The sequence below is a fragment of the Lampetra fluviatilis genome, chromosome 31, assembly GCF_964198595.1.
Source record: "Lampetra fluviatilis chromosome 31, kcLamFluv1.1, whole genome shotgun sequence".
NCBI lineage: Eukaryota > Metazoa > Chordata > Hyperoartia > Petromyzontiformes > Petromyzontidae > Lampetra > Lampetra fluviatilis.
In genome coordinates, this window is record NC_136305.1 from 12,613,314 (window position 1) to 12,685,402 (window position 72,089).

The window sequence follows — 72,089 nt, forward strand, 5'->3', positions numbered from 1 at the left end:
TGCCCGCAGCGCCGTAGCATCGGACCACGCTGACATCTCTTGATGCGCCAAAAACCTTCGCTGAAATTGGCCCCAGTCTCCGCCTTCCGCCTTGAAGGCTGACAACGTGGGCAGGCGCTGCTAAAAATGAAGTCATCCGCCTCGTGGTTCCTCTCCGCCTGTCCGTCGGTGTCTAAGATGGCGGCTCCAGCAGCAGACGTAAGATGGCGGACCCCCTCGCGCGCTGATGACGTCGATGCGCGCGCTTGGGAACCCACCACCACGTGGCGCTCGCCGTTCCCGCCAAAAGTAGGCCCAGGCGCAATGGCGGGAATCCCCCATTCGTTTTGGCGGGAATCTGCGGGGCGACCTTGTAAAATGTCCCCCACCGTCCCCGCTCCTCCCGACGAGCTGATCTCCGCCAAGATGGACGCGGCGGCGAGCAGCAGCTCCGCCAGTCGGGAGTGCACCTCACGAAGCCCGGCGTCTGTCCCCGGTCGCTCGGCCGGCGCCGTCGACGGACCCTGCAGCGTGGGCAAGTCCTCTTCCTCACCCCCCGCCACCAGCGGCCCCGAGTCGTCCAGGTCTTCCTCGCGGTCAATCCCGTGGGTCCTACGGGTCTTCCTCGTCTCCATACTTGGAAGCCCGTTTCACTTCTGACGCCAGATGAAGTATTGTAAAATGACGGCAGGAAACTCCTTGACGGGAACACACTTCTTTTATTAAATCTTGACTTGTAACAATACAACGCGTGGCCTCTCTTCTTCACAATGCGCTTCTCTTGACTCTGGATTCTGTGCTGCCGGCTCTCTGTGCCTCGTGTAGACTCCGCGCCTCGGCTACACTCCTCTCTCGCCTCGTGTAGACTCTGCGCCTCTGCTACACTCTCCACTCGCCTCGTGTAGACTTTGCATCTCTCTCTCTGGCTACACCGTATGCATACTCGGCTCGTGTAGACCTTCCTCTCTCTCTGGCTACACCGTATGCATACTCGGCTCGTGTAGACCGTTCTCTCTCGCTGGCTACACACTATACATTACTCAGCTCGTGTAGACCGTTCTCTCTCGCTGGCTACACACTATACATTACTCAGCTCGTGTAGACCGTTCTCTCTCGCTGGCTACACACTATACATTACTCAGCTCGTCTACTCTCCATTACTCTCCATTACTCTCCATTACTCTCCTCTCCGGGCTCTATCTCTGCACCTTCGTCTTCATTCTTAGATGGTTCCACTTCTGCCCCTGCTCCTCTGTGCATCACCTTATATACCCCTTCTTCCCGGGAGACGGAGCGGATGCGGACCTCAACGTCGGCACCGCTCCTCAGTTACCCAATCCCCACGCGCTATCCCTACGATCCGGTTCCGCTCAGCGCGTGTTTCCACTCCCCGACCAATCACACCGCGCTGCTACCCGATCACTCCCTCTGGGCGCGTCACCGGCACACAGCCAATCAGCAGCACTACCCCCACCCGCGCACTGACGCCTGCTCCTCCCCGTCAGCGCGCGTCACCACACACACACCCGTACATACGCGCTGGCACACGACATATACACCCAGCGCGTATCACCACTACACTATATTACCAGACCAGGACAGCTCAACACGCTGCCTGGCCCACTAGCGGAGACCGAAGACCGAGGATCGTAGATGGCGGCTTCATTCCCAGAGTTGACCCAGCAGAACAGCCCCGCTCCCTCCCAGGACTTGACATATAACCGCTCCGGCGTGGCCAGCTCCACCCTTGGCCATGTCCCCTTCCAGATCCTTTGGGAGGGACCCTGGGTCCACATCACGTGACCCTCACACCCCCATCTGGGGGTCCCCTCTGCCCCCTCGTCCAGTCACGTGCCCTCTCGGGTTCACCCAGGATATCATGTCCTGACCTCAGTGACACCCGAACCCTGCCCTCTAGTGAGTCATTCCGTGCCATGCTCACTCTGGTGCCATAGAGCGGCACCATGCATACAGTACCACTCTTCACTCGGTACTATCGCTGCACAGTAGTGACACCATTTATGTCACTACAAATATATACCCCGCATTTTAGTTGTATATGTACCTGGTTAATCAATCGCTTCGTTATAGTTTTATTATGTACTAGGCTCTTGCCCATTGTGGCACATTAGGAATGGATAACTTTTTTAATTATATCCTTGTGCAGCAAGGGAGTAAATTGTGGTTCTGTGAAGGTCCTGATGTCCTGTGCAGTGCATCAATGCATGTGTGTACAGCAGCATGTGATGACTGAGTCAGGCCTGTAGGTGGCTGGCAGGGTTAATGAATAACCGCACGTGTAAACCAGCCACATGGTTAATGGCGTCTCGGAAGAATTGCTGCGTGTAACACGCGCTGTTGCATTTTACAGGTAAAGGACCCAAAGGTTGTTTTTGATCGTTATATAAATGTTCTAGACTTGTTCTAGACTTTAAGCTTGGCTTTGAATTGTTCGTTTGTGATATATGCAATTAGAGGCGATTTAGCACTGTGCATTGTAAAGGGATGACGCACTGTAATTAGTTACTGTCATTGTAATTCTCTAACTCTAATACTGTTTAGTCTATAACCATGCCCATGTACCCAGAGTATGACTACTTGTGTAATGGGTTCCGGAGACACTTGTAGAGGTAACTTCTTTATTACAATCCAACACTCCAACAGTCCTGATACTCTGTTACAGCCTAGGTACACAGCCTAGGTACACAGCCTAGATCCACTACTCTGGCTACGCTCTGGAACTCGCCCTCACAAGGACGTAGAGCCGGGAGTTCCAGAGTCCCACCACTGGCTCTCACAGCATCCCAGGGTCCTGAGATGGCTGGTCTTGAGTCTTGGGTCTTGAGCTACAACTGGCCTCGATCGTCCAGGGAGCTGCCCTTTTATGCCTCGTCCCCAACGAGGGGTGGGGTTGTGTGCGCCCCCAGATATCCCACAGAGCACACACAGCTCCCCCCCCCCCCCGTTGGTGGCACCAAGGGGCTTAAGCGTTTTGGTTGCCTGGGAACCCAGCGCCTGGCGCCAAGGGGCTTAAGCGTCTGGGTTGCCTGGGAACCCAGCGCCTGGCGCCAAGGGGCTTAAGCGTCTGGGTTGCCTAGGGTCCCAGAGCCCCCAGCAGCCCCTCCCCTCTTATGTCACTACACTTGCAATGCTATTGAGAAAAGAACACATGTAAAGTAGTAAGCTGTACAATGGTGAGATACAGTACGTATACTGTACACATACAGTACATATAATGGGTGTAATATACCGATATAAGTGGATGGTATAGATAGACATACAGCTTAGGATTAAAGTAATAGTCGAATAGTGATGTGCAAATGTGATTGTCAAAGACAAGGATGGTTTATAAGTAGCAGAATTGGGTTTAAGAGAAAGGGTTAATGAATAACCGCACGTGTAAACCAGCCACATGGTTAATGGCGTCTCGGAAGAATTGCTGCGTGTAACACACGTGTTGTTGCATTTTACAGAGTGACGGTGCGGTTCTTCACAAGATTAATATTAACCACAATAAATAAATGTGCTTGCCCTCGATTTGGAGCACCTGCCCACGTCCTTCATTTCGAGTGTAATATTAAAGATTTACATTTACGTGTTCTTGTGTGATTGTAATTTCTTTTAGGAATTGTTGCACGTAAATAAATTTTTCTTAACTAAAAAAATTAAAATAACGACTTTGGAAGATTTCTTGGTATACGATATTTTGTGTGAATCTCTTATCACTGTTCAAAAGGTTTTCCTGCAGTTGACTATCCTTGATGAACGCTTTGATCCGCTGAGGATTTTTAGATCTAGACAGAGCCACGTACAACTGTCTATGGGAAAATACGGGTTCATTGAGATAAATGCCCACATTTTCAAAAGTCTGACCCTGGCACTTGTTGATCGTCAGCGCATACGCAGGAATTATCGGAATTTTCCGTCGTTTCAGCACGAAAGGAAGAGTGACATCACTTGGAGCTAGGTCGATTCTCGTGATGAAAACGATTTCGCCTCGGTTGCATTCCGATACAATATCTGCGGCGATGAAGTTATTTTGTAATGATTTGACCATCAGACGCGTTCCATTACAAAGACCATTCTTCAGGTTCAGATTTCGCAGCAGCATGATGATAATGCCTGTCTTCAGTGCCAATGTGTGTGGCGGCATTCCTGAAGGCGTTTGATCGTGAATAAATTCTGGAGGGTAATTCAATGCATCCACAGGATCTTCCGACACGATCGAGTCAGAGCTGTAATAAATTTGGAGATCTCCGGACAGCTGTGTGATGATGTTTCGGTTCATTTCGAGAGTGTCGTTGTTGGTAGGTGCCTGAATTGCTCTTTTCGCAAGCTCTTTGGCAGGCATGTGTTGCAACTTCTGACCGTAAATTGCGGTGACCAGATCATCAACTGTTATAATTGAGGTGGAATTTCAACGGAACCTAACGGCACTCCAGATATCTCGGGCAAAGTTCCCAATCCAACTTTCAGCAGCCAATTGTTATGCTCATTTTGACCATCACTCCGAAGGTTTTCCGTGAGAGTCAATTTGGTAAAACGCTGCCATTATAGGCTAGATTTGATGCAGCACTCGATTACTTCAACACGGGTGCCTTTTGCCACCGATTACGACGACTTTTGCACCAAACGGTCATTGAATCTGCATGATGTCGTGCAACAGCTGATCGATGCATCGAAGGCTATGCTTTGTCAGCTTTGTAATTTCATCAATGATGATGAGCGAAGCTTGTTGTAGCGTTTCGCCTTCTGGCGAATTCAGTCTCATCGACGAAGAAGATATATCGAGGAGGGGAACTGGAAGCTTGAATCCGCTGTGCATAGTTATTCCGCCTTTCAGTAAAGTCGCTGCGATTCCAGTGGCCGCAAAAGGAAGAGAGATTTGACCTTTTCCACGAACAAATGAGAGCAGCGTGGAGTACAAAAAAGTATTTGCAGAGCCGCCAGGACCATCTAAGTAGAAACGTCTGTTGTGGACATGCTCATCGTCGACAGCTTTCATTATTGCTGTGAAAGCTTCAAACTGTTGCCCTTTAAGGGAGAAAATTCTCATTTCAGCTTCTTGTTCTTCTTGCACTGCGTCATATAGCTGAGCTTCGATTGGATGTCCTGTCGGTTGCGGAATACCAATTGATGCGCAAGACAATCCATGTTGTTTGAGAATCGCGTTAATGTCGTGCAGAGCCATGTTCAATGCAACATTTTTGTCATTACGCCGTAGATAATCCAGCGACATGTCAAGTGAATGCTTGTTCCACAACTCGCCAGCGTTTGTTTAGTTTTATCATTATTTATAAGCAAAAATTAAACTTACCTCTTGTTTCAAGTGCTGAAGAAATAAACAAAGACACCAAAAGCACTTTGTTGCTGCGTATAATTATTTATTTCAAAACATTTCAATAAAGAAACGTCAAATTTAAAGAGAGTGTAAAAATCCACCCGCTCATGATTATTAATGGAGGGGGGGGGGGGGCCTCTTTTACCAGTGACATCACAAACGGATGTAGCACTGGGCTGCGTATATTTATTTTTTACCGTCACTTTCTGTAAAGACACGTCATATTTGAAGTGATTTTGCTAAAAAAAAAATCTTTCCACTCGATCTAATAATAAAATAATCATGACCGAGTGGAATGATTATTTTATTATTAACTCGCTTGACTACCCGGCTTCGCCCGGGACTTAGATTCACCACGCTCGGCCGCCTTTGTCTCCCCAGTGGCGATGTTCAGACAGTTACTCGTTTGAGGCTGAGTCGACCTAGGGGAGGCCCAGGACTGGTTAAAATAATCGTCACCGGTGGTGGCCGTGAGCGGGAATCGAACTCGGGTCGCCGGGTTCATAGCGCAGCACGCTAACCACTACACTACCGCTCCCCCCACATACACGGGCTTGCTGCAGACACACAACTTTCAGGGTGCGTACGGCGGTAAACGACTGAAATAATAAAGCAATTCTGCGCGAAGAACGCCTTAGACCTGCAACACATTTGTATGGCACTTTACTCGCGGAGGGTTGGGGGGGGGATGCGAGACGTCAGCAGGTACACTGCGTGACGCTTCCGCATGCGCGGGTGACATGACAGATGTGACGTCACAGCTCACTTGCCGTGCAAAAGATATGCATTATTGCGCCCCCCCCCCTACCCCAAAAAATACAAAAGTCTATTTTTTATAATTTTTTCATGGTGTACAGTCCGGAAAGTACACACATGGCAAATTTCAAGTTTGTTGCATGTCGAGAAGTACTCTAAACATTTTGAACAGACACATATTTAAAAATGTCCTTTTTATTTACAGATAGTCCCCGAGTTACGATGGTCTGACTTACGATATTTCGATCTTACAATGGCGATACGACAAAATTGTGAAATTTTTAATTTCGCGTGGCAGGCAAACGCAGCAGCGTACGAGGTACGATACGCCATCTCCCGCCTTGTGTGATGCAGATAGGATTGTTTCCTGAAAAAAACTTCCTATTAAATTGCAGTTTATATAGGTAGGCTAAGAATTTACCTTGTTTTTTACTTTACATTTTACTGTGCAATACAGTATTGCAATTAATAAATACATACAGTATATAGTTTATACAGTACGGAACTGTAAATTGCTCTGTTTTGATAAATTATCACCATTTTTTAAGACTCCTGGGTAGGCTAGGCCATCTTAGACTTACGATATTTTTGACTTACGATGGGGTCGTCGTAACGCATCTCCATCGTAAGTACAGGACTACCTGTACATAGGTGACGGGGGTGCAGCGTGTGGAGTGACGTCATGCGCGTTACACACATTTCTGGGCTATTATAGTATTTTGTATTGTATTTGGAGAGGCAGATATGCGAGAGACTTCTCTGCTCGTTATGCATATTCCTCACGACACTAATAATTATTTTGACTTCGTGCGTTTGAGATTTCCAGGCTCATTTGGTCGATTTTGCAAGTATATATTTGGCCGATACTGTAAATGTAATCCACAGTATTTTTGTGCTTCATAGTTCATTGAATTTCTCCAATCTAAATAAAGCTTCAGATTATATCGTTACATCGTATAACGCACTTGCTGCCATTTGTACCAAAATGATAATCGGCTTGCCGTCAATCAACATGTTACAAAATACTTATTTAACGGGTAATACGTTATATGTTATGTAAAGCTTAAAATCAAGAATGAATGTAGTCAGTTTGTTTACAGTTCAGAGAAAACACGCGCTTATGTCTGCTCGAGAGCACAGAGAACACAGACAGAATTAATTCCCTCGTCCTGTGGAGGTTGCGAGCCGGCGCTATCTTGTTATTCGCGGCGGCACGATTCGAGATTACGCGGCAATTAAGAACTTTCTAAAAGTAAATTGTCAAACGTTTCTAAAGTTTAAATCTCAACGCCTCTCTGTCCGTGCCGCTCTGGTTGGTGTACGTTTTATGAATGCGTGTGTATGATTATTATATGTGTGTATGTGTATTTACTAAAGGGGCGTACTGTATATGTTTATGAACGTTGACGTTTTAGACGAAAGAGCAACGTGCGGAGTAAACGCTCATAGCCGCGTGGTGACGTGGAGGAGGAAAGATGGACCCGCGGAACGAGGAACCCGCGGTGATACGCGGTGCCAGCGATGCTGGTGGGAGCCGCGAGTACCGCGTGTCCCGCGTGTCCTGCGTGTCCCGCGAGTGTGTCCCGCGTGTTCCGCGAGCGTGTCCCGCGAGTGTGTCCCGCGTGTATCGCGAGTGTGTCCCGCGTGTATCGCGAGTGTGTCCCGCGTGTATCGCGAGTGTGTCCCGCGTGTATCGCGAGTGTGTCCCGCGTGTCCCGCGAGCGTGTGCCGCGAGTGTGTCCTGCGTGTCCCGCGAGTGTGTCCTGCGTGTATCGCGAGTGTGTCCTGCGTGTCCCGCGAGTGTGAGCGGCGTGTCCCGCGAGTGCGAGCTGCGTGTACCACGTGTGTGAGTGAGTGTCTCACTGCCTCTCTCCCCTCTGTGTCTGTGAGCGTTAGTGTCGGAGCTGCTCGCTCGCTTTGGCTGGCCGCTGCTGCTGCTCTGCGCTCTTCTCTACTTCACTGTGCGCCGAGCCACCCCATGGCTGCGATGGGGCAGGAGCAGCAGCACCAGCATCAGCAACCCAGGTTTTACCAATCGATGAGTCGACACCACTTTATTTTTGGTCACGGCCGTATTCTTAGTCACGGCCCTGCTCTGGCTTTGCCTCTTAACACGGCTCAGCTCTGGCTTGAGCCGCGCAGTTGCTTTCAAAGATACATACGCAGCTCAGCCATTGCATGTCTGAGCCTCAGCTCATGGAAACCCTGAGCGTGGTTGGGACCATTATAATATCAGGGCAAATGGAGCCCATCAATGCCTGCAGACTATTGCTGGACAGTGACAAGAGACAAGCCAAGAAGCGCCGAGTAGACACTGAATAAGGACTAAACTAAGTACTTATATACAACTAGCGGAAGTACCCGGCTTTGCCCGGGTGAAAAATATATTTCTTAAAAACCTTACATATATATACACAGATACTAAGGTATTGTCAAAGCCCGGTGGGCTGTTTGTACATTTCTCCACCAACAAATATTTGAGGCTTTCACAAGTCCAAAAAGTTGTAGAAAGTGTGGGGTAAATAGTTGATGTCAAAAGGTTTCCGAAAATTGCGGTCTCCCCCCCCCCCCCCTCAAAAAATATCTTTACCCCTCGTAGTTATATATACTAACAACACCTTACATACAACAGAGGAAGTGGTATCTATTGACTCTGTAGTAGTATCTACTGACTGTACCGTAGTATCTACTGAGCCAGTAGTAGCTACTGACTGTAGTAGTATTTAGTGACTGTAATAACTACTGACCATAGTAGTATTTACTGGGCCTACAGTAGTATCTACCGACTATATACTCGTAACGACTAACTGTATAGTATCTGCTGACTCTATAGTTGTATCCACTGACTATAGTGATGTAGTGACAGAGAAAGGTCACTACTGTGTCGGCCCGTACGAAGGCTGGGGGCCCCAAGGGGGTGCCTGGGGGGTCACGTGGTGGAGGGATCCGGACCCTCCCAGAGGTGGGGGAAGTGAGGCGTGTCCTGGGAAGGGAGGCGTGGCCTGAAGAGAGCCAGCCACGCCGGGGCGGAGCCAGCCACGCCAAACCAAATATAAGCGTGGTGTGAACGCAGAGCGAGGCTGCTGTTGTACTTTACTCCAAGGTGAAGACATCTTCGGTCGTCAAGTCCCGAGTCGTCGTCCTGGGCCAGGCAGGCCGTTGCCTGCCTGGTCCAGTCTGTGTCGTGTTCCAGAGTGTTAGTGAGTTGAGGAAGGTCACCACCTCATGTAGAGTGTTATATTATTTACCGTTTAATAAATAGTGTTGCCTCCAAGTTGCGTGTGTGTGCACCTAATTCGAACCTACTACATTTGGCGTCAGAAGTTGGAAAAATAAATATTGCTAGGTGTTATCCTAGGGAAGTAAAATGGGCACACGAAAAACAAATATACAACTCACCTGGACGCCTTCGTACAACGGGGACGGTGTGACGACCATCCTTCGGACAGCCCCGGGGATGGCAGCCCCGGTGACAGAGAGAGAGAGAGATGGCGCTGCGCGCGGAGCGGCGGGACTGGCACCACACTGCTGCTTCGCCGCCATCGGAAATGGAGCGACGGAGCCGCGGGGAGAGGACACCATCGTCGCTGCGGGGGCTGGCAGGGGAGGCCCGGCCATGCGGGCCACGCGGTTCCTGCCATTTCGGCGGCTGGTCGGGGCGCGGTTCCCGCCAAAGCGCCGCTCCCGCCATTTCGGCGGCGGGAACGCCGCTCCTGCTGCTGAAATGCCGCTCCCGCCGACATCAACGCCTGCAGAGGGGGAGTTCCAGTCTTCAGCTCGAGCGCGAGAGGTGGATGGGTTCGCAAGAGCAGGCCGTGTTCACCATGAAAGATTCTTCGGGCCGTCCCAGTGCTCCACCTTGCCGCCCTCCACTATTCACAGTTTGCCAGGCGAGTCGTGACATGACAAGCACCCGGCCCCAAGAAAAAAAATAATAATAATCTTCACCCATCTTACGTGCGCCGGGTTGCGATCGCGTGTGTTTTTTTTTTTAACTCGCTGGGTTGCGGAGCGTGTTCGTCCGGTTGTGTGCGTGATAAATTGACGCGGCGACTATGGGGGTTTCTGCTTGTAACAAGTGTTGCTGTTAATTACGGCGTCGAGATCGGTATCTTCGGGGTGTAGTTAATGATTAATTCGTGTTGGTGTCCCGAGCTCCGTTGATATCCTGTATGTTGCCGTGTTAATGACTCGTGTTGTTACATCGTTTTGTTGCGAAATCGCCGTTGTTATTGTGTATACTGTATGGAGTTTCGCTCGTGATTGCCACGTGTAACTGTAAGAAACTTTGATCGTCATTTTTGCCAAGGTACAGACCGTATGGAGCTTTGCTTGGAATTGTTAACAGTGTATGGACTGTTGGGTACTTGCTTGTGATTATTTACTATGTACGGATTGTCTGGAGTAGTGATTGTGTGTGTTGCCATGTGGGGACTGGATGGAGCATTGCACCAAATGATTGACTGTACGAAATTCATATACTGCATATACTGTATTAATCAATTCGGCGATTCTTGGGGTTTGTGTATTGTTTTGCTCTCAAAATTCGAATGCCCTGAGTCCCATGGTTAATGTTGAAGGGGTTTTTCAAATGACAGGTTCGGTGTGTTTCAACCTCACTGCTTGGCTCCTGTCCGTTGTTGCACAGATGATGTATTTTGTGCGGGAATGCCCCTTGTGTTCTACATCGATCGGGGGTGCGTTTCCGTTAATTGCTGTCAAATTGCGTTGCTCTCTCCACTCGGTTGGTACAGCTGCATGCTGCAATGCGAGTCTCGGAGATGTGTACGGATACGGGATGTGAGGTGTATTGTTGTGACCATTGAATATTCGGGATCGTCACAAATTGTGCGTACCTGTTCGGCATTGGATCAGTTCTGTGGGGGATCATAATTCAAATTGTATGTGTTGTGATGGTGTTAAATTGCGATGGTGACATGCTGCCAGGGATTTGTAATTGTGGTGCTGGCTGTCACTTATCTTGGGGCGCAGGTCCTGACCAGGATGGCCCAGTGAGTGTTGCGTGTCTAACATGAACGTTGTGGTCCCGTCATGCAATGGCTGATGGCTTGACCTGACAGCCCGGAGATCGAGACACTCCGTGGCTTGTCTAGCCTAGTGGGCTGTGCGCTCACATGGCTCGGGGAGTGTGGTCCCGTCATGCTGTGTCTTGACGGCTTGACCTGACAGCCCGGAGATCGAGACACTCCGTGGCTTGTCTAGCCTAGTGGGCTGTGCGCTCACATGGCTCAGAGAGTGTGGTCCCGTCATGTTGTCTGACAGCTTGACCTGACAGCCCGGAGATCGAGACACTGCGTGGCTTGTCTAGCCAAGTGGGCTGTGCGCTCACATGGCTCAGAGAGTGTGGTCCCATCATGCTGTGTCTGATGGCTTGACCTGACGGCCCGGAGAGTGAGACACTCGGAGGTGCGTTGAAACAGTGGGCTGGAGATTCGCAAGGTTCAGGTGGAGTTGTCCTGTTACGTTGGGACTGTATCCCTCAGTTGTTAGGGTGCATGTTGTGCAATGAGTGAACGATGGGTCGTCTCAGCTCGGTCGGTACAGTTATATGCTGCGATGTGAGTCTTTGAGAGAGACTGGCTCGTCTCAGCTCGGTCGGTACAGCTATATGCTGCGATGCGAGTCTTGGAGAGAGACTGGGTCGTCTCAGCTCGGTCGGTACAGCTATATGCTGCGATGCGAGTCTTGGAGAGAGACTGGGTCGTCTCAGCTCGGTCGGTACAGCTATATGCTGCGATGCGAGTCTTGGAGAGAGACTGGGTCTCAGCTCGGTCGGTACAGCTATATGCTGCGATGCGAGTCTTGGAGAGAGACTGGGTTAAAATCCCACCGATATGGCCGACATGTGCTACTGGTTGTGACGCCGCGTCGGAAAGGCGGTGGGGTGGTAACATGGAAATTCCCCCCCCCCGATATGGCCGACGCGTGCTACTGGTTGTGACGCCGCGTCGGAAAGGCGGTGGGGTGGTAACATGGAAATTCCCCCCCCGATATGGCCGACGCGTGCTACTAGTTGTGACGCCACGTCGGAAAGGCGGGGGGGTGCTAACGGGTGACTGTCATTGCATGCGTGATTCTAACGGGGGGGGGGGGGGGGGGGCTGTGCTGGAGCGTAAGTGGGTTAGCCAGTTTTCATGTATAATTGTTGTTAATTCCCCGTTTTCTGTGCGGTTCCCTTTTACCCTCGTCGATTCTGTATATATTACGTGATTGTATTTCTTATCGGTTGCCGGTCATTTATTGATGTTGTTGGTTCGGAGGCACACCTTTTCGATGTTTCAGAGTTGTGTTACAGCCGGGGACGGCTGTGTGTTTATACAGGGGGGGGTGATGTAGTGACAGAGAAAGGTCACTACTGTGTCGGCCCGTACGAAGGCTGGGGGCCCCAAGGGGGTGCCTGGGGGGTCACGTGGTGGAGGGATCCGGACCCTCCCAGAGGTGGGGGAAGTGAGGCGTGTCCTGGGAAGGGAGGCGTGGCCTGAAGAGAGCCAGCCACGCCGGGGCGGAGCCAGCCACGCCAAACCAAATATAAGCGTGGTGTGAACGCAGAGCGAGGCTGCTGTTGTACTGTACTCCAAGGTGAAGACATCTTCGGTCGTCAAGTCCCGAGTCGTCGTCCTGGGCCAGGCAGGCCGTTGCCTGCCTGGTCCAGTCTGTGTCGTGTTCCAGAGTGTTAGTGAGTTGAGGAAGGTGGTCACCACCTCATGTAGAGTGTTATATTATTTACCGTTTAATAAATAGTGTTGCCTCCAAGTTGCGTGTGTGTGCACCTAATTCGAACCTACTACAGTAGTAACTACAAAATCTATAGCAGTATCTACTCACTCTATAATAGTATCTACTGACTCTAGTGGCTACTCACCGTGGTAGTATGTACTGACTGTATAGTAGTATATACTGACTGTAGCAGTATTGACTGACTGTAGCGGTATATACTGACTGTTTTAGTATTTACTATAGCGGTATCTACCAACTCGATAGCAGTATCTACTATCGCTACAGCAGTGTATACCGACTGAGGTCGTACCTGCTATCACTACAGCAGTGCATACTGCTGTGTTGGTACCTGTTATGATGACAGCAGTGCATATATTGTGGTGGAACCTGCTATGATTACAGCAGTGCATACTGCTGTGGTGGTATCTGCTATGATGAGAGGAGTACATATTGTGGTGGTGGTACCTGGTATGATAACAGCAGTGCATATTGACTGTACTCATCATTCACCCTCACCATTCACCACTCAGAACTCACCCTTACCACTCATCCTCACCACTCACCACTCCCACTCACTATTTACCATTCACCCTCACAACTCACCACTCACCAACCTCCCTCACCAATCTCCCTCACCACTCACCCTCACCACTCACCAATCACCACTCACCCTCACCACTCACTCTCACCATTCACCCTCACCATTCAGCCTCACCACTCACCCTCACCACTCACCCTCACCACTCACCGTCACAACCACCACTCACCCTCACCACTCAACTTCACCCTCACTACTCACCATTCATCCTCACCAAGCACCACTGACCAATCACCACTCACCACTCTCCACTAACCCTCACCACTCAACCTCACCACTCACCCTCAAAACTAACCACTCTCTCACCACTCACCCTCACCACTCAGCACTCACCCTCACCACTCACCCTCACCACTCACCCTCACCACTCACCCCTCACCGCTCACCACTCACCCATCACCACTCACAACCGCCACTCACCCTCACCACTCACCCTGACCACTCACCACTCATCCTCACCAATCACACCCTCACCAATCACCACTCACCCGCACTGCTCACCCTCACCACTCACGCTCACCCTCACCACTCACCCCTCACTAATCACCACTCATAACCGCCACTCACCCTCACCACTCACCCTCAACACTCACCCTCAGCACTCACCGTCACCACTCACCCTCACTACTCACCACTCATCCTCACCAATCACACCCTCAACAATCACCACTCACCCTCACAACTCACCCTCACCACTCACTCTCACCACTCACCCTCACAACAACCACTCACCCTCACCGCTCAGCACTCACACTCACTACTCACCCTCACCACTCACCACTAATCCTCACCAATCACACCCTCACCAATCACCACTCACCCTCACCACTTGCCACTCACCCTCACCACTCACCACTCACCCTCACCATTCACCCTCACCACTCTCCCTCACCACTCTCCCTCACCACTCACCAGTCACGCTCACCACTCACCCTCACTACTCACCACTCACCCTCAACACTCACCCTCACCTCTCACCACTCACCCTCACCACTCACCCTGACCACTCACCACTCATCCTCACCAATCACACCCTCAACAATCACCACTCACCCTCACCACTCACGCTCAACACTCACCCTCACCACTCATGCTCACCACTAACCCTCACCACTCACCCTCACCACTCACTAATCACCTCTCACAACCGTCACTCACCCTCACCACTCACTCTTACCACTCACCCTCATCACTCACCCTCACCACTCACCCTCACAACAACCACTCACCCTCACTACTCATCCTCACCAATCGCACCCTCACCAATCACCACTCACCCTCACTGCTCACCCTCACCGCTCACCACTCAACCTCACCCTCACCACTCACGCTCACCCTCACCACTCACCTCTCACTAATCACCACTCACAACTGCCACTCACCCTCACCACTCACCCTCACCAATCACCACTCACCCTCACCACTCACCCTCACCATTCACCCTCACCACTCACCCTCACCATTCACCCTCACCACTTTCCCTCACCACTCTCCCTCACCACTCACCCTCACCACTCACCAGTCACGCTCACCACTCACCCTCACTACTCACCACTCACCCTCAACACTCACCCTCACCGCTCACCACTCACCCTCAACACTCACCCTGACCACTCACCACTCATCCTCACCAATCACATCCTCACCAATCACCACTCACCCTCACTGCTCACCCTCACCGCTCACCCTCACCACTCACCCTCACCACTCACCCTCACCACTCACCCCTCACTAATCACCACTCACAACTGCCACTCACCCTCACCACTAACCCTCACCACTCACCCTCACCACTCACTAATCACCTCTCACAACCGTCACTCACCCTCACCACTCACTCTTACCACTCACCCTCACCTCGCACCCTCACAACAACCACTCACCCTCACAACAACCACTCACCCTCACTACTCACCCTCACCACTCATCCTCACCAATCACACCCTCACCAATCACCACTCACCCTCACTGCTCACCACTCAACCTCACCACTCACGCTCACCCTCACCACTCACCCCTCACTAATCACCACTAACAACCGCCACTCACCCTCCCCACTCACCCTCACCACTCACCCTCACCAATCACCACTCACCCTCACCACTCACTACTCACCCTCACCACTCTCCCTCACCACTCTCCCTCACCACTCTCCCTCACCACTCTCCCTCACCAGTCACGCTCACCACTCACCACTCACGCTCACCACTCACCCTCACTACTCACCCTAACCACTCACCACTCACCCTCAACACTCACCCTCACCGCTCACCACTCACCCTCACCACTCACCCTGACCACTCACCACTCATCCTCACCAATCACACCCTCACCAATCACCACTCACCCTCACTGCTCACCCTCACTGCTCACCCTCACCACTCACCCTAACCACTCACGCTCACCCTCACCACTCACCCCTCACTAATCACCACTCACAACCGCCACTCACCCTCACCACTCACCCTCACCACTCACCCTCACTACTCACCACTCATCCTCACCAATCACACCCTCAACAATCACCACTCACCCTCACCACTCACGCTCAACACTCACCCTCACCACTCATGCTCACCACTAACCCTCACCACTCACCCCTCACTAATCACCACTAACAACCGCCACTCACCCTCCCCACTCAACTTCACCCTCACCACTCAACCTCCCCCTCACCACTCTCCCCCTCACCACTCTCCCCCTCACCACTCTCCCCCTCACCACTCTCCCCCCTCACCACTCTCCCCCTCACCACTCTCCCCCTCACCACTCTCCCCCTCACCACTCTCCCCCTCACCACTCTCCCCCTCACCACTCTCCCCCTCACCACTCTCCCCCTCACCACTCTCCCCCTCACCACTCTCCCCCTCACCACTCTCTCCCTCACCACTCTCTCCCTCACCACATGTTAAGGGCGATCCTAAAGGAATCTACAACCTTCGATGATTCCTTTGCGCGATTCAAAGAATCGATTCCTGGCGCATAGGAGGTTTCCATTTTTAATTACAGAGTTTTATTTTCATTGTTATGTTATGTTTTAAAGTTTTCAGGAGTTTTTAATTATATTTTAGCCCCGGTCAACGCCGGATATTTCCCATTCGTAGCAGTTTATATCAACTCTATAACCAACTTATATTAAACGGAAATAAGGTGATTCTAAATGAATCTACAACCTTCGATTCCTTTTCGCGATTCAGAGAATCGATTCTTGGCGCGGTCGGGTTTAGAGTTTTAATTACACAGTTGTATTTTCATTGGGATGTTATGTTTTAAAGTCTTCAGAAGATTTTAAATGTATTTTTCCCCCGGGCAACGCTGGGTATATCGAGTTTATACCACAAAGTCGTCGCCTGACAGAGTTGCGTGTCGAGGCCTAGTACCGTGCAGAGCCTCCGGCCTCGCCTAGATTGCCCACCCGGCTGAGGCTGGGTGCTGGGGCCGTTAACCCCCCCCCCCCCCCGCGCTACAATAATACTGTCTAATCGCTATAATTTTATTATCTACCGACCCTATAATAGTAATTGCACACATTGGGGTGGGGGGGGAGTGAAGAGGACGTGAAACTGTGATGAATTTACCTCAGAATCGCGTGTTAATGCGTGCGCATATTTTTAACGGGAATTCAAAATGGCGTCCACCTCGCAGCGAATGCGTTGCTACCCGTTGCCAGGGGCAACCGCCGTGGTCCGCGCCGGCCGGCGATAGTAAATAAATAAATAAAGCGTTAAATAAATAAATAACAAGAAATCGCACTAAATCGATAATCGGTCCGATTTAAAGTTTAGAGACGAAAAATCGGAAATGCCTAAGTTTACCGCGGGGCCGGGGTCGTGCCCACCTGCAAAATGTAATCTCGCCGAACCCCACGGTCCGAGAGCTAAATCCCCCGGTAGGGAGCGTATGCAGACGGATGGGCGGACGGACGGACAGACAAAAAATGAATTATATAGGTTAGATATACATAATAGTTTTTTGCCTTTTTTTTCATAATTCAATTTCATAATACAACCATTTTGCTGATTTTTTTAAGTGTTACATGAACAGGACAGGTGACATGTTATCAGGTAAAGCAACCATAAACACATGAAAAGACCAAGTTTGACAATTTAAGAGGAAAACTCTTTCTTACCAATAAAAGGCATTTTTGTCTGTCCGTCTGTCTGTCCATTTGTCTGTGTACACGCAACTTGCGAAGGATTTGGCTCGCGAACCGTGGGGTTAACGTTTAAAAAAAAAAGTAGCCGGGTACCACGCCGTAAGCCCCCTGGTGAGCCAGCGCTATTTTGTTTTTCCATCCGTAAACTTTAAAGTAGTAAAATTTACAATAGAGTGCTATTTATATTTATTTAATTATTTCCTCGCACCTCTCAAGCTGCCCGGGGGTTGCCCTTGGCAATGCACGCGCGTCATCGACAAAGGTCGCAATCGGGTACCCGATACCCGTACCCTACCCGATACCTGGCTACCCGTACCAGGCCAGGTACGGGTACCCGTTTGCGACCCTGGTGCGGTCGGGTACGGGTAAGGAATCAAAATCCGTTTGCGACCTCTGGTCATCGGTGGAGGGAGAGTGGGATTTCTCCTTCGCGTTCAAAATGCAAAAAAAATACACGCAACGCTGAGGAAAATTCATCAAAATGTCCCCCCCCCGACCCCAATGTATGCACTTACTACTACAGGGCTGGTAGATACCAATATTATAGCGCTTAGATAGTATTATTGTAGTGTGGGCGGGGGGATGGTGGGGGGGGGCAGGGGTAGCGGCCCAACCCCCAGCCTCGGCCGGCTGGGCAATCTAGGCGAGGCCGGGGGCTTTGCACGGGACTAGGCCTCACCACGGCACTCTGTCAGGTTAGTAGTTTGTGCTATAGAGTCGATATATACTGCTATACAGTCAGCATGTACTACTGTAGTGAAAGCAAGTACCACCACAGTATGCACTGCTGTAATGATAGGTACCACCACTGTATGCACTGCTGTAATCATAGCAGGTACCACCACAGTCCGTATGCACTGCTGTAGTGAAAGCAGGTACCACCACAGTCGGTATGCACTGCTGTAGTGAAAGCAGAAACCACTACAGTCAGCATGCACTGCTGCAGTGATAGGTTCCACCACAGTCGGTATGCACTGCTGTAGTGATAGCAGGTACCACCACAGTCGGTATGCACTGCTGTAGTGATAGTAGATACTGCTATCGAGTTGGTAGATACTGCTATATAGAGTTAGTAGATACTAAAACAGTATAAACCACTACGGTCAGTAAATACTGCTAGAGTCAGTAGATAATAATCCGGTCAGTAGCTACTGCTTTAGAGTCAGTATATACTACTATAGAGTCAGCAGGAATACTTCTATAGAGTTAGTAGTTACTACTATAGAGTTGGTAGATACTATTGTAGGGCCACTAGATACTACTACAGTCAGTAGTTACTACAGTCAGTAAATACTACTAAACAGTTATTAGCTACTACTGGCTCAGTAGATACTACTGTACAGTCAGTAGATACAACTACAGAGTCAATAGATACTACTTACTCTGTTGTATGTAGGGTGTGTAGGTATGTATACCTATGTGGGGGTAAATATATTTTCTGAGGGGGGGGGCAGGGTCAACAATTTTCGCAAACCTTTTAGATACTATTTACACCCCACTTTCTATAACTTTTTGGACTTCTGCAAGCTTCTTATAATTTTGTTGGTGGAGAAATGGACAGATGTCCTACCGGGCTTTCACAATTGCTTAGTATCTGTGTATGTATATGTAAGGTTTTTAAGAGAAGTTTTGATTTATATTTTCGCCCGGGCAATGCCGGGTACTTAGATGTAAAATGTAAAAACGTTTATATATTGGAAACAGTAGCCAATCAGTTTTAATTGTTATATTTGAGTTCAGCACATCAACATCCATAATAAACAGCAAATTTCATCTCTGAAGCAGACGACGTCTAAAAAACGGTAGACCAGTGTTATAAGAGCCAGCTCAACTTAAGCATGGCTTTGAGCTGGGTCACTTGAGCCACATCCATTTCTGAACCAAGCCGTGACTAACAATACAAGCCTAGCGCTAAAGGCAAATTAAGGACTTTCCTTAAAACGCAATATATCTCTGTAGTTGTGTATTTATATACTAGTTAATAAAGCCTGTCTTCACCAGGCAAACGTTTTATATAGATAATGAACCTGGTAATATATTACCAGAGCATATAGTGAGTTGCAATGCCCCACCCTCATCTCTACCCCCTCTCTCCCCCTATCTCTACCCCCCTCTCTCTCCCCCTATCTCTACCCCCTTCCCCCATTGTCTACTCCTACATTAGCACTGGCTGCCCCGCCCATGCTGTTTACACCGCACAGCTCTCCTCCTCGCAACTCTAGTCCCCCGCCCACTCACTTTGAAAACCCTTATAAGCAGTTGCATTTGGAGGCTTGCCCCCTCTTTTCGCTCCGCCTAAAAAAGACCGCTTGTGTTGCGATCGAAACGTCATGGGTTTTTTGCTTTTATTATTTAAAAAAATTATATCTACGTGACTTTACCGAAAGAACCAAGAATAAGCATATTACCAGATAATGTTTTTTTTGCATGTTCACCACAAGTATGTGTGGTCAATACAGACATGATTCCTTGCAAAAGGTTTCTGTTTGGGGTTTTAACATCTTAACACCTGTTTTATTGCCAGAAACTGTAAAACCAATTCCTATATTCGGCCAAGTAGTTGTTCAAGGGATGGCTTCCTTCTGATAAACGATGTTACGTATTCCGATGATTTGGTGATTGCTCCTCACGCAGAGTAGGAGTTGCTGCTGCTGAACCTGGAGCATGCCACTAAGAGGTGGGGCCTTATCATCAGCCCACCAAAACTAAGCATCTGCCTGGGTATTTTGTGCCATCAAACACTCCATCTCCACAACTCCCAATTGGTGATGGGGCAGTTGTGGAGAAAATGGAGAATTTTCCATACCTCGGAAGTGTGACCTCTGTTTGACAACAGAGGTCTCACTCTGAATCAACCGGGTCGCATCTTTCCATCGGCTGCATAATGCTGTGTGGAAGCTAATTGGTCAGTCGCTCCGCACGAAGCTTCAGGTCTTCTCGGCCACGGTCATGCCCTCCCTTCTCGATCCTTGCGAAATGTGGATCTCCCTAATGGAACATCTTCACCAGTTAAAAACATGTAGGCTGGCCTGTCTATGATCCATCCTGAGTTTAACCAGGCTGGATTGTGTGAGGATCTCACAAATCCTTGAAAGATCTGGACAAAGTCCTATCGGTGAACTCCGGCAGGCAAGTCTGCGTTGGTTGGGTCATGTCGCCCGCATGCCCAGCCACCGCATGCCTAAACAGCTTTTGTTCAATCGGATAGAGGGGGCTAAAAGGGGCGTGGCATGGGCTATAGAAGAGATGGAGTGATTTGGTACAAGAGGATGTGGAGCTAAGTGGACTTGCCGATGACGGGTATCAGCACTGTCACGTTCGGCCTCTGTGGAGGAGGCTCGTGAAGAACGCTACTGGGCATATAAAGGCAGTCGCCCTCCAGCAACAACGGAGGGGAGAGAACAGAGGTCGCAAACGGGTTTTGATTCCTTACCCGTACCCGACCGCACCAGGGTCGCAAACGGGTACCCGTACCCGTACCCGGCCAGGTATCGGGTAGGGTACGGGTATCGGGTACCCGATTGCGACCTCTGGGATGAAGCCATGTTGCAGGCGCCGGTGGGTTGATTCTAGGAACTTGAATTGTGAGAAGAGACAAGACGTTGGGAAATGAGTGACAAACGGTTACTCACCGGTGACTCACGGCCTACCCGTACCCGTACCCGGCCACACCAGGGTCGCAAACGGGTACCCGTACCCGGCTGGGTACGGGTAGCAGGGTATCGTGTAGGGTACGGGTATCGGGTACCCGATTGCGACCTCTGGGAGATAAGCAATGCTCACAACAACGAGCGGAGTGCCGGGCGCCTAAAGCACAGCAAGGTGGCCAGTTATCTCAGTCAGTCAACCCATGACACCTGGGTCTGTCCTTGACCTCCTTGCCAGCGAGCGTTCAACACTTCATGTGGCCTTAACGTGCACATAGTCTGGCACAAGTGCCATGGTGACATCACCGCCACTTAGTTGTTGTATAATCTGCTCAATGCTTCAGGCAAAGAAGCTATTTTATGGACACTTGTGCATGATTTATTCACCAAATCTTAGTCAACTCAGCCAATTCAAAGTCAAAAATGGTTTCATGGTCATGTTACGGTCACTACTTCACTTTTAATAGTTCTCTAGGGGTGAAGCAGGGTGTTTGTATATCCTGCCAGCAACTTAATTTTTGTACAATTTGAAATGTTTTAGAACACCCTGGAGGAACGCTCCTGGACCGAAATGTTACATGCTGGAATGCTGCAGGGTGTTCCAGAACATTCCAGAATGTTCCAAATTACTCCAGCTAATCTCATGGATTTTCCACCTAACCCATACATTTCTACTTTATTATCGAAAGTTAAGGTTTATTCAAGAAGTATCCAGAACATTCCAGAATGTTTGAGCTTGTTCTAGAATTCTCCCAAAAATGGTCGAAATTTCCAATTTGAAAACCATAGCGTGAAACGTCAAAACTCGGAACGGACCCCTGAACATCCTTCAACTGGGCTGAAATGTTGTGATTGTGTGCAAGTCAGCAACAAGAAACAATCCACAGAGTGCTCCCAATCATGAAACTTACTTTGAAATATAAGGACCATTCTAATATATGTTTACGTATGTATGTGTGTTCAGATCTTCTTATGAACATGCACTCCGCTATGGAACTCTCCCGAATCCGCATGCAGCAAGAACTTGACGTTCGTGCCGCCGAACACCAGGCCCGGGTGAAGCAGGTGCGCTCACAACATAACTGGCCCGGCCTCTGTGTATTTCTGTGCACCCGTGTATTGGAGTAGCTTTAAACGTGGTTTAATTTCTTGAAAAATATCTGTTGCCGAGTGCAAACAGGAGCAGACTGTGCCTGCCGGAGCAGACGGTGCCTGCCTCAGATATGAAAGGTGTTTTTTCAGCACTATTTAGCATGATAAATATATATTGGGATTTGGGCTTCCGTCTAAAAATGTCTTTGTTTTATGAGAGCCCAGGCCACATTTCTATATCATAGAACTTGACCAAACTGCGACAAACTGGATTGTCTGTCATTCTATGTTTTCAGGGGCTAATGAATCAAATATATTTTTATATCTCTTTCTAAAAATGTTTTATTTTGGTATATGTCTTTAAGCAAGTTAGCATGTATGTATAGTGTGTTTGTCAATACCTGTCCCTCATTGTCTTTGTGTTTGTCCAGGCCTGTAATTTTTTTCTGTGTGGGTGTTTATGCACATGTGCATGTTACCTCCTGAAGGTAAAGAGTGGTTATCCAATCTCCACGAACAGATATACTGATTTTCTGAGCATTTCTTTAATGACCTGGGGGGGGGGAACCCTGCAGCCCAGATACCATTATGGGACAAGGTAGGTTTGAGTTTAACACGTAGGCTTTTGTAATCAATATCCATAAAAGAGGTGTTTTGGGTTAGATCGTGTAAATTTACGCGATCTAACCCAAAAAACATGTTATGTAAGGTTATAATTGACCCTACTGGGGCTGCGGTGCGTCATATTTGAGGAAGTAGCCACTCCCTGTGAGAGGCTAACTGATGTACCATCAGTTGAAGTACAAAGAGCTATCCAGAGCCTGATACCCGGAAAATCACTGGGTTGAGATAACCTTAATTCTAGATTTGAAGCTTTCGTGACTGCAAGGATTCATACTCTTAGTTCTTTCGGTAAAGTCACGTAGGTAAAAAATGAAATTAAAATTAATAAAAATAAAATACAAATCACGACGTTTCGGAGGCAACATAAGTCTCCGTCATCAGGTGGGACCGTCACAGCCAGATTTTCTGCATCAAGTGAGGCAGGGATTCAAGATGCAAGCTCTTAAATACAAGTTAAGGGGGAGGAGAGGGGGGGGGGGGAGCTTATCAGAATGTGGTAGCCAATGAATGGAACGTATCGGGAGGGGGGGGGGCTAAAAGAGGTCACGAGGTGGTCGTAGGCGTCGACGACGTGGACGTGTTTGTGCGCAAGTCACTGTTGTTGCACATGATAACGTATTGGAAGAGGGGGGGCAGAGCTAAAAGAGAGCACGGGGTGCAAGTGTACGTGGACATGCCTGTGCACAAGCACCTGTTGATGCACATGATAGAAAATAACGAAAATGCCCATGTTTATACCAGTGTTGGCTGACAATAAAGAGAGTACTGTTAAACACTGGGGATGTTAACACTCGGTAAAGTAAAATAGTGCCTGTCAGATAAGATGGTCCAAAAATGTGTAGTTAAATATTTTTTACATGGTTAATAACATTTTTCCAATGATTACTAAGTTTGTACCCATCCTCACGGTTGAAATTATGTCTGTGTTTGTATATCTGAATGGCTTCGTGTACAAACCTTTGATGGTAGCCAGAGGGTTTGCAGAGCACCTTAGTCTCAGAAAAAACATTATCATGAGAGCCCACCGCGTTGTAGCAATGATCGGCAACGGCGGAAGACTCAATTTTGCTGTGTTTCAAATCTGACTTGTGCTCGCGGACACGATCAGAGACATGACGTGCTCTGCAAACCCTCTGGCTACCATCAAAGGTTTGTACACGAAGCCATTCAGATATACAAACACAGACATAATTTCAACCGTGATGATGGGTACAAACTTAGTAATCAATGGAAAGATGTTATTAACCATATAAAAAAGATTTAACTACACATTTTTGGACCATCTTATCTGACAGGCACTATTTTACTTTACCGAGTGTTAACATCCCCAGTGTTTAACAGTACTCTCTTTATTGTCAGCCAACACTGGTATAAACATGGGCATTTTCGTTCATTTCTATCATGTGCATCAACAGGTGCTTGTGCACAGGCATGTCCACGTACACTTGCACCCCGTGCTCTCTTTTAGCTCCGCCCCCCCCCCTTCCAATACGTTATCATGTGCAACAACAGTGACTTGTGCACAAACACGTCCACGTCGTCGACGCCTACGAGCACCTCGTGCCCTCTTTTAGCCCCGCCCCCCTCCCGATACGTTCCATTCATTGGCTACCACATTCTGATAAGCTCCCCCCCTCTCCTCCCCCTTAACTTGTATTTAAGAGCTCGCATCTTGAATCCCTGCCTCACTTGATGCAGCAAATCTGGTTGAGATAACCTCCCAAGCAAACTGCTAAGGGTAAGGTGATGATTGTGTACATGTTGGCTAATATAACAATTACAACCCTCTGGACCACAGGATGGGTTCTGCAGGATTGGAAAGATGCCTTGGTGGTCTCCTTTTCCAGAAGGGGACTGCACTTATTTTAAGAACTATCAGGGCCTCTCCCTCCACGGTGTGCCTGGCAAGTCGACATTTAATATTCCTTGTCAAGATCACTGAGGAGAAGTTTGTGCTGTTAACAGTAAAATTTTATACTGCTCAGCATGGTAAAGAAGTGGTGGTTCGGGATTGCTGTGTACTGTATCGCTAGAACAGCTAAACAGTGGCGAGGTGGTTAAGGTTTGCATGCGAGGCCACATAAATTTAGTGATGGTGAGGGGTGCAATTTAATAGAGTGCAAAGGAGACGAGTAAGTGGGAATACTGTGGTGTAAGGGGGTGTCTGATCAAAGGGGTGTTGGAAGCCCTAAGGGGTCTCAAATACTCGCAGAACCCTGAAGACGCACCGAGACCAGGGTAATGAAGCAAAAGTGCGAACCCCAGCGTGACTCACACGACTGGTTAATAGTGGGGACATCCCCATATCTGGGCTGATAGGCAAAACAGCCTTAAGTAGCCATATTCAAGAGTGTATGAGTTCAGGAAACCGCTAGGACATAGGTGTGAGTGGGTGTATGTTTGGATGTTACTCCATATAAGATACTCTGGCTGAATTGCTGTTGGAAGTTGTGCTACTGTGTGGAAGTGTGGAGGCTGACTGGCCTACAATTAAAGGGCAACCCCAGTAATGTCAGATGAAAAGTTGTCTTATGCTCACACAACTTAACCCACCATACGAGTGTAGTGACTGTGCTTGTCACTGTATGGTGCCGGGGCTTGCAAAGCCACGGCCGGTAATGTGTTGTCATTACGGGCAGCCCAGGTTACAGGATGTAGTACCAGCCCTAGCGGAGCTTGGGTGAGCGCTGGTTAGCGCGGAGGCACCGCGAGCAGTGTGTGGTGCGGGCTCCCGGTGAGGGAGCGAGAGGGAGCGTCGGCCAGCCAGGGTTACCTTGGGGCATGATACGCTGGTTGACCTGCTGTCATGTGACTGGATGATATTGGAGGGGGGCCACCGGTGGACCGGGGCCGTGGAGCGGTCACGTGGTCCAAAGGAGCTCTCGGAAACCTTCGAGAAGGAGCTCGAGAGACCTGGAAGGTAGGCGGGGCGAAGGGCGGAGCCAGCCCCAGCCCGGGGACATATAACAAGGGCCTCGTTAGGAGCTCGAGGTTCTTAGTGTGCTGGTGTTACGAAGATCCACGTCGGGGACAAAAAGCCTCTCGCCTCGCGGTCCGGGACCCCGTTTGTGGTCCGGACTGGGATAGCGAACCAACTCTAGTTCTGCCGTAGCGTGGTTAGATGGGTATTCGAGACCGGAGTGTAGATCGTGTTGTGTTGCGTGTTAATGTGTAATAAATAGTGTTGCTCCCGAGATAACGTCTGCGACTCAGTTGGACTCGCTACACGAGCACTAGTGACTTGGCTAACGAAAAGTATCAATGACTCTAGCAAATGTTTATATAGTTACCGTACACAACTGATGCTCAGCTGCGGGTCAGGAATTGCTCTGGTCAACCAGGTTAGGTATGCTTATAGTTCGGTGCCACTACTGCTTAAGCTGGAGTGTGCCATTATCATCAGTCACAGCAAAAAAACACTTGTCTGGGTATTTAATGCCACAAAATACTCCACAGCAGTTGTAGAGCGAGTGGAGAAGTTTTTGTATCTGGGTAGTATACTTATGACCAGTTCTGGTTTGACAGCGGAGGTCTCAATCCGAATTAGTTTAGCAGCATCTTGTTAACAGCTGCGTAATGCAATATGGTAGCTACTTGACCTATTGCGCTATATGAAGCTTTGGGTTTTCACAACTACACGAATGCCCTCCCTTCTCTTTGCTTGTGAAAGTGGACCCTTTTAAAGGGACATCTGTGCCATTTTTAAACATTCAAGATAGCCTGCTTATGGCCCATTTTGGGTTTAGTTACTAGGCTGGATTGTGGGAGGAGCTCACAGATACTTTAAAGATCTGGAAACAATCCCATCGGTGAACTCTTCTGGTAGGCGACTGTGTTGGTTGGGTCATGTCGCTCGCATGCCCAGCTACAGCATACCTAAGCAGCTTCTCTTTTGTCTGATAGAGGGGGCGAAATGAGCACGGCATGGGCTAGAGAAGAGCTGATGCGGTAGAGGAGGACTTGGAGCTGAGCAGACTTTTCAAAGAATGAATGGTACCAGTGGTGTCAAGATCAGCCTCTTTGAAGGAGGTTCGTACAGGATGTGACTGGGCAGTTGGTCACCCTCCACCAACAATGGAGAGCGGAGGAGCGACAACGAGTGGAGCACCAGGCGGCGAACACAGGAAGTTGGCACAGTAGGGAGCACAGGTGGAGCATCTGTCGGTCATCTACGTTAATTAACAAGGAGATATGAGTCTGCCTCATGACCTACTATCAGTGAGCCTTTGACACTTACATGGCCTCAAAGTGCACCTAGCCTGGCACAAGCGCCATGGTGATGTCACCGCCAGTTATTGTTGTCCTTCCTCTTCACCTCTGATTTGCGCGGTTGGCTACGTACGGTGTGAAAGAAGTTATACATACATAGTGGCGAATAAAAGTTGCTATTGTCTATATGTTTGTCTATACCTGTCATTTACTTTACATTCATGTACAAGTATTTGTTTTGTTTGTTTATGCCTGTCATCCTCTTTGTGTATATGTATGAATATATGTACACTTAGACTTTTCTTAGTGCTGAAATTGTGTTCCTGCAAAATTCAGCGAAAATTGATTTGGCGCTTAAAGGGTTCATTATACCATTATGTATATATATGGGGATGCAATCCCGGTAGTGTTATTTTTTATGTATGAGCAATATATCAGAGGTGTCAGTAATAGTGCTAATAATAATACAGATGGTAAACATTTTTACACATTCCTGCGGATGGAGCTGGTAGGAACGTTGGGTTGCTCGGTCAATGGCCAGGGTCAACGGCGGCGTGGTGTATTCCGCAAATATGCCCGACTGTGAGGGCGGGCACAAGCCGGCGTGAGTAGGTTAAACGTTGAGTTTTATAAGGGCACCACAGGGTGACCAGCCCCTCCCCACCCAGCCCCCCCCCACCCAGCCCCTCCCTCCCCACCCAGCCCCTCCCTGCACGACAGACGAACGGACACAATAATCCCCTGTGGGCTGGTGTAACCAGGAGGTTCCTACCAGTATAAGTAATACAACTTTTCAGTATTATGTACTGTACTCACTAGTGCATCCACCTGACACGACCCACATCGACCTGAAGCTCACCCGCCTCAGACTCACCTTATCACTGGCATTTTAACATCCAAAGTGATCCTTGACACTGGTCACATTTTCAGCACTAACACTTGCAGGCCTTTTTCCAGACATCATAGGTCTAAAATGTTTGGCTCTCATTGGCTTAGCAAATGTAAACAAAGATGATGGTGGGTGCGTTTCTTCGGCTAGCGCTGCATGTTTACACTCGTAAGCGCTTTTTAAATTATTGGATGTTCTTAATTTTTTTTATCGTAAACATTTTCTCCAGGACGAGTGCTACAATGAATCAGCGTTCTACGGGCTCACGCAAAGCGAAGTTAGCTTGTCCACGTTTATTTATGCCTGTCATTTTGTGTATGCGTATATGTGTATTTATGTCTTTGTCTATGGGTTTCCTGTCTAGCTGGAGGAGGAGCGACAAAAGCAGAAGATGGAGTCGTGGGAAAGAGGACGCAGCCTGCGACCACGCCGTGACCCCCAGGTGAACGTTAACCCCATCTGGAGCTTGCCTGCACCACTCCATTGTCGTACTATTATTATGACACTTGTTTACCCAGAAAAGTGTCATTGAGTCTCAAGACTCACTTTTATTCAGGTGCTTCCAAGATTTTTGTATTTGTGGGTGATGTTACTTTGTGTAATACAAATTATGTAAGTTGCAGGTCATTTTTCAGAATTGGGATGTTTGGCCAATGGGCAATTTCTTGTCTGGTCACTCAAAATATATAAAAAAAATGTGTTTTTATCCATCTTTTATGAAATTTGTATACTTGAAGGTACCATAGAAGCATTTTACATTTTTATTTGAAGTCAGAGAATCAAATAGCTTCCATATTGAGGCTTTGAATATTTTATCTTTTTCTGTTGCCTGAGGAGGCAATTTACACATTTAAAGCTGTAACTTCCTTATTTTTCGAAATCTCTCTTCAGCTTTTTCGATCCATTTCAATATATGTGGCATACGTCATAAAATATGATTACTATGAAAAGTGGTGCGCCTTTTGGCGCCATCTGGTCCATCACCATGTGAGAGTAGGCTCTAAGAAAAGCTGTCTCGGGTGTGGACCAATCAATTTCAAGGACAGTGCACACATTATTAAAGTTGTGTTTTTTGTTTGCATTTAGACCGCAGGTATTGTGGTCAATGCAAACATGACTCCTTGTAAAAGGTGTCAGTTTTGTTGCCAGATAAAAGGGTAAAAAAACAATTAGCATATTTTGCTACTGGCAAAGGAAGTTCCAATCGTGTAAATATTGCTGAGGGTCTGGGGATGTTTTTTTTCACATTTTTTAAATTCCAATTTTGGACAATTGGTCGGTGTCATAAAACACAAATGAGTGCAAAATAATCATTACTCTTTTATAGTAATGTAATTTGTTTATGTCATCCATGGAAAGAACTGAAAGATACCTTTCCATTGGTCTCTTGGTTTTCTCTGTAGCTCTAAAAATAAAGGTGTGGCTTGTAATTTTGAACTTTACTTCTATGGCACCCAAAACATTGTATTCTGACCCATAACTTGGAAGACTTTTATTCCACTGACCTATAATTTAGAATATTACCATGTCTTTGTGGTACCTCCAACTCTGCCAATTTCATTAAGATTGAAGATTGTCATCTTTCTAGGCAGTGATTTGACATGAAACTACTTTAATTGTGGACAGCTTAGCAATCACCTTTACGACAATCGGCAGAGTTCTTGGCATGTGGTGGGTAGCATCTCGTGATCACATTGTCAAAGCAGTTTGGCTTCTTTATTCTGTCTTGCATGGTTACTTCAGTTCAGCAACAGCAGACACAAGAAGAGGCAGCAAAACACACAGCAAATACAGAATTCTTCTGAAATTATTGACTGCATCGGTATTAATTAGAGATGCCCTAATTTAATTGGCTGAACTGTCAATGAATCTCCACCATGACTCTACCAACCATTCCTTAAGCCCTTTTGTTGCACGATGAAGCACCGGGCAGTAGAGGATAAGCAGGATGTATGGGATTAGCTCCTGCAGCAGCAAATAATTTTAAACTCCAGGGTGTTGCTCTTCGTGAAGGAAGAAAAGCAGATGTTGAAATCAAAATGAAACAGTTTTTTTTTCTTAGCTTGGCAAACTCACATAGAAACAGACTAATGACAACATCGTCTCATGTTTCAATACTGCCACCTGAATATGTTTCTGAATACGAGGAGTTGCGTGCAACCTCCAATGAGGTAATCTCAAAGCCTACGTGTTAAACTGAGGTGATATCACTGTGCAAGAGATGTCATCTGCCTGAAGGAATCCAGGAGTACAAAGAAAACAGGAAAATTTATCCAAGCAGACATGGTAGTGTTTATCATAACATTGAAGGCTGTAGCACTTTCAACATATGTGATGAATCACACTATTGTACTCAGTTAGGACCTATCTCAGTGTCCCAAGAGTGAGCAATATCTTCCTGAGCTGTAATGGTCCACCATTAGCTCAAATCCAACGTCTTGAGTTATGTCAGAGTTATGGTTCTTGAGTTATAGTTGCTTAATTATTAAAAGGACGTGAAAAGGAAATACCTCTAAATATGCATTTTTTCTATATAAGCCCTATAAAATAAAGCCTTTTTGAGGGCCCTTTAAAACCATGGTATTAAAAAAGTGTTTTCCACACTATGCTTCACATTGATGAGTTCCCCAAATTATTTCTTTCCAATTCCACCATTTGCACTTTAAATATTTTCTATTTTTCTTTTCTGTTTTTTTTTGTGTTTAATGAATTTTTCGTGTCATGAAGTCTCAGCAGGAAGAGAACTCAACATCATCAACATCATTGCCAAGAACCGAAAGACACCGACTGAGAGACAACAGTGAGCACTTATTTTTTATCATCATTATTAAGTCATACCATTGTCACTGAATTAAGCTATCACTGTTTATCTCTGTGTTCCTGTGTGTGGCTCCATGTCATGCTGTATCACAGGGTGTGTTTATGACACCATGTCCCATTATGTTACTTTATATCACTGTCATGGTGTGTCACTCGCTCAGTGTAACCGTGTACCAAGTGTCACTGCGTCACTGTGTCAAGTCACTGTGTATTTGGGGTGTATCTGTTTACCTCCTTTATGATTCACGATCGCAAGCCAATTTCCGGCATCTGTAATTTGGCACCATGGAGATGCGGGTTAGTGGATTACACAAATGTAGTGAAACTACTTGTGGGTGTCAAGATTTACATACCCTGACTTGCCAGGAGATAGCAGTACAGCAAGTGGATTTGTCTTCATCTGTTTTCATTTGTATGGGATGGTGTGTTGACCCCCTCGCACGCGTGGGTTTTCTCCGTTTGCTCTGAGTAATTGACTAAAAACATCAAAATATATACAGGACCGCCAGGCTTGGGCATATGCCAGTGTCGCCTCAGCCTGGCTGCCTTCCCACTTGTCTGATTTCCCATTCCTCTGAAGCATTTATGAAAAGCTATATATTACAAATTGTTGTATTTATTTGTGTATTTATTTGTGTTCACCCCCTATTCCACATGAGTTTCCGTGTCCTCTGCTTTCCTCCCATAGCTAAAAAAATAGTGGTATAAGCCAAATATCCCAATTCTGAAAAAATGCATGCAAATTACTAAATAGGAATTACACGTAGCAACATCGCCCCTACTGAAAAAATCTGCAGGTGCCCTGCTGAAAAAGAGTTCAGACTCATTGATGCTTTCTTGTGTAAACAACCACATCAATACTAAATGATACTCTGATGTGGTGTGTGAAATTTAAAGTAGTCTCTGAAATATTGCTTACAAATTCCACACAGAAAGGCACCCAAGTCAGAAATTGAATCCCAGGCCCTTAATTCTGTGAGCCACAGGTGTTATCACTGCACCACCCTGTTACCCATGAGTTGAATTGAATGTCCACAACAGGCTTAGACAAGAACATCTGGGCGTTGTGGCTGTGTTATAGTGAATACGGGCCCATGTCTTCCACACCAAACCTTACCATTAAAGTGGTCTGTCCAGTGACATCCGGCTTGTAATCTGTAAGATAGTGAAAACCAGAATTCCACGATGAGGTTGGGCATCTACACAGGACTCCATTCTACCCCAAAATAGCTTGGCTTCAGCTAAACATTTCAAAGGAGAATTTGATAGTTTCCTGCAGCTGTAGTTGGCATGTACCTGTCCTGATGATGTTGAGAGGAAATAGTCTCTTGTTGTCACTTATTCCTTAATGGTGGATGTTGTGTATTGTGTTATAGTGCATCATCACGTGTCATTGTGTACATATTGTGTATCAGTGTACATTTAACAACGTTTGTCCCTTAGCGTGATTTACCAATTATCTGACACTGCGTTACCTGTGTATGTTTCATTGCATGCATATGTTGCCTTGTTAGGTTCACTGTTTCACATTTTGTGTCTTTTACAGTTTGTGTGTGTCATCGTTTGTATTCATCATAATGTGTTTGTCACCATGTATGGTGTGTAGAGGATGTTCATGATTTTGTCTGTGTGGCGTAGCAGTTAGCGCACTGTGAATTTCACTCACGGCCAACAACAATGATGATTATCTGAACCAGTCCTGGGCTGCCCCTAGGTCAACTGAGCCTCAAATGAATACATGGTAGGGTGTGTAAACATCACCACTGCGAGACAAAGGCAGCTGGGCGTGGTGCTGGCGACCCACCCCATCGTGTGCCATACCGGCCTTCATAAGTGCTCGCTAACAGTACTTTCCACAACAGTCTGTGAAGTATATATGTATGTTGAACTTCATTCGCACCATACGTACCCAACCATGCTAATCAGAGGTGTGGGGGAAGGACAATAAACTAAACGCAAAAAGCATTTCTCAAGAAATACGTTTTTAACCATGATTTAAAAGTGCACAGCTCCAGTCGCTTCCTCATATTGGAAGACGGCCGCATCTAAACGCGCATGATGCATTGACCATCTTTGTTCGATGGCCATCCAAAATCCACTACGAGGATGACCAGAGTTCGCATGATGGTTTATGCTCCTTGACAAGATCATAAAGGCATTGTGGTTCCTTTGTGGCAAACACTTTGTGTGTAATGAGCGTGACCTAATCCTTTTGTTCGGCAACCAGAAGCGAGCACTGGACGGACATGGCGCTTTATGACCTTTGACATCGTACTCAGGTTTGAGGTGGCGATAGTTTGTGGGGTCACTATAGCTCAAGCAAACTTTTTGCCTGCGCCATTTTTAACCGGTCTGAGAAACAGCCCTCGCTGAACGAAATATTTTCCAGGTGGACAATGAAGTGGCGCAAGCACATCCGAGCATGATTAAGAATCGACGTGTGGATGTAGTTAAGCGGGGATCTCACTTGCAACTGACGTTGGTGCCAGGGTCTCGAGTCTTGCATTGGTTCCAAGTTGGTAAAACTCAGATGGCAGACCGGGAGAATGTGTGACCTACAAGTTAGTAACTGCTTTCTTGATCATCACTACTTTATTGCCAACGAACTTATCAAGTACTGTGCACAGAGCAGGTTGACTAGTTAATGGATGGTTGGAGTGCAGCAGACCCTTCACGATGCGCCATAGAGCATGGGGGTCGTGAGCTGACTCATTGACTCGCAGAGCATAGAATGATCTGTGAGACTAATGAGTCGGTTTGCAGATCTGCAGGCGGTTCTGTAAGTAAAACAGTCTTGAAACATGTTTTCTTCCAAAGACGCTCCAGCCTCCTCTGTCTGTTTCGCAGTGATTACCTTGGGTGACAGCCAGTTACTGCGCACTTTCCCCATTCTCTTTGTGCTTGTTAGGATGGGCAAGGGTTTATCAAGAACAGCAGTGATTTCATTTTCTAATCGATGCAGGATTTAGACATACCGATGATGATCGGATCTCCTGACGGAAAGCATCGTGGTGCAGTCTTTTACAGTGTCTGTATGATATAATTGTGACGGGTGACCGAATAATCGGAAATGCCACTTTGCATGTCACGAGACTGTGATTTGAAATATCCACGTCTTCGATAACATCAGTTACAGTTACGGCATTGGCGGATGTGAAGATATGATCCAGTATATTTCTCGAGCGACATGTTATGTCACTGACGTGCTGAGTTAAACTTTGACTGTCGATAATCTCGGCGAGATCACAGTTGATTTTACCACAAGAACCAGTCGGTCCGGGACAGTTCAGGTCACCACAGAGTATGTAATGAGAGCAAAGTGACCCACAGTCTAGCAGACCAGAAAGCTCGGAAAAGAATTTCGACACCAGTGAAAAACGGTGGTTGATAGATTGACAGCGATCGTAAGCCTCTGCATGCTGTTAGTTATTTTCACAAGCAGCAGCTCGAAAGACGGGATTGTTAATGATTTACTCAGGACTTTAATGCAGATGTTTTCATGGTTAATTGGTGTGATCGCACCACCATGTGGGCTGCTGGTGCCAGGCTTCCCACGACGGTGCTGATGTACAATAGCATATCGATCTGGTGCAGCCTCACGCCTAATTACGACTGGTGAGTCGTCATGTGCCCAAGTTTTAGTAATGGCCAATATGTCGAGTCCACAATCGTTGATCAGATCATGGATCAGATCATAGATCAGCACCGTCTTGTTGACTATGGAGCGTGCAACATCAGCAGCAGTATGGCGATGAAGGCTCTCTTCTGTGATCATGTGGATGTCGGGCAGAAGAACTGATTATATCTGCAGCACAACCATGTGCGAGGGATAGCAACAAGTGAAGAACACGGTTGGTTAGGAGTCAGCATTTCCACAGCAGATCGTAGCAGAGTGGGTGTGGAACTATAATAGTTAGAACCAGAAAGTCGGCCGATCAGTACTCCCTTCTACATGTTGGATGCTTGGCTGAGTCTGCTAGTGAGTCCCACTGCAGTATCGGCGACATTTGGGTGAGATAGAATTGGTTTGTCGATCTATGCCAAGATAAGTTTCGAGTATGGCCCCCATTCTCCAGGGAAGAGGGTAGACATTGCTTGACCAGACCGCTCGGCTCGTTCCGCTGCAGTCCTGGAGAGCAGGGCTCGGCTGCAACTAGCCGGGTAGCAGCAGCATCAAAAGCAAAAGTCGCAGCAGCATCAAAAGCAAAAGTCGCAGCGTCGCCATTGCAAGGTGTTGTTGCTGCTGTTGCTACTACTGCTTTTGTTGATGCTGTTGCAGGTGTTGCAGCTTGTTGTTGCTGTTGTAAATGTTGTCATTACTTCTGTTTTTGCTGCTCATGCATGTTGTTTCTGACAGTGTTGCTGTCATTGCTACTGTATCTGTGCCACAAAGCAAGTCCAGGCTGAGTTGCAGAAAGCTAACACTCCGTTTTAGCTTATCTGTGTGCTTCGAAGCAAGAGCAGGTCACACCAGTCGACATCAAAGAGATTCCACAGACCCAACCAGTCTCCTAACTAAAAACAACAAAAATGTGAACCTAATTAAAGGAACATCTTCACGAAGGCAGAGATAAAAAGAACAAAGCAACAAAAAAGATGGGTCTTTTCTGTGGAAAGGGTGTATATGGGGATCTTTGTATACGTGTATTTATGCATATGTATTGAGTATTTGCAGGCCTTTTAGTACTGTGTGTGGTCCGTTTCCCTGTGTTTGTGTGTGAACTAGTCTTTGTGCATATGTGTGTAAGTCAGTGACTGTGTTAGTGTTTATTTTATAGTTGGAATTTAAAGTTTTTAGCATAGTTTTTATCATCCTTTTTCATGTATTTTTTGCGTGGTATTTGTCAGCGTGTTTTATTAGTGTAATGCGAGCGTAAACGGGGTTCGATGCTGGGCTCCGGGCCAATCATACGGCCCGGGGTATTGGGGGGCGGAGCCCAGTATGGGGGCGTATGTGAAGGCCGCCGCTCACCTCGGGTCCAATCGGAAGCGAGGTGAGTGTGAGCGGAGCCTAGGGGCGGAGCCAGCAGGGCGCTCAGGGGAGGCTGTATCTGGAAGGTTTGGAAGGGCGTGGTGAGAGGGAGGAGACAGGATCACGTGGTGAAGGGGATATAGGGGGGAGCCCGGAAGGGCTCCGGGTCAGTTGGTAGAGTCACGAAGCTGGACCACGTTGGGTAGCCGGAGGGGATCCGCGCCATCAGCCACGTGGCTGGAGGAGCTTCGGCACACCGTTGGCCAGCGGTGTGCGGGGTTGGAGGAGCGGAGCGACTGACGGGCGGGCGCGTGCGGGGCGCGCTCGAGGAGCAGCTGGTCCGGTGTCGGGACCAGCGGGGTGCGAGGGAGAAGCTGAATAAAGAGCAGCGGAGACCAAGCAGTGTGTGACGAAGTCTTTTATTACATTAGTATGCTTTTTAGCTAAGTACCGTATGAGACTAGGCTCTAAGAAAAGCTGTCTCTGGTGTGGACCAATCAGTTTCAAGGATAATGCATAAATGATCAGTGTTTTTTTTGCATTCTGACTACAAGTATTGTGGTTAATGTATACATAATTCCTTGCAAAAGGTTTCAGTTCTGTCGCCAGATAAAAGGGGAAAATCCCTATTATATTTTGGTACTGGCAAAGGAGGCCTCATGATGTAGCTAACACGTGTTTGTGTATTTGTGTGCGTGTTTGTGTGCCATACCCGATTTGCCAAACCTTGACCTTATCCGCCTGATGAGTTTCTCGTGGTCGATGCTGTTGAAGCTGGCTGAGCGATCCAGGCCAACCAAAGCTCCATTGCACTTATTGTCCATGATCCTGTAGAGGTGGTTAGTGATCTTCAGTAGAGCTTTCTCAATGTTATGGGGCTTCTGGTATGCTGACTGCAATGGGTTGAATCTGCCCATCGTGGCGACCTGGGGAAATAACCGCTGAAGACAGAGGCTCTCTGCGACCAGATTTGAGATGGGACGATAGTTTGCAGGGTCACGATAGCTCTCAAGCCTGCTTTTTTCACGAGCAGTGTGATCTGCACCATTTTGAAGCAGTCCAGGAAACAGCCCTCACTCAATGAAAGATTCACCAGGTAGGCAACCAACGGTGCAAGTACGTCCAAGCATGAATTAAAAATGTATTTGTGAATGTAGTCGGTTGTTGTGGTTTTAAGAATTAGTGTGGTAAGCAGCGGTGCAGTGGTTAGTGCAACCTGGCGAACCGAGTTTGATTCCTGCTTACAGCCATTCGCATTGGGATGACAATAGAGGTTGAGCGTGGTGCTGCTGGCCACCCACTACCTTGTGTACTGTGCTGACCTTACGTACTCGTAAATAGCGCTTGCCCCAAGTGTGTTAATGGCTATATGTGGGATCTAGTATTTCTCACTGTGTGTGTCACTGTTTTTATACCTCAGATTACTCTCCGCTGTCAGGAGGAGGTGGGCCCACGTGTTTGTGGCGACCCGGGCGACGTGGCCCGGCTTCTGGAGGAGGATGAGGTTAAACTCTCTCCGCTCGTCCTCCACTTATCTACTGGATGATGCAGTAGAGGTGGAGGATTTAGTGGAGAAGGAGTGAGATGGAGGAGTGTCTGCTGTACAACCCTAAGGCCTGTATGCTTTGTCACGGCTCGGCTCTGGCTGGTCTGTTAACATGGTTCAGCGCAGGCTGGAGCCGCTTTGATGCTTTCACAATTGCGGGAGCAGCTCCATTATGGGGTGTCTCGGCGCAATGAAATCCAGAGCATGGCTGGGACCATACTCAAGTCTGAGCTTAGCCGTGACTAAGAATACAACTGTGAGAGATGAAGTCAGAAAGTTTTGAAAACGAAATGTCACTGTCACTAACCAAACTCCATATTCAACCAAGCATAGGACCTCGCCATAACATTATGGAATTTCTACTGCTGGCTTTCACTGGCTAATGGAGATGAGTACTTGAGCAAGGAGTACAATGACTGACTTACACCTTAAAACATATATTGTGATATTAGACAATCATGATTTCACATCTTAACCTTCCTGTGACAAGTTAATTCTCGTTTTCAAATAATTATGTTGGCCCCATTGTGTGCACACATGACATGTGTGTTTTATGTATTGACTGGATGTTTCAGGAGTGGGACATAATGTCCGATGTATGTGTGCATGTGTTTGAAAGAAAATCATGAAGGGCTGGTTGTTGTAGCAGGTAAAGCAAGTCCTTAAATTGTGGGTCATCTGATTTACATGTTTCCTGCCTAAAAGTTTCATGCTGTAGACCATATAATCCTGTTATATGGCAATTAATAAAAGGCTGCACATTCTAAGTACATACACATGTAGTATTTTCTAAGTGCTGGGGACTGGATGATACATTGCGCTTTGTCCGGAACCCTGTAAAATGAGAGCTATTTCAGTTGTGGAACCTGGTTTGCCTGAAGTAGACATTCTGCTGCTGTCACCACATAGTGATAGGGCGTTGTCCACTGTGAGCAAGCTTTACCTTCAGACACTTAAAAAGTTTGCTTAGTAGTTCAAGTCATTAATAATAAAACATGGTATTTTGATTTAGCATCGTTAAACCTCCAGCTCTCTAGCCTTTGCTTAAAGAACGAAAAGTATTGCTCTTGTGCATTTAGCTGTTTCTAGTTATAAATATAGACTTGAAGATATGTATTAACTTACAACATTCGAGCATGCTCGACTATCTTTAGAATTACCTTTACTCATGACCAACTATAAAATAATGTTTTTGTGTGTCGACGTGCATGTATATGGAGCAGTAATGTAGTGGTTGGCACGCTGTGCTACAAACCCAGCAACCTGAGTTCGAGTCCCGCTCACAACAAACATCAGAGACATCTGAACCAGTCCTGGGCCTCTCCTACATGGACTCTGCCTGAAATGAGCACTCGGTGGTGCAGTATGTAAACATCAGCACTGGAGAGAAAAAGACGGCCGAGTATGGTGTTATCCACGGCACCCCCTCATGTGCCCTTTTGTCCTTCTTAGGTGCTTGCTATAACAGTACTTGCCCCAACAGTCTGTTAAGGCTTTCCAGCAGATATTTGTCTTTATACATGTGTGTACATGAAGATGTGTACATGAAGATGTGTAAATGTGTGTGTACAAATTGGGGCCTTGGTAGTTGAGTACACAGACTCCCTCTCTCCGTGCAGCACGGTAGGAGTAGTGAACTCGTTTTTTGTGTGAACATGGCAGTGGCTGTAGGAGTCGAATCATGTTCACCTTGGTGACGAGACCCATGACACTTGGCCTGGAAAAGCCCCGCTGTGGCCACAGGCTGAGCCGAATAATTCACTATTGTTCCGTGGAGAGAGGCACTCTCGAGGAGAGAGGCACTCTCGAGGAGAGTGTCGTAGTGATCTTCATGTAACTGACATGCTCGGTTTAATTTCGTGATTTTCGATCTTTTTGAATCTTATGATCTTGGGTGGTTGAATTCATAGGTTACTCATGTTTCTGCTAAAACATAATAATGACCTTTGCCCTTACCCGAATCCATAACACTAGCTCTACCCTAATCCTGAACCCGAGACGTAATATTTAACCCCTAACCCTATCCTTATCCTAGACTTATCCCTAACCTCAGCTGTAATCTCACTCTTGATGGCGGTCACATTGTGTTCACAATTCTGCTCTCCATTTATCTTTTTAACTGCAAGAGAGAGCAAGCACTTTGTTCATTAAAATATATCTGTTCAACAATGCTTGTGAAATTGTCTTTATTCGATTAACCATGTGTGATTTATTTCTCACAAGTAATGATGTCCATAAGAGGTTTTTGGGTTAGATGGCATAAATATATAAATCTTCGTGTTTCTTTCAGTAAAGTCACATAGAAGGGAAGTAATAAAATAATAAGCAGCATCAAAGGGAAGGGATATGGGAAATGCAGGTATGTGATTAGTACTACTTATGCCCGTGCATTATGCAGGATTAGCAGCATCAAAGGGAGGGGGATATGGGAAATGCAGGTATGTGAATAGTACTACTTATGCCCGTGCATTATGCAGGATTAGCAGCATCAAAGGGAGGGGATAGGGGTAGCATTAATAAAGGGAAGGAGTGTTAATAGTATGTAGCTGCAGTAACTAAAACCACCACGTAAACAACTAAAGTATAAACTACATAGTATCATCAGTATACTAAATATACTCTACAAAAAGCTGAGTTACTAACAGTAAGTAATACATTACAATTCTACGTCGTAAAAATATGTAATATGCTTCCATCTAAACTTTATTCTCTTACATAACACGAGTCTACACCGTACTACATACTGCCATAGACAAACCCACCCTTTAATATATATACTACAAACTGGCTCGTTTTTTGTCTGAAATTCTACGGCCTTTCACTGGAAAAACCACCTCTGCGGTACTAAACTCCACTGACCTGGTATCGACAAGTGGATTTCTCTGTCCCCAGACGACCTGCTTGTCAGTTTTGATGTGGTTTCCTTATTCACCAAAGTTCCTGTACCTGACACCATCGCAATCATTGAAGACTTGGTTCATCAAGGACTGAATGCTGGGGTACCCCCCCTGGTGAGACACTGCTTAACCAATACATACTTCACCTGGAATGGAACTTTCTACAAGCAAACTGAGGGCACCCCAATGGGCTCCCCCCTATCTCCGTTTGTAGCCAACGTGTTCATGGAGAAATTTGAGACTGACGCCATCCAGACTGCCACTCTACGCCCGACCTTATGGAAGAGGTACGTAGATGACAATTTTGTCATCTGGCCACATGGCCGGCCTGCTCTAGACCAATTTCTCGACCACATCAGTTCCATACACCCAGCCATCAGAATCACCATGGAAGTCGAAAAAGATGGCAAGCTACCCTTTCTGGATGTCCTAATTAAAAGGAGACCTGATGGTTCAATGAGCCACTCTGTCTACAGGAAAGCCACCCATACGGATGCTTACCTAAAACCAGATTCCCACCAACATCCATCTCAGAAGAATTCCCTCATCAAGACTCTATACCATAGAGCCCAATGCATATCCGACCAGGAACACATTGCCAGTGAACTCAAACACGTACGCCAAGCTCTTAAGGCTAATGGTTACTCCGACTACACAATCCGCAAAGCCATCACTCCAACCATCAAGAAGGATCCTGTTGAGGAGCCTTTCAAGACCATCACCTTACCCTACATTGCTGGGGTCACAAAAAAGATCTCCAAAATCCTGATAAAACACAAGATCCAGGTCCGATTCAACACAGTACATAAAATCCGTGATCTGGTCCTGTCTGTAAAAGATGTGGTTCCAGACATACAGTACCCTGGTGTCTACAAACTAAGTTGCCTCTGTGGTAGCAGTTACATTGGAGAAACCAAACGACATGTCTCGGACCGCATCCGTGAACATAAAGCAGACTTGAAACACGGTAGGACAAACACCTCAGCCGTGGCAGATCACTGTTACAATTCAGTGGGCTCACATGATATTGACTTCTCCAAGACAGAGGTTCTCTGCAAGCCATCTGGCTACCATGAGATATTCATTTGTAGGGTTGTTACGGGAGGGCTGTAGGTGCATAGGATCCAACGGGGAATAAACACAGTGGGCGGAGCTCCGGGAGTACACGGGGGGGGGTGCCCGCAGCGACGTCCGCATCAGGCAGCCTGGGGGGTTGTGATCCTGATGGGGGGGTATAAAGGGGGAGGACAAAGAGAGCTCGTGGCTCAGTCTGGGAACGAAGGAGGAAGAAGGAAGATCTTCTAGTTAGAAGCCCTGGACTCCCCTCGACGCCGCCCTTGTAAGGGCTGCGGAGGATCGAGCCAGAGGCGTGGTTCCGTGAACCAGGGTCAGTACCCTGGGACTCCGGAGACCGTAGCCCGACTCACCAGTGTCGGGCCAGTTAGCCTCCCCTAGCCCGTTAGTGGAGGACTTGGGGGTAGGTCAGGATTAGCTAGAGTGTATCCCCAGTTATCCGGGTGAGGGGGCCGCTACCCCCTCTAGTGCTGTCCTGTACCGACAACTTGTAATAAAGATACGTGTGCCTCAACCTGGGTGTCCAGCGTATTTACCGGTACTTCATCTGGTGTCAGAAGAATTACGGACATGGAAACACGTCAGACAGCTCGAGCCAGAGTACCGGACGAGGACACTGCTGAATTCGTTGAGCCCGAGACGGCTCACCAAGACATGGTGCAGCCGGGGCCTGACGCGTTCCTGCCGGGGCATCGGCATGAAGAGGGGCCGCAGCCAGACGCGCTACGGCTGGCTCACGAGAGGCTGGCGGAGCTGCTGTATGCCGCTGCCGCCACGCTGGAAAACATCACGCGGCTGGGGGCTGGTGGCCCACCACGGGGCGAGGGGAGTCGACGACCGGAGCGCCTTCCCGCCATTTCGGAAGACTCCAACTTTGAATTTCCCGCCATCGCCACGGCAGCTGCAGAGGGCGTGGCCGGGCTCAACCTTGGGTCCGACACCGCTCTCGCTGGGACAGCCGCATCATCGCCAGCGGCGGGAGCGTCATCACGGCTGCGACAGGCGATTCCATCTGCCATTCGCGCCGACGCACAGCCGAGTCCTGGGGATAGCAGCCTGCAGACTTCCAAGGCGAACGCTGCGCTGCAACAACGGCTGCCTCCGCTGAAGGAATTTGTTGGCGCGGAGGGCGACTGGGGCGGCTTCCAGCGACGCTTCATCGCCCACCAAGAAATGGCAAGGTGGTCGGACGACGAAGCCCTCTGCGCGCTGCCGGCGCTCCTCGACGCCGACGCGCTCGCCGCCCTCACATCGGCGCCAAGAGAGAAGCGTTCTACTCTGCCGAGGGCGCTACAACTGCTGGCTGGGGTCTATGGACCATCTGCAGAATGCAGACAGCAGTTCTACGACCGCAAGCGGGGTGAAAAAGAGTCGCCCCTGGCATACAGGACGAGCCTCCTGGCGCTGGCCAAGACGGCTTTTCCCCGTATGGACGACGACGGCGTGGACGCGATGGTCACGGAGAAAATCCTCCTCCTGGCAGACGACCTGGACATCGCTGTCGTCGCACAGGAGGACGCCGAGATGACCTCTCTTCAGGCGGCGCGCCTCCTTCACGCCAACCTTCTGTCCCTGCGGCGGAAAGCCAGCAGGGCATCGGCCGGGCGTGCGGTGGCTGCAGCCACCCTTCCGACGGAGGAGCTCTACGCCGTCGACCATCGACGGCAACAGGCGCAAGGAGCACGGTCGGGCCGGGACGGCTCAAGCCGTTTCGACCGTCCATCGTCTCCACCGGGGCTCCCGCGGTGTTTCAACTGCGGCGTTCGGGGCCACGTCGCCTCGGGGTGCCGCTCGCCTCGACAGCGCGGGACGACGCCTCGACGGGACGCCGGGCCTCCTCCTCCCAAGCTCCAGCAACATGATCCGGCGAGTCGCGGCACCACACATGTTTGGCCAAAGCACCCACCCGTTGCACACTCTCGCACCACAACGAACGGGGGGCCGATGTTGCGTTGCGACGGGCCAACACGGATCACTGCGGGGACTCAAATCGAGCCCAAACAGTGGTCCGTGTTGGCCCATCGCGTGGTAGCCGCGTCGTCAGGGTCGTCGGCCGTGGTCGGATACATTGACGGGGTAGAGGTACGCATCCTGGTCGATACGGGGGCATCGGCGACAATCATTTCGGAGTTAATTTACAATATTCTGCCTGTACAAAGCCGGCCTTTACTGCCGGTTAACGTCCCATTCTATGCCGCTAACGGGGGCTCTCTGGGCATCATGGGACAGATTCGAGCGCAAATTTGTATTGGGGACATCAAATTGTCGGGGCCGATTTTCGTTTCTTCCTCGCTGGCGGTTCCGTGCCTGCTGGGGACGGATTTCTTAGGAAAAATGCCAATTCGTATTTTGATCGACAAAGGATGCATTGAGCTTCCGTCGGGGCGACGCATGGCGTTCCTGCCTTCCCCTGCGGCGGCTCGGACGGCGTTCGCGACGGTACTGGCGTTCGTCGTCAGAACATTTAGTGTGCCGCCGGGAGCTCAAATGCTAGTGCCTCTGAAACTTCGTAAGCCCTTCGCTAAGGGCGTAGGGGATCAGGGTGTTTTGCTGGGACCGTCTAGGGCCGGGGTTAATGCACCTCATTTGATTCCGGCCCAGACCGTCGTAAGAGGGGACGGGGACCCTTTCATCGCGGTCCTCAATGTGGGGTCGCAGACAGTGGTGGTTCCTCAAGGGACGGTGCTCGCTCACGCGACGCCGGTGCCCTGCGAGGAACCTGTCGCGAACCATGTTGGCACTGCTTCCCGGATGCTCCCACATTCGGACAGCGATGAAGGGTGGCTCGACGCGCTTTGTGCGGGATCGACGGACCTGACAAATTCAGAGCGCCAACAGCTTAGAACGCTACTGAGGGAATTTTCCGACGTTTTCAGTCGGAATAAATATGATTTGGGTTGCACTCACCTGCTGCGTCACCATATTGACACGGGTGACAGCGCGCCAATTCGCCAAAATCCGTTTCGGTTAAGTCCCGCCGAAAAGGACCATGTCAAATCGGCTGTTGATGACATGTTAGCCGCCGACATCATTTCTCCCTCCACCAGCCCTTGGGGAGCGCCGATCGTCCTGGTTAAAAAGCAGGACGGCTCGTTGCGGTTTTGCGTGGATTTTCGGCGCCTTAATAAAATTTCGGTTGCCGACGCATACCCGCTCCCACGGATGGACGAATCGCTGGACGCCTTGGCGGGAGCGCGATTCTTCTCCACACTAGATTTACTTTCGGGATTCTGGCAGCTTCCTCTGGACGATGATTCTAAGCCTAAAACTGCTTTCCGTACACCGCACGGCCTGTTCCAATTCAACCGGTTGCCGATGGGCTTACACTCAGCGCCGGCAACTTTCCAGCGATTGATGGAATTGGTTTTGGCTGGATTGCAATGGGAGTCGTGCCTGATTTATTTGGATGACGTTATTGTCTTTGGTAAAACTTTTGATGAACATCTCCAGAGGTTGCGGGCGGTTTTCCTAAAGATGCGGGCTGCTAATTTGAAATTTAAGCCCCAAAAATGCCATTTGTTACGCGAGTCGGTGCGTTATTTGGGGCACATCGTAGGGCGCTCGGGTATTGCTACCGATCCCGCCAAAACGCAGTGTGTCAGCTCTTGGCCGACTCCCACCTCGGTGGGAGAGGTCAGGAGTTTTATTGGCTTCGCATCATATTACCGACGCTTCGTCGCTAATTTTGCAACGATTGCCAAACCCCTACACGCGTTAACATCTAAAGGGGTTCGGTTCCACTGGGGTCAGGATGAGGAAGCTGCTTTCTGCTCCCTTCGGGACGCCCTGGTAAAGGCTTCTCCCCTGATTTACCCAGATTTTTCGAGGCCGTTTTTGCTCGACACCGACGCGAGCAACACGGGTATTGGAGGCGTGCTTTCCCAGGTGGTTGACGGCGTGGAACGGGTGGTTGCGTACGGCAGTCGGGTGTTGTCTCCAGCGGAGCAAAGATATTGTGTCACCCGTAGGGAACTGTTGGCAATTGTCTATTTCATCCAACAGTATCGCCCATATCTGTACGGTCGGCATTTCACCGTCCGCACAGATCATGCGGCACTGCAGTACGCCCTGAAGGTTCAACAGCCATCGGGACAATTGTCCCGATGGTTGGAGGTCCTCCAGGATTTCGATTTCGAAACCACCTACCATAAGGGCGTTCGCCACACCAACGCTGACGCTCTGTCACGGATGCCAACCGCCTCCGAATGCGCATGCCTCCTGGGGTCTGGGCGTTGCAAGCCAGCAGGGGACATGATGGTTCCGGTCCTGGCGGCCGCCGCCAATGACGAAACATTGGTCACCAATGATATCGCGGAACAGGGGAAAGATTCCCTGCTTGGGTTGCCCGTTAATGAATGGGGGCGCCTCCAAATGGAGGATACCTCCCTCCTCGCATTGCGTCGTCGCGCCGGGGAGAGGGGGCGGGGGACGGGTGAGGCCGACGCTTGGGGGATGCACGCAGGGTTGCTCATGCATTGGGACAGCAAATCCCACCGTCACCGGCTGGTGGTCCCTTCGGGATTACGGGGTAAGGTGGTGTGGGCTGCTCATGAGCGCCTCCTCCACCTGGGTACCCAGAAAACTCTCGCCTTGCTCCAGCTGAATTTTTTTTGGCCGGGCATGACAAGGGATGTCGCTGATCTGTTGGCAGCATGCCCTCGGTGTGCGCAGCGCAAACCACCGGCACGGGAGTCGAACCCGCCCTTGCAGTCCATCCAGGTCTCCAGAGTAAATGAACTGGTCGCACTGGACATTCTGGGGCCATTCCCCGCCACCCCCAGGGGAAACAGATATTTGCTTACTGGGGTCGAATATTTTACGCGCTGGCCTATGGCCTGGCCCCTGCCAAATCAGTCGGCAGCAGCCATCGTCGACGCCTTTGTCCAGGGTTATGTCATGGACAAAGGTGCTCCGGAGCGGTTGCTGACCGACCAGGGTAGAAATTTTTCCGGGAAACTCCTAAAACAAGTCTGTGATCTCCTAGGAACGAAAAAAATTCGAACCTCTCCTTATCACCCGCAAACGGACGGGATGGTCGAGCGTCTGCATCGCACCATCTCGTCTATGTTGTCGCAGCAAGTTTCGGACTCACAGACTGATTGGGACTTACAAATTCAAGGGGTTCTAGCGGCATACAGATTGGCTCCCCATGCTGCGACGGGATTTTCACCCTTCTTTCTTATGTATGGCCGCGAACCCGACCCACCTGTTCCGGCACAGCTGCAGATCCCCGCGCCGCTGGGTAAAACTAAATTGGACGAACACGTTAAATTTAACCTTGACAAACTGACTGAGGCGCGGGATGCTGCGAGGCTAAATTCTGACAGGCGTCAAAAGGCGAACGAGCGCCTCAGGCTGGCTCGCGCGCACGTGCTGCAGTGGAAGCCGGGGGACAGGGCATGGCTGCACTGTCCCCAGGTACCACTCGCGACCTCCTCTAAACTCGTACGCCCGTGGCGGGGCCCCGTCGAGGTTGTCGAGGTTTTGAGGCCTCAGTGCGTTCGAATCAAATGGGGGAGGCGCCGGTGGTTTGTACACCCCTCTAGGCTAAAACCGTTTGTTGCGGTGCGAGGGCCCACTCCACACGCGCGGGGCCAAGCATGTGGGGGGTCGACCGACTCGGAGGGTCCGTCGCTGCTCTCGCCTGATGTGTTGCCGGCTGTCCCACCCACAGGTGCACCGGGAATGACGGGCTCATGCCCTACAACCCACACGGGTGATGCCGACGGTCGCGCCACTTCAATCGCGACCTCATCTCGAAAGGGACAGCCGCCACCGGATGGTCCGCCGTCCGGGGTTGCCCCGTGTGACGGGCCTGCGGCAAGGACGCGCGCTAAAATGTGCAGACTCTTATAATATACGAAAGGAAGAAATTTTTTATTTTTTTTATTTTCACGTGTCATGGTTACTGTATGCTGCGTCGGTGGTGCGCTCCTGGCACATTGTGTGTGTTGTGGGTGCGTTGTGTGTCGTGGGTGTGCTGTGTGTGCTGGGGGAGTTCCTGGCTAGTTGTATATACGTGCTTTTACGGATTTCGTATTTATACGGGGGGGGGGGGGGGTGCGTCGGACATTCCCTTCGGGGGTGTGGTTGTTGTTCTTGTTGTTGTTGTTCAATTTGCATTTTGTTGAAAAAAATGAGGCACACACGGGGTCGAGAGGTAAATGTTCCTTTATTGGAATTGTTGCAGCCGGGACGGCTGCGAGCTGTAATGGGGGGAGTGATGTAGGGTTGTTACGGGAGGGCTGTAGGTGCATAGGATCCAACGGGGAATAAACACAGTGGGCGGAGCTCCGGGAGTACACGGGGGGGGGGGGGGGTGCCCGCAGCGACGTCCGCATCAGGCAGCCTGGGGGGTTGTGATCCTGATGGGGGGGTATAAAGGGGGAGGACAAAGAGAGCTCGTGGCTCAGTCTGGGAACGAAGGAGGAAGAAGGAAGATCTTCTAGTTAGAAGCCCTGGACTCCCCTCGACGCCGCCCTTGTAAGGGCTGCGGAGGATCGAGCCAGAGGCGTGGTTCCGTGAACCAGGGTCAGTACCCTGGGACTCCGGAGACCGTAGCCCGACTCACCAGTGTCGGGCCAGTTAGCCTCCCCTAGCCCGTTAGTGGAGGACTTGGGGGTAGGTCAGGATTAGCTAGAGTGTATCCCCAGTTATCCGGGTGAGGGGGCCGCTACCCCCTCTAGTGCTGTCCTGTACCGACAACTTGTAATAAAGATACGTGTGCCTCAACCTGGGTGTCCAGCGTATTTACCGGTACTTCACATTCATGAGGCGATCCACATATACAAACACAGAGACAATTTCAACCGAGAAGATGGATTCTGGCTTGGCAATCATTGGAAGGACGTAATAAACCATTTCGGATCTTAACTGATTGTGTTCACGTTTACAGTGACTTTCAGACCGCGTTCCACTCACTGGCATTGTATTCTCCGCAGGGAATGGATTCTTTGCTCCGCTGCAAGTTTTCCACCGCTACTCACCCATTGACATATTTCGTTGCTTCCTCTTAGTATCTTTCACACGACGGTCAATGGTACAGTGTATAATAACAAATAGTATAACATTTATATGCTTAATACAATGTACAAAGTAATATATAGTATCGTAATTGTATAGTCAATATACAGCAGTGTGATATACATTAGGGTGGGTATAATAATACATAGTGTAATATTACAATGTATAAGGTGGTTTATAGCAATACAGTATATATATTAAAGGGTGGGTTTGTCTATGGCAGTATATAGTACGGTGTAGACTCGTGTGATGTAAGATAATAAAGTTTAGATGGAAGCATATATATTTTTACGACGTAGAATTGTAATGTATTACTTACTGTTAGTAACTCAGCTTATTGTAGAGAATATTTAGTATACTGATGATACTATGTAGTTTATACTTTAGTTGTTAACGTGGTGGTTTTAGTTACTGCAGCTACATACTATTAACACTCCTTCCCTTTATTAATGCTACCCCTATCCCCTCCCTTTGATGCTGCTAATCCTGCATAATTCACGGGCATAAGTAGTACTATTCACATACCTACATTTCCCATATCCCCCTCCCTTTGATGCTGCTAATCCTGCATAATGCACGGGCATAAGTAGTACTAATCACACCTGCATTTCCCATATCCCTTCCCTTTGATGCTGCTAATCCTGCATAATGCACGGGCATAAGTAGTACTAATCACATACCTGCATTTCTCATAAAAATGCTAAATTCCTCTTGATATGCATATTCTTTTGTCAAGGCGCCCCTTTTCCCCCCTTCCAACCCAGCTTATATATATGCTCCAAGCACGTGTGCTGTTTCATTCAGACGCTGTCGCCTCGACAGACCTGGTTTTCACCTGAGGACGGCTGCTTGCGTTGTGGCCGAAACGTCGTGAGAATTGTTTTATTATGTTTTATTTTAATTATTTTATTACTTCCCTTCTACGTGACTTTACCGAAAGAACCAAGAAGATGAATCCCTGCAGTCACGAAAGCTTTAAATCGAAATATATAAATGTCGTTAAAACCCGCCACCACCCGACACAGCCAACTAGTAAGGGTTGTCACGTAAACAGAACATTCCAATTCGTCACTAGTACAGCACACCGGTGTGTTGGAGAGCCAAGCTACAACATTTACAATCTGAGTACGACGTTTCGCTAGTAATTACAACTTGCTTCATCAGGCGACAGCCAGATTTGTGGAGAAGTCTTACTGTTTCCTTATATAGAGGCGTACCTTCTGCGCTCTTGCACAATGTGGGGGGGGGGGGGGATTACTGAGGCAACGCACATTATATGCATGTGCATTATGCGAGCCCTTTGAACTTGTCCTTCCTGTCTATCGTGTTTATTAAAATAGCCCTACCAACGGTAATCCCTATTGAAGTACACTGCCCTTTGTAGGCATGCATTTAAATAATGTATTATTTGAATCGATTCCACGCAGAGCTAAGATAGCTCTCCGTGCTGGGTGGAAGCGTGTCATCAGAGCTAAGATGGTAGCTATCCGTGCTTCGTGGAAGCGAGTCATCAAATAATAAATTATTTAAATGCATGCCTACAAAGGGCAGCGTACTTCAATAGGGATTACCGTTGGGCTATTTTAATAAACAATAGACAGGAAGGACAAGTTTAAAGGGCTCGCATAATGCACATGCATATAATGTACATTGCCTCAGTAATCCCCCACCCACCCCACATTGTGCAAGAGCGCAGAAGGGTGGTCAACTCATCTACGCCTCTATATAAGGAACGAAACGGTAAGACTTCACAAATCTGGCTGTCGCCTGATGAAGCAAGTTGTAATTACTGGCGAAACGTCGTACTCAGTTTGTAAATGTTGTGGCTTGGCTCTCCAACACACCAGTGTGCTGTACTAGCGACGAATTGGCATGTTCTGTTTACGTGACAACCCTTACTAGTTGGCTGTTTCGGGTGGTGGCGGGTTTTAACGACATTTACGCGATCTAACCCAAAAACCTCTTATGGATATTGGTCGCGAGAGCCTACGTTTTAAAGTAATGATGTGTTAGAGGTTTAGCATATTTAAAAAGTCTCATGTAATTATTACTTGGCCACATCTGAATTTGTATTTCCATCAGTGGGTCAGGGTTTGTGGTGTGAGGCGAGTACAATCCCATGCTCATTTGAGTAGGATAACTGTTTAACATGTACGTATATACACAAAATAAGAAAATGATCTACAGCATCATATGAGTTGCAAAATGTAGCAAGATGTAACAATCACTAGTTCAATAGAACACGGCCATGATCATACACCACTGCACATTCCACAGATGCCAACCTTTAAGACTGGAAAGTGCACTGCTCTATGCAAGACACCAGTATTTACAGGGTATACGTTTTCTTTGCTTATTGGGGGGAAATGTTGCCTCAACGCATCAACACCTTAAGCAGTTTACGTAGGTTCGTATACATCAGCGAATCTGTCACCTGCAACATTTTTAGCCGGACTTTCAATTGAGAAACTGATAGATACATGACTATCCAGAGTTAATTTTACATCGGTCAGCTCAATGGTCATTTCTAAACTAATGGCTTATAAATTCACCAGTGGTATTGTGTGTAATATGTTACTGGTCGGAACCACCTGGTTCCACCAGCCCACAGGGGATTATTGTGTTCGTCCGTCGTGCATCCAAAAATTGGAGGGGTGGGGCTGGGTGGAGAGGGGAGGGTGGGGCTGGGTGGTGGGTGGGAGGGGTTGGGGCTGGGTGGGGAGGGGCTGGTCACCCCGTGGTGCCCTTATAAAACTCAACGTTTAAGCTACTCATGCCGGCTTGTGCCCGCCATCTCAGTCGGCCATATTTGCGGAATACACCACGCCGCCGTTGACCCTGGCCATTGACCGAGCAATCCCACGTTCCTACCAGCTCCCTCCGCAGGAATGTGTTTAACGGGGCTTGATCGTATGGAAACCAAATCCGATTTTTTAAAAATGTTTTTCAAAAGTATATTTTTAACTCAAACCGTTAGTTTGAAATTTTGAGCAAACTGAAACATGCACCAATGAGTTTACGGCCCGCCCGTCGTTGATTTGACTTCACAGACCAATGGGTTGAGCACTTCCACAAATGTGTGATCGATCAATGTTTGAGGGTGGTGAAGTGGCAACACTTGAATCTCTTGATGTCCTCTCATATAACTGGTCTCAGTCAAATTTCCTGACGATTTCTCAATTAGTATTAAACATAGCAACATCGCCCCCTGCTGCAAAAACTTGGCAAGACTTTCCTGAAAAGACTACTCAGGTGAGGCTTTGCTGGGTAAAAGCGCATATTAATAAAGTAAAACATTTTGCTTCTGAAGCGCCATATTACAGGTGAAGTATTCGGAATGACGGCGGGAAACCACTTGACGGGTAGCACACTTTATTAAATCTTGTCTTTCCACAATAACACGTGTGGTCACTATTTCTCACACTACACACTCCACTTGACACGTGTGGTCACTACAACTCACGCTGCACATTCCACTTGACACGTGTGGTTACTACGGCTCACGCTGCACGCTCACGCTACACGCTCACGGTGCACGCTCACAGCCACTCCAGCCCCGTAGCGTCTGTGGAGCCTACAGACCCACCCCAGCTTGGGCGTGGGTCACGACCTCTGGGTTCCGCGGGCCGGCCCTCACACGGACATTCGGCCCCAGGTCCCAAGGTCCCGCCTCTGAGCCACACAGGGCCCCGGTCCTCACAAGGACAGCGGGACTAGGTGCCTCAGGGCCCTATCTCTTCCTCCTCCGTCTTCTGTCTTCACTGGTCACCAACTCCCCGTGCGCCTGTGCGCGCCGCCTTATATAGCCTCTGCTCCCAGGAGACGGAGCGTATGCGGACCGCGACGTGAGCACCCCCTTAGTTGACCAATCCCCACGCGCTGCCACACGATCCTCTCGCTGTCAGCGCGCGTCACCGATACCCAGCCAATCACCGCCTCATAACCCATGACCCCGCGCTGACCCATGATCCTTCACCGTCAGCGCGCGTCACCAACACACACAGCCAATCACTACGCGCTGGCACACGATCCTTACCCCAGCTTGTATCACCACTACATCACCCCCTCCCACATAGCTCGCAGCCGGCCCGGCTGCTAAACAACACAACAACAACAACAATAGTAACAACAACAAAATCCCCACACCCCAGTGTGCCCCGTAACACAACAACAACAACACAACGACACAACACCAGAAAACAACCTATGTACAAACCGACGAACAACACAATAAAAAAGTCAACAACATACAACACCAGACAACAAGCTATGTACAAACCGACGAACAACACAATAAAAGTATCGATTTAAAGCTTTCGTGACTGCAGGGATTCATCTTCTTGGTTCTTTCGGTAAAGTCACGTAGAAGGGAAGTAATAAAATAATAAAAATAAAACATAATAAAACAATTCTCACGACGTTTCGGCCACAACGCAAGCAGCCATCCTCAGGCGAAGAATGAAACACCCCAAGCTTGGAGCGTATATTTAAGCTGGGTTAGAGGGGGGGGAGGTGGGAAGAAGAGCGCCTAAACAAAATAATTTGCATATCAAGAGGAATTCAGCATATGGAAAATGCGTAGGAGGTGGGCGGGGGGGGTTCCAAATCAATACTATGCCCGTGTATTATGCAGGATTAGCAGCATCAAAGGGGGGGGGGGAAGGGGGGGAGCATTAACAAAGGAAAGGAATGTTAATAGTATGTAGCTGTAGTTACTAAACAACCACGTAAAAAACTACAGTATAAACTGCATGACAAACTAAAGTATAAACTACATAGCATCATCAGTAAACTTACTATACTCTACAATAAGCTGAGTTACTAACAGTAAGTAATACATGAAAAATTCTACGTTGTAAAAAATTATATAATATGCTTCCATCTAAACTTTATTCTCTTACATCACACGCGTCTATACCGTACTATATACTTCCATAGGCAAAACCAACATTAAATTACATACTGTATTGCTATAAACCACCCTATACCTTATACATTTTTAATATAACACTATGTATTATTCTACCCACCCTAATGTGTATCAAAATGGTTTATTACGTCCTTCCAGTGATTGCTAAGCCAGAATCCATCTTCTCGGTTAAAATTGTCTCTGTGTTTGTAAATGTGGATCGCCTCATGTACGAATCTCTCATGATAGCCAGATGGCTTGCAGAGAACCTCTGTCTTGGAGAAGTCAATGTCATGTGAGCCCACTGAGTTGTAACAGTGATCTGCCACGGCTGAGGTGTTTGTCCTACAGTGTTTCAGGTCAGCTTTATGTTCACGGATGCGGTCCGAGACATGTCGTTTGGTTTCCCCAATGTAACTGCTACCACAGAGGCAACTTAGTTTGTAGACACCAGGGTACTGTATGTCTGGAACCACATCTTTTACAGACGGTACCAGATCACGGATTTTATGTACTGTGTTGAATCGGACCTGGATCTTGTGTTTAATCAGGATTTTGGAGATCTTTTTTGTGACCCCAGCAATGTAGGGTAAGGTGATGGTCTTGAAAGGCTCCTCAACAGGATCCTTCTTGGTGGTTGGAGTGATGGCTTTGCGGATTGTGTAGTCGGAGTAACCATTAGCCTTAAGAGCTTGGCGTACGTGTTTGAGTTCACTGGAAATGTGTTCATGGTCGGAGATGCATTGGGCTCTATGATATAGAGTCTTGATGAGGGAATTCTTCTGGGATGGATGGTGGTGGGAATCCGGTTTTAGATAAGCATCCGTGTGGGTGGCTTTCCTGTAGACAGAGTGGCTCATTGAACCATCAGGTCTCCTTTTGATTAGGACATCCAAAAAGGGTAGCTTGCCATCATTTTCGACTTCCATGGTGAATCTGATGGCTGGGTGTATGGAATTGATATGGTCGAGAAATTGGTCTAGAGCAGGCCGGCCATGTGGCCAGATGACAAAAGTGTCGTCTACGTACCTCTTCCATAAGGTCGGGCGTAGAGTGGCAGTCTGGATGGCGTCCGTCTCAAATTTCTCCATGAAGATGTTGGCTACAACCGGAGATAAGGGGGAGTCCATTGGGGTGCCCTCAATTTGCTTGTAGAAGGTTCCATTCCAGGTGAAGTATGTATTGGTTAAGCAGTGTCTCACCAGGGGGGGTACCCCAGCATTCAGTCCTTGATGAACCAAGTCTTCAATGATTGCGATGGTGTCAGGCACAGGTACCTTGGTGAACAAGGAAACCACATCAAAACTGACAAGCAGGTCGTCTGGGGACAGGGCAATCCTGCTAATCCTGCATAATGCACGGGCATAGTATTGATTTGGAACCCCCCCCGCCCACCTCCTACGCATTTTCCATATGCTGAATTCCTCTTGATATGCAAATTATTTTGTTTAGGCGCTCTTCTTCCCACCTCCCCCCCCTCTAACCCAGCTTAAATATACGCTCCAAGCTTGGGGTGTTTCATTCTTCGCCTGAGGATGGCTGCTTGCGTTGTGGCCGAAACGTCGTGAGAATTGTTTTATTATGTTTTATTTTTATTATTTTATTACTTCCCTTCTACGTGACTTTACCGAAAGAACCAAGAAGATGAATCCCTGCAGTCACGAAAGCTTTAAATCGAAATTTAACCGCCTCTACGGGGAGGGTTTCCACATAACTTTGAGATCCTTCAACAAGCTCCGGGACAAGAAGGCTCAGCTAATCGAGTCTCTCACCTTTCTGAAGAGATGCCGCGACTCTAAGGTAATACCGAACGCATTTACACTAACATCGGCTGCTGTAACTTCTTCTAATGCGAAACGAATTCTGTCTAGAACTAGCTTAGCTCTTATCTCAGAGAAAATCAGACTTACGCGCACCGAACTAGATCAGTTAGACAAGACACTCTACAAATCACACTTATCCTTGAGTGCAACAATGTCCACATCGGATTGGGAACATGTGGAAAAAATGACTGCCTCTTCAGCTGCCGCTATGTCGACTAAATGTAAGGACAACTTGATTTCCAAATTCAACCGCCTCTCAAACAAGAAACCGGACCCACACATTGAAAAGCTAGATGTTAACAAAGTCGTAATTAATCGCAGTAACAGTCCTATTTCTGAAGGTTTGAAATCCGTTTTAGCTAAAGGACTAAACTTTGCAGTCACACCTAGACACATACCAGTTAATGATATAATTGCTCGAGTAGATGTAGCTCTCAAGGGCTTGAGTCACATCGCTGCAGACGTAGCAAGATCGGAAATCTCTGTAACCCTCAAAAACGCTAAGATGCCAGCTAGCAACATCAGCAAAGATGAGCGTTTTGAATTAGCTCAATATAAAAGAGGGATGACATTGTCATCCTCTCAGCCGACAAAGGCAATGCCACTGTCATCATGGACAAAATAGAATACAACAACAAAATTCAAGAACTACTCACCGATGGCAGCTATACAAAAATAAAAAGAGACCCCACCAACAGCCTCGTCTCCAAAACCAACAACATCATTTCTGCTTCAACCGCATTAATTGATCAGACCAAACAGTTCTCGTTGAAACCTTCTGCAGCCAGGCCACCAAGATTGTACGGCTTGCCAAAGATACATAAAGAAGATACACCTCTTCGTCCCATTGTCTCTACTATCAACTCCCCGACTTACAAACTGGCTCGTTTTTTGTCCGAAATCCTACGGCCTTTCACTGGAAAAACCACCTCTGCAGTACTAAACTCTACTGACCTGGTATCAACAATCAAGGGGATTGCCCTGTCCCCAGACGACCTGCTTGTCAGTTTTGATGTGGTTTCCTTGTTCACCAAGGTACCTGTGCCTGACACCATCGCAATCATTGAAGACTTGGTTCATCAAGGACTGAATGCTGGGGTACCCCCCCTGGTGAGACACTGCTTAACCAATACATACTTCACCTGGAATGGAACCTTCTACAAGCAAATTGAGGGCACCCCAATGGGCTCCCCCTTATCTCCGGTTGTAGCCAACATCTTCATGGAGAAATTTGAGACGGACGCCATCCAGACTGCCACTCTACGCCCGACCTTATGGAAGAGGTACGTAGACGACACTTTTGTCATCTGGCCACATGGCCGGCCTGCTCTAGACCAATTTCTCGACCATATCAATTCCATACACCCAGCCATCAGATTCACCATGGAAGTCGAAAATGATGGCAAGCTACCCTTTTTGGATGTCCTAATCAAAAGGAGACCTGATGGTTCAATGAGCCACTCTGTCTACAGGAAAGCCACCCACACGGATGCTTATCTAAAACCGGATTCCCACCACCATCCATCCCAGAAGAATTCCCTCATCAAGACTCTATATCATAGAGCCCAATGCATCTCCGACCATGAACACATTTCCAGTGAACTCAAACACGTACGCCAAGCTCTTAAGGCTAATGGTTACTCCGACTACACAATCCGCAAAGCCATCACTCCAACCACCAAGAAGGATCCTGTTGAGGAGCCTTTCAAGACCATCACCTTACCCTACATTGCTGGGGTCACAAAAAAGATCTCCAAAATCCTGATTAAACACAAGATCCAGGTCCGATTCAACACAGTACATAAAATCCGTGATCTGGTACCGTCTGTAAAAGATGTGGTTCCAGACATACAGTACCCTGGTGTCTACAAACTAAGTTGCCTCTGTGGTAGCAGTTACATTGGGGAAACCAAACGACATGTCTCGGACCGCATCCGTGAACATAAAGCTGACCTGAAACACTGTAGGACAAACACCTCAGCCGTGGCAGATCACTGTTACAACTCAGTGGGCTCACATGACATTGACTTCTCCAAGACAGAGGTTCTCTGCAAGCCATCTGGCTATCATGAGAGATTCGTACATGAGGCGATCCACATTTACAAACACAGAGACAATTTTAACCGAGAAGATGGATTCTGGCTTAGCAATCACTGGAAGGACGTAATAAACCATTTTGATACACATTAGGGTGGGTAGAATAATACATAGTGTTATATTAAAAATGTATAAGGTATAGGGTGGTTTATAGCAATACAGTATGTAATTTAATGTTGGTTTTGCCTATGGAAGTATATAGTACGGTATAGACGCGTGTGATGTAAGAGAATAAAGTTTAGATGGAAGCATATTATATAATTTTTTACAACGTAGAATTTTTCATGTATTACTTACTGTTAGTAACTCAGCTTATTGTAGAGTATAGTAAGTTTACTGATGATGCTATGTAGTTTATACTTTAGTTTGTCATGCAGTTTATACTGTAGTTTTTTACGTGGTTGTTTAGTAACTACAGCTACATACTATTAACATTCCTTTCCTTTGTTAATGCTCCCCCCCTTCCCCCCCCCCTTTGATGCTGCTAATCCTGCATAATACACGGGCATAGTATTGATTTGGAACCCCCCCCGCCCACCTCCTACGCATTTTCCATATGCTGAATTCCTCTTGATATGCAAATTATTTTGTTTAGGCGCTCTTCTTCCCACCTCCCCCCCCTCTAACCCAGCTTAAATATACGCTCCAAGCTTGGGGTGTTTCATTCTTCGCCTGAGGATGGCTGCTTGCGTTGTGGCCGAAACGTCGTGAGAATTGTTTTATTATGTTTTATTTTTATTATTTTATTACTTCCCTTCTACGTGACTTTACCGAAAGAACCAAGAAGAAAAAAGGACAATAAAAGTAATTCCAAGAAAAAACGTGTCCAGTGTCTGTAACTATCGAACCCCCCCTCCGCTCGCTCCTCAACCGGGGTGATAGAGCGGTCGAGCGGATGGGGAACGCAGTGACGAGACGCTCCGGCCGCATCGGCCCCTCATTCAGTTGGTCAGGAAAAGTTGCGCGACTTAGCGCGAGTCCGCCTGGCCTGTCCATCGTACGGGACGGGACGCTGACGACCGTCTGGTGGCTCCGGCAGCCCCGGAAGGCACGGATTGGGCCTGGAAGGACCGGCCGTGTCACGGGGATCCGGCCGCTGGTGGTCGGCAGCTGTCAGTTCCGAGCCACCTGGGAGCGGATCAGGCGGAGACATGTGAGGATCAGGCGGAGACATTTCCCCCCTCGGGTCGTCGGTCACGTCACATGCTCGGTCCTCACGACACAAAGGGAGGCCATACGGAGGCGAGAACGGTTTCAGCCGGGAGGGGTGGACGTACCCCTCCCGGCGTGCAACCTGCACGACCTCCACGGGTCCTCGCCATGGCCTCAACAATTTAGGCGACGTAGCCAAAGGTGCCTGAGGGCAGTGCAGCCAGGCCCTATCGCCCGGAATCCAGTCGTGCACGGACACCTTCCGTGCACGCAAGCGCTCGTTGGCGATTTGGCGAGACCTCGAATTAAGCCGTGCGGCCTCCCGTGCCTCGGTCAGCTTAGCAATGTTAAATTTAATATGTTCGGCCAATTTTGAATTAGTTCGTGGCGCGGAAAGACCCAGCTCCATGGGCGGGTCGGCCTCCCGACCATACATCAGATAAAATGGGGAAAATCCCGTTGCTGCATGGGGGGCCATTCTATACGCGGCGAGGACCCCTGGGACCTGCAGGTCCCAGTCAACATGTGCCTCGCACACCTGCTGGCACAGCATAGAAGTCAAAGTCCTGTGGAGTCGCTCCACCATCCCGTCCGTCTGTGGGTGGTACGGGGAGGTACGCACCTTCTTAGTACCCAAAAGGTCGCACACCTCCTGCAGCAATTTACTCGAAAAAAAATTTCCCTGGTCGGTCAGCAATCGTCCGGGAGCCCCCTTGTCCAGAACGTAGCCCTGGACAAAGGCGTCCGTCACAGCCGCCGCCGATTGGTTGGCGAGTGGCCACGCCATAGGCCACCGGGTAAAGTATTCCACACCAACCAACAGGTACTTGTTACCCCTAGGCGTGACTGGAAAAGGCCCCAAAATATCGAGCGCAACGAGCTCGTTAGTGCGCGAGACCTGAATAGATTGCAGCGGTGGATTTGACGCCACGGGCGGTGGTTTCCGTCTGGCGCAGTCTACACACCCCTTTAGTATATTTACCACATCGCTCCCCATCCCCAGCCAATAATAGTCACGCTGAAGCAGAGCAAGCGTTTTGTTTACCCCCAAATGCAAGAGGCGTTCGTGTGCGGCCAGGACAACTTTTCCCCGCATAGCGGAAGGCACCACGAGTGCGTGCCGCCGGGACAAATTGTCCCATCTCATTAGCAGGCCCTGCTTGAGCAGCCAGGAGCCAGTTCGCTTCCGGCCCTCCTCGGGACCCCCCACCCTGCGACGCAACGCCAGCAGGGAGCTGTCAGCCATTTGGAGACGGCCCCACTCAATCAAAGACAGAGCAGCGAGTCCCCTCCCTCAGGGGTAGCGGGAACGTCACCAATCGGTGCATCCATGGTCGCGGCCTATGCACCCACGCTTACCGCAGCTGGCGGTTTACAGCGCGCCGACCCCATTAAGCACGCACATTTGGGACAAGGCGACAATCGCGACAGGGCATCCGCGTTAGTGTGGCGCAACCCCTTACGGTAAGTGGTCGTAAACTGATAGTCCTGGAGGACTTCCAACCACCGTGACAATTGGCCCGAGGGTTGGGCGACCCTCAATGAATACTGAAGCGCCGCGTGGTCCGTCCGGACCGTAAAATGACGGCCATAGAGATACGGTCTAAATTGCTGTACAAAAAAAACAATAGCCAGCAACTCGCTACGGGTGACGCAGTAGCGCTGTTCCGCCAGCGACAAAACCCTGCTACCATAGGCGACCACCCGTTCGACTCCCCCAACGACCTGTGAGAGCACCCCCTCAATGCCCGTGTTGCTAGCATCCGTATCTAGCAAGAAGGGACTTGTAAAGTCAGGATAACGTAAGGGCGGGGCACCCACCAAGGCGTCCCGGAGGGAGCAGAACGCGGCCTCCTCCTCCGGTCCCCATCGGAACTTGACTCCTTTTGCCGTTAGAGCGTGCAAGGGTTTTGCAATGGTGGCGAAATGCTCAACGAATCGGCGGTAGTAGGAAGCAAAACCAATGAAACTGCATACGTCAGAAACCGACGTGGGCGTTGGCCATGAACTGACACAGTTCGTCTTCGCGGGATCGGTAGAGATCCCCAAAGAATCAACAATGTGGCCCAAGTATCTCACGGACTTTCGAAGAAGATGGCATTTGGCCGGTTTAAACTTTAATTTAGCCGATCGCATCTGCAAGAACACCCCTCTCAACCACTGGAGGTGTTCCTCAAACGTTTTACTGAAAACAATGACATCGTCTAGGTAAATCAAGCAAGTATCCCATTGCAGACCCGACAAAACCAACTCCAAAAGGCGCTGAAACGTCGCGGGAGCGGAGTGAAGTCCCATGGGTAACCGGTTAAACTGGAACAGGCCCCCTGGAGTCCGAAATGCTGTCTTAGGTCTAGACTCGTCGTCGAGTGGCAGCTGCCAGAATCCCGATAATAAGTCAAGAGTAGAAAAATATCGCGCACCAGACAATGCATCGAGGGACTCGTCCATTCTGGGGAGCGGATACGCGTCAGCCACGGAGATTTTTTTCAGGCGACGGAAATCTACACAAAATCGCAAGGACCCGTCTTGCTTTTTAACCAGCATGATAGGTTCTCCCCAAGGACTGGAAGAAGGCGAAATGATGTCGGCCGCCAGCATATTGTTGACGGCCGACTGAACGTGTTCCTTCTCAGCAGGACTCAGCCGGAAGGGATTCTGCCTGACCGGTGCCGCATCGCCTGTTTCAATATGGTGGCGCAACAGGTCCGTGCACCCAATGTCATATTTGTGTTTTCTGAACACGTCAGAGAATTCTATCAGCAAAGCACGCAGCGCACCCAACTGTACCCTTGACAAATTCTTTGAGTCCGCACACAGCGAATCGACCCATTCAAGGTCCTCCCCCGATCGAATTTTCTGCGCCAGGACTGGATCAACATGCGCAACAAGGCGCTCTTCCGCAGGGACCCGTGCCGCGTGAGCAAGCACAGTGCCCTGCTGAATAACGGCTGGCGCGAACCAGCGTTTAGAACCATAACGAACGGGTCCTTGTCAGCCCGAACCAACGTGTGAGCCACCGACAAATCCAGACCTCCGACAGCCCTATTTGATGGACCCAAAAGCACGCCCTGTTCCGAGGTCTCCCCATCCAATGGCTTCCTCAACCGGAGGGGAATCAACATCTGCGAACCCGGGGGCACATGCACGGTCTGTGTCGCCAGCGCTTGTATCGTAGCGCACGCCGTCCGAATTTCCGTAGGATTCGACAAAAAGGAAATACGGCGACCCGATGGTAGCTCAATGCAACGTTGATCGATGATAATTTTAATGGGCATTTTAGCCAAAAAATCTGTGCCCAACAGGCAAGGAACCGCTAAGGAAGAGGAGACGAAAACGAGTCCCGACAATTTAATATCCCCAATGCAAATGGACGCCCGAATCTGCCCGACAATGCCCAACGAGCCCCCATTTGCCGCGTAAAATGGCACGTCCACCGGAAGCAGAGGTCGACATTGGACGGGGAGAATGTTGTAAATGAGGTCTGAAATAATAGTCGCCGACGCCCCCGTGTCCACTAACACCCTGACCTCGACCCCGTCTATAAATCCCGTAACGACCGATGAACCCGCCGACGCAGCCACTATTCTGTGACCCAACTCAGACCATTTAATGTCCCCTCGGTCCCGCACGATCCCCCCTCTCGGAACCGAATCCCCGACCCCTAATCGGCCCTCCTCCGCCGCAAAGCGATGGCCCATGTGTGTCGTGCATGTAGGCCGAGCATGTGAAGTGCCGCGACTTTCCGGGGGTAGTAGGGACGACTTGGGGCCTTGGTCGTCGTCCAGCCGAGGTCCCATGGCGTGCTGACATGGAGCGCGGTAACCGGACGCCACGTGGCCCCGGAGGCCGCAGTTGTAACACGTGATGAGGGACGTCGGAGGTCTCGGTTGCTTCAGCTTGCAGGCCGATCGCAGAGGCGAACGACCCCCGGACCTCCAGTCCCCCGGTCGTCCAGCGGTGAACGCCTCCTCCCGTGGGCAGACGACTTGGGGCTCGGTGACCACCGGGCCCGGAGCTGAGCCCACGGCAGCAGTGCAGACGACCCCCTGTTTACGCTTGAGGACCTCGTGCGCCTGTATACTTGTTGCGACCCGCAATGAAAATATGTCGACTTCGTCGGCCGTGTTGATGGGGACCCCCAGGTCCTGCGCCAACTTGAGCAGTTGCTCCAAGACCATCGCATCCTGGCCCTCCTCGTCCATACGAGGGAACGCGGCGTCGGCGAGAGCCAACAACGCCGTGCGGTAGGCGAGCGCGGTCTCCGTGTCCGCCTTCCGTCGCTCGTAAAACTGATGGCGACAAGCCGAAGGAGGTCCATAGACCTTGGCCATGAGGCCCAACGCAGCCTTAAGCGTGGAGCGGTCCGACCTCTGTGCGGACCTGAAGGCCGCGAGCGCGTCGTCGTCCAACATGGCAGGCAGTGCCCGCAGCGCCGTAGCGTCGGACCAGGCCGACATTTCTTGATGCGCCAGAAACCTGCGTTGGAATGCGCCCCAGTCCCCGCCTTCCGCCTTGAAGGCTGTCAACGTGGGAAGGCGCTGCTGGAAGATGAAGTCGTCCTCTGCCACGTGGTTCCTCTCCGCCCCACCGTCGGTCTGCAAGATGGCGGCCCCTATGGCGGGTGGCTGATGGCGGTCCGTAGCGCGCGCTGATGACGTAAGCGGGCGCGCTTGGAGAACTCCCGCCACGTGTTGCTCGCCGTTCCCGCCAAAAGATGTCCGCGTGGTTGAAATGGCGGGAACTGCCAAGTCATTTTGGCAGGAATCAGCGAGGCGAGCCTGTTGAATGTCCGCCGACGTCCCCGCTCCTCCCGACGTGGTGATCTCCGCCAGGATGGACGCCGCGGCGAGTAGCAGCTCTGCCAGACGGGAGTGCGCCTCGCGGAGTCCGGCATCAGCCCCCAGCCGCTCGTCGGGCGCCCCCGGTGGGTCCTGTGGCGTCGGCATCTCCTCGTCCTCTCCCCCTGATGCCAGCTGGCCCGAGTCGTCGAGGTTATCCTCGCGGTCAATCCCGTGAGTCCGAAGAGTCTTCCTTGTATCCATGCCTGGAAGACTGTTTCACTTCTGACACCAGTTGAAGTATTCGGAATGACGGCGGGAAACCACTTGACGGGTAGCACACTTTATTAAATCTTGTCTTTCCACAATAACACGTGTGGTCACTATTTCTCACACTACACACTCCACTTGACACGTGTGGTCACTGCAACTCACGCTGCACATTCCACTTGACACGTGTGGTTACTACGGCTCACGCTGCACACTCACGCTACACGCTCACGGTGCACGCTCACAGCCACTCCAGCCCCGTAGCGTCTGTGGAGCCTACAGACCCACCCCAGCTTGGGCGTGGGTCACGACCTCTGGGTCCCGCGGGCCGGCCCTCACACGGACGTTCGGCCCCGGGTCCCAAGGTCCCGCCTCTGAGCCACACAGGGCCCCGGTCCTCACAGGGACAGCGGGACTAGGTGCCTCAGGGCCCTATCTCTTCCTCCTCCGTCTTCTGTCTTCACTGGTCACCAACTCCCCGTGCGCCTGTGCGCACCGCCTTATATAGCCTCCGCTCCCGGGAGACGGAGCGTATGCGGACCGCGACGTGAGCACCCCCTTAGTTGACCAATCCCCACGCGCTGCCACACGATCCTCTTTCTGTCAGCGCGCGTCACCGATACCCAGCCAATCACCGCCTCATAACCCATGACCCCGCGCTGACCCATGATCCTTCACCGTCAGCGCGCGTCACCAACACACACAGCCAATCACTACGCGCTGGCACACGATCCTTACCCCAGCTTGTATCACCACTACACAGGTATACACTTCTCACAATTCAATAAATTATGCTTTGATTTATTGCTGATACAGTTTATATATGCTACAGAATGGTACAACATACCGCGATTACAAAGATAACGAATTCATTAATATAATTATCTTTGAATTATATATGATATTTTGTCCATGTTGCAAATTAAATGACCCCTGAAAATATATTTTAATGCTCCATAAAGTTATAATACTAAGCGTGTACATGTTAAATGTTACATTCAGTGGATATTTGGCAAAGGTTACACTTACAATTAACAAGTTCATCATATAACGTCTTCATGAACAACGTACATTCCATGCTTATGTAATACATGATGTGATGGTGCTGCATTCTTCATTTTAATTTTCATACGTGTCGTTATAATAATTACGCATTTTTGGCTGTAAAAGACAATTTATATTAAACCCTGCACAAACTAGCTGAGTAAAATCCTCAGAAAAATGTAATGGAAGCAGGTAAATTATGTTTAAAGGTCATGGTAGGTATTTGACTCTTTCAGATGCACTGTTAAAACATTAACTCCATGTCTTCTCCACATTTTAGAACATTAAGGTATTGAAGCGCATTATCATATGGGGATGTCGCAGGTGCCAGTTCTTCCGGTCTGTTAAACAAAAATCAGTGTTAGGTCTTGTGGACAACGCACATGCTCGCACACTTGAAATGGGACGATCAGTAAGGTTAGAGTCGTGCAACGTAACTGGTGAAGTAGGCGATATACTTTTTGCCATTTTTGTGGGCTGACCAGCAGGAAAAATAGGGCCAATATTATAAGGAAGGGTTATAAACTGGAATACTAATGGTGATTTAATCGTATTTATAGTTATTGCTCAATGTATGGCTGATACTGTGGCTGTCACGAGAGATTTTGAGTGCTGTAAAAAGCTGATGGATGTGAGATACTGACAAACTGGCATGACCAAATGTAGTTTCGATGCTGTGTACTTTTGTGATTTATCCATGCACATTTATTTTATTACGATTGAGCTCGTTTATCCAGAAAAGCCTCACTGGGTCTCAAGCCTCTTTTTGTAAGGACCCTGCCAAGTTTTTTCAGTAAGAGATAAAAAAAATCTGTAATCCCAAATCAGCAATCTGCAGGTAGAGTTTTAACATTGGGATGTTTGACCAATATCAGTTACATTTTATAGGCTGAAATTGGAGAACCTGGAGGAAACCCATGCAAAACAGGGGCATAGCGTACAACTCGAAACAGAGGCGCCCGAGTCAGGAATCGAACCCAGCCATTCACACTGAGGAAAAAATGCTACCACTCCATCATCCTGCTGCCATAATTAAAGGCTCATTACAAGGCCAATATAATTGCTACCAATGAGTTGAAAAATAGATGGCGGCTGGGTGGTACAATTGAAGTATTGGAAATGACGGCAGGAAACTCCTTTGACGGGAACACACTTCTTTTATTAAATCTTGACTTGAACGATACAACGCGTGGCCTCTCTTCTTCACAGTACGGTCACCATACAACGATACAACTCGTGACCTCTTCTCTCCGCTCCACACTTCTCTCGACTCCCGTAGATTCTGTACTGCTGGCTCTCTGTGCCTCGTGTAGACTCCGCGCCTCGGCTACACTCTTCTCTCGTCTCGTGTAGACTCTGCGCCTCTGCTACACTCTTTACTCGTCTCGTGTAGACCTTACGCCTCCGCTACACTCTTCACTCGTCTCGTGTAGACTTTACACATCTGGCTACACACTCTTCAGTACCCGTCTCGTGTAGACCTTACAACTCCGGCTACACACTCTTCAGTACCTATCTCGTGTAGACCTTATACTCTCTCTGGCTACACCGTATGCATTACTCGGCTCGTGTAGACCTTACACTCTCTCTGGCTACACCGTATGCATTACTCGGCTCGTGTAGACCTTACACTCTCTCTGGCTACACCCTGTACATTACTCGGCTCGTGTAGACCTTTCTCTCTCTCTGGCTACACCTTGTACATTACTCTCCATTACTCTACATTACTCTCCATTACTCTCCTCTCCGGGCTCTATCTCTGCACCTTCGTCTTCATTCCTAGATGGTTCCACTTCCTCCCTCTACTTCTCTGTGCATCACCTTATATACCCCTTCCTCCCGGGAGACGGAGCGGATGCGGACCTCAACGTCGGCACCGCTCCTCAGTTACCCAATCACCATGCGCTATCTCTACGATCCGTTTCCGCCCAGCGCGTGTTTCCACTCCTCGACCAATCACACCGCGCTGCCACCCGATCACTCCCTCTCAGCGCGTCACCGGCACACAGCCAATCAGCAGCACTACCCCCACCCGCGCTGACGCCTGCTCCTCCCCGTCAGCGCGCGTCACCACACACACACCCGTATATACGCGCTGGCACACGACGTATACCCCCAGCGCGTATCACCACTACATCACCCCCTCCCACATAGCTCGCAGCCGGCCCGGCTGCTAACAACAACCAACTGCAACGATAAGACGACAACCCAAACCAAAAAAAACCCCGTAACCCCCCAGTGTGCCCCGTAACATAACAAGAACAACAACAACAACGACAAGAACTATGTACAAATTGACAACGAACACAAGAAAAGTCAACAACAACACAAAACACGCGAATTCCAGAAAACGAACGCGCCCAGCGTCCCTGCGACTACACGCAGTGACGAGGCGCTCCAACTGCCCCGACTCCTCACGAGGCGGTTCACGCAAAGTAGCGCGACCTGGCGCGAGTCCGTCTGGCTGGTCCGTCGTATGGGGCGGGACGCTGACGACCGTCCGGCGGTTCCGGCAGCTCCAGACGGCGCGGAACGGGCCTGAAAGGGCCGGCCCCGCCGCGGAGATCCGGCCGCCGGTGGTCGGCAGCTGTCAGTTCCGAGACACCTGGGAGCAGATCAGGCGAAAATACGTGTGGATCAGGCAGAGACATTTCCCCCTGTGGGTCGCCAGTCACGTCACCCGCTCGGCCCTCACGACACAAGGGGAGGCCATATGGAGGCGAGAACGGTTTCAGTCGGGAGGGGTGAACGTACCAACGGCGCTTTCCCCACTTTATCTGAACGCACTGGGGCCGTGCAACGCGCACGACCTCCACGGGTCCCCTCCACGGCCTCAACAATTTAGGCGACGTAGCCAAGGGTGCCTGAGGGCAATGCAGCCAGGCCCTGTCACCTGGTTTCCATTCGTGCATGGACACCTTCCGTGCCCGCAACCGTTCATTAGCAATTTGGCGAGCCCGCGAATTAAGCCGTGCGGCCTCCCTCGCCTCTGTCAGCTTGTGAATATTAAACTTAATATGTTCTGCCAATTTAGAATTATTTCGTGGAGCGGACAGGCCAAGTTGCGTTTCCATTGGCGGGTCAGCTTCCCGACCGTACATCAAGTAGAATGGGGAAAACCCCGTAGCTGCATGGGGGGCCATTCTATACGCGGCAAGGACCCCCGGGACCTGCAGGTCCCAATCTACATGTGCCTCACACACCTGCTGGCACAGCATAGAAGTTAAAGTTTTATGAAGTCTCTCCACCATCCCGTCTGTCTGCGGGTGGTACGGGGAGGTACGCACCTTCTTGATACCCAACAGATCGCACACCTCTTGCAACAATTTACTCGAAATTTTTTTACCTTGGTCGGTGAGCAGGCGTTCGGGAGCCTCCTTGTCCAGGACATAGCCCTGGACGAAGGCGTCCGTCACAGCCGCTGCCGACTGGTTAGCGAGAGGCCACGCCATAGGCCATCGGGTAAAGTATTCGACCCCCACTAACAAGTATTTATTCCCTCTCGGCGTGACTGGAAAGGGCCCCAAAATATCGAGTGCAACGAGCTCGTTAGTGCGCGAGACCTGAATAGATTGCAGCGGTGGATTAGCTGCCACGGGCGGTGGTTTACGTCTGGCGCACTCAACGCACCCCTTCAGAATATTTACCACATCACTTCCCATTCCCGGCCAGTAATAGTCACGCTGAAGCAGGGCAAGCGTCTTGTTAACTCCCAAATGCAAGAGGCGTTCGTGGGCCGCCAAGACAACCCTCCCCCTTACAGCGGAAGGCACCACGAGTGCGTTCCGCCGGGACAAACTGTCCCATCTTAATAACATGCCCTGCTTAAGTACATAGGAGCCGGTGCTTTCCTGGTCCCCCTCGGGACCCCCCACCTTGCGGTGTAATGCTAGCAGCGAGCTGTCCGCCATCTGGAGACGGCCCCATTCGCTGAGCGACAACGAGAGCAGCGAGTCCCGACCCTGAGAGGCAGTGGAATCATCCACGATCGGTGCTCCCGCTGTCGCAGCCAGTGCCCCCATCTCCCCCGCAAGCATCGGTTTACAGCGCGCCGATCCCGACAAACACGCGCATTCATTACAAGGCAACAACCGCGACAGGCAATCGGCATTTGTGTGTCGCAACCCCTTACGATACGTAGTCGTAAACTGATAGTCCTGGAGGACTTCCAACCACCGCGACAACTGGCCCGAGGGTTGGGCGACCCTCAATGAATACTGTAGCGCCGCGTGGTCCGTTCGGACCGTAAAGTGACGACCATAGAGATATGGTCTGAACTGTTGCACAAAAAAGACAATGGCAAGCAGCTCGCGACGGGTGACGCAGTAGCGCTGCTCCGCCGGAGACAACACCCTACTACCGTAGGCGACAACTCTTTCAACACCCCCGACGACTTGGGATAGCACCCCCCCAATGCCCGTGTTGCTAGCATCCGTGTCCAGCAAAAAGGGACTCGCAAAATCGGGATAACACAAGGGTGGGGCACCCACCAAGGCGTCCCGGAGGGAGTGAAACGCGGCTTCCTCCTCCAGTCCCCATTTGAACTTCACTCCCTTCGCCGTTAGAGCGTGCAAGGGTTTTGCAATAGTGGCGAAGTGCTCAACGAACCGCCGGTAATAAGAAGCAAACCCGATGAAACTACGCACGTCGGAAACGGACGTAGGTGTCGGCCAAGAACCGACACAATCCGTCTTCGCGGGATCGGTGGAGATCCCCGAAGAATCGACAATGTGACCCAAGTATCTAACCGACTTACGAAGGAGGTGACATTTGGCCGGTTTAAATTTTAGTTTAGCCGATCGCATTCGCAAGAACACCCCTCTCAATCGCTGGAGGTGTTCCTCAAATGTTTTACTGAAAACAATGACATCGTCCATATAAATCAAGCATGTATCCCACTGCAAGCCCGACAAAACCAACTCCATAAGTCGCTGAAACGTCGCTGGAGAGGAGTGAAGTCCCATGGGTAACCGGTTAAACTGGAACAGCCCCCCTGGAGTCCGAAATGCTGTCTTAGGTTTCGACTCTTCGTCGAGTGGCAACTGCCAAAACCCCGATAACAAATCAAGAGTCGAAAAATATCGCGCACCAGACAATGCATCGAGGGACTCATCCATCCTGGGGAGCGGATACGCGTCAGCCACAGAGATCTTATTCAGGCGACGGAAATCAACGCAGAATCGCAGGGACCCGTCCTGCTTCTTAACCAGCACAATAGGCGCTCCCCACGGGCTGGAGGAGGGCAAAATAATATCGGCTTCTAACATTTCGTTAACAGCCGACTGAACATGTTCCTTCTCCGCAGGACTCAGTCGGAAGGGATTTAGCCTGACCGGCGCCGCATCGCCCGTTTCAATGTGGTGGTGCAACAAATCCGTGCACCAAATGTCATACTTATGTTTACTGAACACATCAGAAAATTCTATGAGCAACTCGCGCAGCGCACCCAACTGCACCGCCGACAAATCGTCCGAGGCGGCGCATAGCGAATGGACCCACTCAAGGTCCTCCCTTGTCTCAACGTTCTGCGCGGGGCTCGAGGCCACCTGCGCAACCAACCCATCATCCACAGGGACCCGCGCCGCGTGAGCCAGCACGGTGCCCTGTTGAATGACAGCTGGCCGCGACCCCGCGTTCAAAACCATTACAAACGGATCCCTGTCAGCCCGCACCAAAGTGTGAGCCACCGATAAATCAAGACCCCCGACAGCCTTGTTAGAAGGACCCAAAAGCACACTTTGTTCCGAAGCCTCCCTCACCCATGGTTTCCGCAACCGGAGGGGAATTAACATCTGTGAACCCGGGGGCACATGCACGGTCTGTGTCGCCACCGCTTGTATCGTAGCGCACGCCATCCGAATGTCAGTAGGGCTCGTCAAAAATGCAATCCGGCGACCCGATGGCAGTTCAATGCATCGTTGATCGATAAGAATTTTAATGGGCATTTTAGCCAAAAAATCAGTGCCCAAAAGACAAGGAACCGCCAAAGAAGACGAAACGAAAACGGGTCCCGACAATTTGATATCTCCAATGCAAATGGACGCCCTAATCTGACCGATAATGCCCAACGATCCCCCATTAGCGGCGTAAAATGGCACATCCACCGGGAGCAGCGGACGACATTGGACTGGAAGAATATTATAAATGAGATCCGATATAATAGTTGCCGACGCCCCCGTGTCCACTAACACCCTAATCTCGACCCCATCAATAGATCCCGTAACAACGGACGAACCCGTCGAAGCAGCCACAATTCTATGCCCCAATTCCGCCCATTCAATATCTCCCTGGTCCCGGCCGAACCCCTCTCGCCGAACCGAATCCCCGAACCTTAACCGGCCCTCCTCCGCCGCGACGCGGCGTCCCATGTGTGTCGAGTATACAGGCCGAGCGTGTGAGGTGCCGCGACTTGCCGGGAATTCTAGAGATGACTTGGGCTCTCGGTCATCGTCCAGCCGAGCCCCCATGGCGCGCTGACGCGGAGTGCGGCACCCGGACGCCACGTGGCCCCGGAGGCCGCAGTTATAGCACGTGACGAGGGTCGGAGTAGATCTCGGTTGCTCCGACTTTCGGCCCGATCGCAGAGGCGACCGAGCCCCCGGCCTCCAGTCCCCTGGTCGTCCCGCGGCGAACGCCTCCTCTCGTGGGCTGACGACTTGGGGTTCGGTGACCACCGAACCCGGAGCTGCGACGACGGCAGCGTTGCAAACAACTCCTTGTTTCCGTTGTAGGGCCTCGTGCGCTTGAATACTTGTGGCGACTCTCAAAGAAGATATATCAATCTCGTCAGCTGTGTTGATAGGGACCCCCAGGTCCTTCGCCAACTTAAGCAGCTGCTCCAAAACCATCGCGTCTTGGCCCTCCTCGTCCATCCGAGGGAACGCAGCATCGGCAAGAGCCAGCAACGCCGTGCGATAGGCCAGCGCGGTCTCCGTGTCCGCTTTCCGTCTTGCGTAGAAATGATGGCGGCACGCCGAGGGAGGTCCGTAGACCCTGGCCAACAGACCCAGCGCATCCTTCAGCGTGGAGCGGTCCGACTTCCGTGCGGATCTGAAGGCCGCGAGCGCGTCGTCGTCCAGCATGGCAGGCAACGCCCGCAGCGCCGTAGCATCGGACCACGCGGACATCTCTTGATGCGCCAAAAACCTTCGCTGAAATTGGCCCCAGTCTCCGCCTTCCGCCTTGAAGGCTGACAACGTGGGCAGACGCTGCTGAAAAATGAAGTCATCCGCCTCGTGGTTCCTCTCCGCCTCTCCGTCGGTGTGTAAGATGGCGGCTTCAGCGGCAGACGTAAAATGGCGGACCCCATCACGCGCCGATGACGTCGATGCGCGCGCTTGGGACCCCACCACCACGTGGCGCTCGCCGTTCCCGCCAAAAGTAGGCCCAGGTGCAATGGCGGGAATCCCCCATTCGTTTTGGCGGGAATCTGCGGGGCGACCTTGTAAAATGTCCCCCACTTTCCCCGCTCCTCCCGACGAGCTGATCTCCGCCAAGATGGACGCGGCGGCGAGCAGCAGCTCCGCCAGTCGGGAGTGCGCCTCACGAAGCACGGCCTCGGTCCCCGGTCGCTCGCCCGGCGCCGTCGACGGATCCTGTAGCGTGGGCAAGTCGTCCTCCTCACCCCCCGCCACCAGCGGCCCCGAGTCGTCCAG

At 49.7% G+C, this 72,089-nt stretch overlaps 1 protein-coding gene across 1 annotated transcript; it reads left to right on the plus strand.

Moving 5' to 3' along the window:
- Positions 1–7,494: 7,494 nt before the first annotated feature.
- Positions 7,495–39,536, plus strand: SELENOS (selenoprotein S). Its single transcript, XM_078871154.1, has 6 exons — positions 7,495–7,603; positions 7,973–8,101; positions 22,180–22,280; positions 28,394–28,471; positions 30,757–30,829; positions 37,242–39,536. Exons 1-6 carry the CDS (start codon positions 7,552–7,554, stop codon positions 37,322–37,324), a joined length of 516 nt encoding a protein of 171 aa, XP_078727280.1. The 5' UTR covers positions 7,495–7,551; the 3' UTR covers positions 37,325–39,536.
- The last annotated feature ends 32,553 nt before the right edge of the window (positions 39,537–72,089 follow it).

What these genes read in the sequence shown, in the direction of transcription:
- SELENOS (XM_078871154.1), top strand. Translation starts at nt 7,552, where the DNA reads ATGGACCCGCGGAACGAGGAACCCGCGGTGATACGCGGTGCCAGCGAT. An exon ending in ACGCGGTGCCAGCGATGCTG is followed by an intron (nt 7,604 to 7,972) that starts GTGGGAGCCGCG and finishes TGTGAGCGTTAG; the next exon opens with TGTCGGAGCTGCTCGCTCGC. An exon ending in ACACCGACTGAGAGACAACA is followed by an intron (nt 30,830 to 37,241) that starts GTGAGCACTTAT and finishes TTTATACCTCAG; the next exon opens with ATTACTCTCCGCTGTCAGGA.